Consider the following 72,089-nt stretch of genomic DNA (forward strand, 5'->3'; position numbering starts at 1 on the left):
CCCCATTGCACTCCAGCCTGGGTAACAAGAGCAAAACTCCGTCTCAAAAAAAAAATTATGATGCAGGTTTATACCTGTTAATGTGGAAAACTGTTCATTTATTTATTATTTAGTAGAAAAAAGCAGGTTACATATCAATATATACAGTGTGAACTGGTTTTATGTTTAAATGCAAGTTTGGGCCAGGCACAGTGGCTCACGCCTGTAACCCCAGCACTTTGGGAGGCCGAGGCAGGTGGATCACCTGAGGTCAGGAGTTTGAGACCAGCCTGGCCAACATGGCAAAACCCTGTCTCTACTGAAAATACAAAAATTAACCATGTGTGGTGTCACGCACCTGTAGTCCCAGCTACTCATGAGGCTGAGGTGGGAGAATCGCTTGAACCCGGGAGGTGGAATCCACTGCACTCCAGCCTGGGCAACAGAGCAAGACTCCCTCTCAAAAAATAAGAATAATAAATGCAAGTTTGAATATGTATATATTGATGTATGTATAATAATAGGTATAAATGTGTAGAAAAATATTTGGAATAAGATATACCAAACCTTTAATGGTTCTTGTCACTGCAGGGTGATACATAGGTAGATTTTTTTTAATTTCTGCTTATCTGTATTTTGACTTTTTAAAATAATGACCATGTGTAATAAAAAATGATAAAACATGAAAATGGGCCAGGCGTGGTGGCTCACGCCTGTAATCCCAGCACTTTGAGAGGACGAGGTGGGTGTATTACGCGGTCAGGAGATCGAGACCAGCCTGGCTAACACGGTGAAACCCCGTCTCCACTAAAAATACAAAAAAAAAAAAAAAAAAAAAAAATTAGCCAGGTGTGGTGGCACACGCCTGTAGTCCCAGCTACTCTGGAGGCTGAGGCAGGAGAATGGCTTGAACCTGTGAGGCAGAGGTTGCAGTGAGCCAAGATCACGCCACTGCACTCCAGCCTGGGCAACAGAGCGAGACTCCATCTCAAAAATAAAAATAAAAATAAAAAAATATGAAAATGTGTGGTCAAGCGCAAGAAAGAACTCCAAATGAGATCTGTCCAACACAACACCAGCTGTGTGGCACCCCAAATCTCAGGCAAATTACTAAAAACCTCTCATCCTCAGTTTTCCTCTCTGTAAATTGGGTCACTGTAGATTAACTGAGATAATGCACATCACATCCTCAGCTTGGTGCCCAGCACACAGTGAGCCAGTGATATTCAACAAGGCATTTGACCCAGAACTCCCAAGTCCAAGTTCATTACTATTCTCAGCCCATGGCACTGGCTCCAGCTAGGGACAAGGCCTGTTTCCTCAGTCACAGGGTGCTCCCTGCCGTGCAGTGGAGACCTTCTGTCTCTTCAAAGATAATGACTGGCAATACTGTTGTCAAGAGAGAGGGGAGAAAGAGATGGTGGCGGGGGGAGAGAGAGAGAGAGAGAGAGAGAGAGAGAGAGAGAGAGAGAGGACTGTCAGGCAGGGGTCGAGAGAGTCCTTATTCTTCTGAACTGTTTGAAAAAAAAAAACAGACTTGTTCATGAATTTCTTTTCAGGTTTAAATATGTGGGAACAAAATTATTTTTAACAATTTGAATTAACAAACTACTGAGTTACTCTTTCAGCAGAAAGCTCTTTTTCTTTTGCATAGCAAAGTTATTTCACAAAGTTTAGTCTAAGGACCATCCATATTAGGATCCTGGGCCCCCCTCCGCCACCTCCTGCTCCAATGAATTAGACTTTCTGGGGCAGCAGAAGACGGGGGAGCCTGCTTAGCCTCACTTTAATTAGCTCCCCAGGTAATTCTTAAGGACATCAGAGTTTAAGAACACTACTTTATGAATCCATTGGCATATCAAGCGCTCAGAAATGCTACCTTCCCTGCAGTCTAAGAGATTATATCACAGTTCAGTAAATCAAGTGACTCCACCTGTGACTTTGCCATTATTTACTGTGCAAACTAAAATTATTCACCCCTGTAATCTCATAGTCCTACTAATACCACTGGTCAAATGCTGCCTCAACTGGTTAAGAAATTATAATGCAATACTGTGTAAATATAGAACAAGAATGAGGAGGCTTTTTCCATTGTACTGTGCACTAAGCTCTGAGCTATGTAAAGTGGAAAAAAAAAAATCAGCTTTCAACAATGTGTTTGGTCTGCAAGCACTTGTGTGAAAAGAACGCCCCTCCCCACGCACATATAAGATATACACATATATATTTGTATATGCAAATCTTTGTATATGCAAATATCTGGAAGGCTATTTAAGGAACTGGGGGTGGGGAGGAGTTGTGGTTACCTCTGAGGACAAGGGGTGGCTGAGGACATGAGAAAAGATTTTTCACAGTACTGTACACCCACCCTTGCTTTTGAATTTTGAACCATCTGAATGCATTCCTTTTTCAAAAATAAATTAAACTCAATGTAAAAATATGCTGCCTGGGTGTGCTATCTTTGAGCTGTTCTGAATGCATGGGCCTCCTTCTTAGCTCATCCCTGTGGCTCTCTGATCCTCAGACCGTCTTTTCACCTAAGGCTCCCCTCCTACGAGTCAATCACTGACCTTGTCCATCCACAGACATACTTCGATTGGACTGTTAAGCCAGACAACTCCTCTTGCACTTAACATTCCAGTCCAGAGGCAGCGAGAGCACACTCGCAAAAGATTCCATGATTTTAGACTTTGGCAAGAAGCAAGAGGTCAGCGCGCTTATGTAAGTCAACATTGCTTCTCAGAGGCGACGTGCTCAGGAAGGTAACGTGCATTCTCAGCCTAGCTCAGTCCGCAGCAGCAACAGCAAGCCTTGCCCAGGACGAGAGGCAGCTTGGAGGGAGTCAAGGGGGAGAGAGCTGAGTCCTCGTCCTGCTGAGGGACCTGGGCCAATCCCAAACTGATTGACTTAAGAAAAAAAGATAAATCTGTGATTAAGAATAACGTAAGGGTAGCATGTGGTCCAAACATTCCACTCCTAGATTTTCACCCAAGAGAAAAGGAAATAAATACGTCCATACAAAGACTTGCACACAAGTGTTCGTAACAGCTTCATTTGTAAAAACTCCAACCTGGGAACAACCCAAATGCCCATCAACAGATAAGTGGATAAACAAATTGTAACATCCCGTACAATGGAGGAAGCCTCAACAATAAAAACCAACAAACGATTGTTACATGTAACCACATGGATGATTCTCAAAATAATGATGCTGAGTGAAAAAAGCCAGACAAAGAAGAGTGCCTACTGCATGAGTCCTTTATAGAAAACCCTAGAAAATGTAAACCAATCTATAGTAACAGAAAATAGATTAGCAGGTGCTCAAGATGGGGGTGCAAATAGGGCCGGGAGGGAAAGATTACCAAGGGGCAGGAGGGAACTCTTGGAAATGATGGATATGTTTATAATCTTGATTGTGGTGGTGGTTTCACGCTGTGTGCACATGCCAAAACTCATCAAATTACACACTTGGAATATGTGCGGTTTGTTGCATATCAATTATACTACAATAAAGCTGTTTGTTTGGTTTTTTTAAATCTTGGGTTATCACACAGAACTCAAGAAGTAGGTTATGCTTTCTGGATTGAAGGAAATATTCTATATCTTGATTGTGGTGGTAGTTATACAACTACGCATTTGTTAAAGCTCTTCCAACTGTGTGCTTATGATCAGTGTTTTGGGGTTTTGTTTTGTTTTTTGTTTTTTTGAGACAGGGTCTTCCTCTGTTGCCCATTCTGGAGTGCAAGTGGTGCAATCATGGCTCATTGCAGCCTCAACCTCTCGGGCTCAAGTGATCCTCCCACCTCAGCCTCCCCAGTAGCTGGGACTACAGGCACACGCCACTAGGCGGCCCAGCTAATGTTTGTATTTTTTGTAGAGATGGGATCTCTCATGTTGCCCAGGCTGGTCTCAAACTCCTAGGCTCAAGTGATCCTCCCACCTCAGCCTCCCAAAGTGCTGAGATTACAGGCCTGATCCACCACAGCCAGCCCATGGGGAAGGATTCTGATTGGCCCATTTGGGGTTATGTGTTAGGAGTTCATTCATGTATTTCAAAGATACTGAGCAGCACTGGCCAGCATCCTGTTAGGCTCTGGGAAGCTGTGGAGAGTGAGACAAATGAAGTCTCTGTCCCAGCATGGCTTAGTCTGCTCCCACTTCCAACAACAAAAAAACAGAGTAAGGGGATAGAAAGTGACTTTGGGAAGGGAGTAATCCAGATGAGGTGGTCAGGGATGGTCGCTTAGGTGACCTGGAACAGACATGAGGGGCCTGCTGTCTGAAGCTCAGGCTGCAGGAAAGTGGGCTCCAGGCAGAAGGAGGAACAGGTGTAAAGACCCTGAGGCAGGAACGGTGGTGTGTGAGGCCAGGGTTGCTGGAGCCCAGCGGGAAGGAGACTGGGAGGAGATGGGGTCAGATGCCTCAGGGCCTTGCAGGGCAGGGAGAGGAATTTCCACTTTATTCACAGTGTCTTGGAAAAACTCTGGAGCAGCTGAGGCAGAAGAACACCTTGATGTAATTTTTTTTTTTTTTTTTTTGAGACAGAATCTCACTCTGTCGCCCAGGCTGGAGAGCAATGGTGCGATCTGGGCTCACTGCAACCTCTGCCTCCCAGGTTCAAGTAATTCTCCTGCCTCAGTCTCCTGAGTAGCTGGGACTACAGGCACATGCCACCACGCCCGGCTAATTTTTTGTATTTTTAGTAAAGACGGGGTTTCATTGTGTTAGCTAGGATGGTCTTGATCTCCTGACCTCATGATCCACCCACCTCGGCCTCCCAAAGTGCTGGGATTACAGGAGTGAGCCACCGCGCCTGTAAATTTTTTTTAAAGCTCCTCTGGCTGCCATGAGAATAGACTGTAGTGGGACAAGAGTGAATCAGAGAACCAGGAGAAGGCTACTGTGGTCGGTCACATATTTGGAGGGACAGCCAATAGGACTTGCTAATGAATGAGGTGTTGTGGGGGAAGGAGGTGAGAGAGAGGGAAGAAGAAGGCCCCCAAAAGAAAAATAAATTGGATAAATACAACAGGACAGGCAGAGTCTGAGTTACTAACAAGGCATCTTCCAGCTGATCACGAGGCCGAAGGTGAGCCTGGGGTGAACAAGCAGTCACTGTCATAGCGGCCGATTTTAAATTTCCTCTCTATGTCAGCCCTGGTGGCTCAGCCCTGTAATTCCAGAGCTTTGGGAGGCTGAGACAGGAAAATAGCTTGAGGTCAGGAGTTCAAGACCATTCTGGGCCACAGAATAAGATCTCCCCCACAACCAGGCTCTACAAAAAATGTTTGAAATTAGCCGGTCACAGTGGCACACGTCGGTAGTCCCAGCTGCTCCAGAGGTTGTGCCAGGAGAATTACTTAAGCCCAGGAGTTCAGGATTGCAGAGAGCTCTGGTCACGCCATTGCATTCCAGCCTCGGCGACAGAGTGAGCAGAGGTGGAGAGAGTACATATTCTCCAGAACCTATTTCTAAAAAAAAAAAAAAATCCTCTCCGAATTTCTCAGGAGCCTGGTCTGGAAAAGAAGAGGGCTGCAGTGTCTCAGTGGTTCTCACTGGGGGCGGAGCCACTCACTACAGCATCCTGACACTTAGAGGAGGGGCCGAGGATGCTGGCTGTCTGGAAATACGTGGGACATCTCACCCAATAAAGAATGGCCTCATGTCCCACTTCCAGATATCATTTTTTTTTAAGAGACGGGGTCTCAATATGTTGCTGGAGTGCAGTGGCTATTCACAGGCGTGATCCCACTACTGACAAGCATGGGAGTTTTGATCTGCTCCGTTTCCAACCTGGGCCGGTTCACCCCTCCTTTAAACATTTATAAAGATGAAAAACCTGTATATACAAGAATGATTGTTTAAAAATACGTCCCACGGCTGGGCACAGTGGCTCACACCTGTAATCCCAGTACTTTGGGAAATCAAGGCAGGCAGATCACTTGAGGTCTGGAGTTCAAGACCAGCCTGCCAACATGGTGAAACCCTGTCTCTACTAAAACTACCCAGGTTCAAGCAATTCTCCTGCCTCAGCCTCCCAAGTAGCTGGGAGCCAGAAACTCTTTCTTAAGGAAATAATTTTTCTTGTGGTAGAATATACATAACATAAAATTTACCATTTTAACCATTTTAAAATCTGTGATTTGGTAGCATTTAGTAAATTCACAATGTTGTACAACCATTACCACTAATTCCAAAACACTTCATCACTGGAAAAGGAAACCCGTGACTCTGGCAACCACTCATCTGCTTTCTGTCTCTCTCTCTTTTTTTGGAGACAGAGTTTTGTTCTTATTGCCCAAGCTGGAGTACAATGGCATTATCTCGGCTCACTGCAACCTCTGCCTCCTGGGTTCCAGTGTCTCAGCCTCCGAGTAGCTAAGATTACGGGCGCCCACCACCATGCCCAGCTAATTTTTTGTATTTTAATAGAGACGGGGTTTCATCATGTTAGCCAGGCTGGTCTCGAACTCCTGACCTCAGGTGATCTACTCGCCTTGACCTCCCAAAGTGCTGGGATTACAGGCGTGAGCCGTTGCACCCGGCTCTGCTTTCTGTCTCTCTGAATTTGCCTATTCTAAATATTTCATATAAATGGAATCGCACAATATATGACCTTCTCTGCTTCTTTCACCTGAGCAAAGTGTTCTCAAGGTTCACCCATATGGTATCATGCATCAGTACTTCATTCTTTTTTTGTTTTAATTTTTTTAATTGACATAAAATTCACATAACATAAAATTAAATATTTTAAAGTACACAATTCCGTGACATTTAGTACATTCACAGTGCCCTGCAACTACCACCCTACTTCCAAAACATTTTCATCAGTCCAAAATAAAACCCCATATCCATTAAGCAACTAATTCCCATTTTCCCCTCCCCTCAACCCCTAGCAATCCCCAATCTGCTTTCATTCCTCCATAAAGTTAACTATTCTGGATATTACCCATAGAAACAGAATCACTCATTCTGTGACACTTTCTGCCTGGCTTCTTTCATTTAACATTAGGTTTTTGAGGCTCATCCGCATTCTAGCATGTATCAGGACTTCAGGACTGCATATCATTTTATGGCTGAGAAATATTTTTTCTTTCTTTCTTTCTTTCTTTCTCTTTTTTTTGTAGACAAAGCCTTGCTCTGTCACCCAGGTTGGAGTGCAGTGGCATGATCTTGGCTCACTGCAACCTCTGCCTCCCAGGTTCAAATGATTCTCCTGCCTCAGCCTCCCAAGTAGTTGGGATTACAGGCACCTGCCACCAACCTTGGCTAATTTTTGTATTTTTAGTAGAGATGGGGTTTCACCATGTTGGCCAGGCTGGTTTCAAACTCCTGACCTCAAGTGATCTGCCCCTGCTTGGCTTCCAAGTGTTCAGATTATAGGCGTGAGCCTCCTTGCCCGGTCTGGCTGGGTAATATTTCATTGTATAGAGATATCACATTTTCTTTGCCCATGATGGGTGATCATTTCCATCTTTGGATTATTGTGAATAATGCTGTTATGAACATTTCTGTACAATTTTTGTTTGAACACTTGTTTTTAATTCTTTTGCTTATTTTCAATTCTTTTGAGTATATACCTAGACGTGGAATTGCTGGGTCAGACAGTATTCTATGAATTCTATGTTTAACTTGTTGAGGTCCTGCCAAATTGTTTTCCACGGCAGCTGCACCATTTTACATTCCCACCAACAATGTTCCAGTTTCTCCATCTCCACATCCTCGCCAGCACTTGTTACTTTTCTTATTATAACCATCCTAGTGGGTATGAGGTGGTATCTCATTGTGGTTTTATTTGCATTAATCTAATGACTAATGACACTGAGCATCTTTTCCTCTGCTCCCGGCCATTTATATATATCACTTGGAGAAATGTCTGTTCAAGTCTTGGCCCATTTTTAAATTGGGTTGTTTGTCTTTTTGTTGTTGTGACTAAGGAAATAATTTTAAATTTGAAAGAATTTTGAACATAAATGTATTTATCACAGTATCATTTACAATAGTGAGAAGACTGGAAATCACTCTAATGTCTAACAATAGGGCATACAGTGACAGTTCCAACTCTTAAGGGGCACTCTGTCTTGTTGGAAAGGCACCAAAAAAAAAACACCAAAATTCAGTCAGTTCCAAATTCTGTGTATGCAGAGAATGCCAAAGCAGTTTAGAAGATGGGTGGGGAGAGTGTCAGGGGAGACATCTCCAGACAGGTGAAGAAATGTGAGGGTAAAGGCATGTGAGGCAGAAAGAACGGCATTCATCAAGAGTTGTGAAAAAGAATAATATGGCCAGACGAGGTGGCTCATGCCTGGATTCCTAGCATTTTGGGAGGCCGAGGCGGGTAGATTACATGAGGTCAGGAGTTCAAGACCAGCCTGGCCAACATGGTGAAACCCTGTCTCTACTAAAAATACAAAATTTTGCCAGGTATGGTGGCGGGGACCTGTAATCCCAGCTACTTGGGAGACTGAGGCAAGAGAATCACTGGAACCTGGGAGGCAGAGGTTGCAGTGAGCCGAGATCACGCCATCATATTCCAGCCTGGGCAACACAGCAAAACTCCATCTCAAAAAAAAAAAAAAGAATAATATGATCGGGGAATTACAGTTTTCTAGGCTATGGCATAAGTTTCAGAGCAGAGAAGCAGGAAGGAGCCGGAACTAGAAGCACTTTTTATGCTAAACCTTTACCTAAAAGCCCAGGGAGCTTCAGAAGGAGGGGATATGATCAACCTTATGTGTTGGAAAGAGCACTCTGACAGCCCATGGAGGATGGGCTATGGTGGGGTCAGACTAGGGTCTACTCAGGAGGCTGTTGTGAGACAAAAGGAACTAAGACAGTCGCCATGGGGTAACAGGAAGTAAGACATTAAGAACTGCAGCAGCATTAGCTGTAAGCCACACAGCTCAGAGATCAGATATGGGTTCCTGTAGCAGAGGTCCTGCCTGTTATGGGTTGAACTCTGTCTTAGTCCATTTGGGCTGCTGTAACAGGATGGCTTATAAAGAACGGAATTTGTTGCTCGTAGTTCTGGAGGCTGGGACGTCCAAGATCAAGGCCCTGATAGCCTTGGAGTCTGGTGACGGCCCACTTCCTGGTTCATAGACAGTGCTTTCTTACTGACATCTCTGTCCCTTTCTCACCTGTAATACATACATTACAGGTGAGACACAGTGTCCTCACATAGTAGAGAGAGAGAGAAAGAAAAAGAAAAAAAGAAAGAGAAAAAGAAAGAAAAGAAAGAAGAAAGAAAGGAAAGAAAGAAAGAAAGGATGGAGGGAGGGAGGAAGGAAGGAAGGAAGGAACTGAAACACAGAGTGGGCAAGCAAATTTCCCAGGGTTACAGAGCTAGTTAAATGGCTGACTTCAGGCTCCAGTACTCTTACCCAGTATACTATGCAGCTGTTCTAATAAACATTTGCTGGAAAGTTCAACAAATAGATAAATGAATCAATCAATCAATCTGAATTTGGTACCAGAATAAAAAGTGAAGATGGGCCAGGCGTGGTGACTCATGCCTGCAATCCCAGCATTTTGGGAGGCTAAGGTGGGAGGATTGCTTGAGGCCAGTAGTTCAAGACCAGCCTGGGCAACATGGTAAGGCCCCATCTCTATAAAAAATAAAGCAATTAGCTGGTCATGATGCCCTGCACCGGTAGTCCCAGCTACTCAGGAGACTGAGGCAGGAGAATTGCTTGAACCCAGGAGGCGGAGGTTGCAGTGAGCAGAGATCGTGCCACTGCACTCCAGCCTGGCACCTGGCGACAGAACAAGACTCTGTCTCAAAAAAAAAAAAAAAAGTGAGGATGACTCCCAGGTGTCTGGCTCAGATGACTTAGCAGGTAAGGTCATTTAGTGAGAGGAAAAAGAGAGGCAACGTCAGATTTGTGAGGTGGAGGTTGGAGTCTGGGGAAACAACAGATATGTTTGTGAAATGCTGACTTTGAATTGCCAAGAAGACAAACAAATGCTGTCCAATAGACTGCTGGACACATGGGTCTGGAACTCCAGAGAGAGGCATGGGTTAGAATTATAGACTTGGGAGCCGTCAGGGTTTGAATGAGATCACCAAAGCACAGTGTGTAGGAAGAGAAAGACCACCCAAGACAGAGCCCTGAGGACACTGGAATTCATGGGGCAAGTGAAAGAAAAGGATCCTTTACTTCCTAGCAGAGGGTCTGTCATGGAAAGGACAAGTCAGGTTGCAGTGGTTTGAGGAATGAATAGCAAATGAATAGCAAATGAATCAGAGGGTAAATGTCCAGGTGAGAAAGTGGCAGAGATGGACTGATGGGCTGTGGCAGAGAATCAATGTGGAGATGACTGACTACACACGGTGGTTTGTTGGCGCCAGCTTGCATCAACTGAGAGCTGATTATTAAGTTTCAGAAGTGTTGCAAGTTGGTTGTTAGATACAGCACTTTTTTTTTTTTTTTTTTTTTTTTTTTTTTTTTTGAGATGGAGTTTTGCTCTTGTTGCCCAGGCTGGAGTGCAATGGCCCGATCTCGGCTCACCACAATCTCTGTCTTCGCGGTTCAAGCGATTCTCCTGCCTCAGCCTCCTGAGAAGCTAGGATTACAGGCATGCGCCACCACACCTAGCTAATTTTGTACTTTTAGTAGAGACAGGGTTTCTCAATGTTGGTCGGGCTGGTCACAAACTCCCGACCTCAGGTGATCCACCCGCCTCGGCCTTCCAAAGTGCTGGGATTACAGACATGAGCCACCGCGCCTGGCCAATACAGCCATTATTAAAAATTAAGTTGAAGAGACTTACAATCAAATATAAATGAAATTAATAACAAAGGTCATAACTTCTTAAAACTCAGCACTTCCTAATTATTTTACTAGGCTTTACTATTACCTGTGTGCTTATACTTGCTCTGTCTGTATGGTGGAAATACTGTAATGATGTGTCACTGCACCTCATTTTCCAACTGTGTTCAGTGACGTCAGTTGGTAGCTTGAAACTAACCATGGAAGTTGCCAAATGCTATTAGTCAGAATTTGATTTATGTATTGTTTTATTGATTGTTTAGATTTAAGAAAGTAAAGGAGAAAATGTTAGTAATGCGGATTGAACTTAAAAGTGATTCAGCCAGGCGCGGTGGCACATGCCTGTAGTCCCAGCTACTCGGGCGGCTGAGGTGGGAGAATCGCTTGAGCACACGAGCTCTGGGCTGTAGTGCGCTATGCCAATCGGGTGTCCGCACTAAGTTCAGCGTCAATATGGTGACCTCCAGGAGCAGGCAACCACCAGGTTGCCTAAGGAGCGGTGAACCAGCCCAGGTCGGAAACAGAGCAGGTCAAAACTCCCGTGCTGATCAGTAGTGGGATCGTGCTTGTGAATAGCCACTGCACTCCAGCCGGGGCAACACAGCAAGACCCCATGTCTTTTTTTTTTCCTTTTTGTTGAAGGACCCCATATCTTAAAAAATAAATAAAATAAAATAAAAATAAATAATTAATTAAATAAATGATTCATGTCTGTAGCCATTACATTGTAAACAGAATTTTTAAAACCCAAAAAAATAGTCTTCCAGTATTCAAAAACAATTATCTGGCCAGGCACTGTGGCTCATTCCTATAATCCCAGCAGTTTGGGGGACCAAAGCTGAAGGGTCATTTGAGACTGGGAGTTCAAGATCAGCTTGGGCAACATAGAGAGGCTCTATCTCTACAAAAAAATTGGCCAGGCATTTGACACGTGACTGTAGTCCTAGCTACTCAGAAGCCTGAGGTGGGAGGATCCCTAAAGCCCAGGAGTTCGAGGCTACATTGAGCTATAAAGTTGCTACTGTACTCCAGCCTATCCAACAGAGCAAGACACTGTCTATAGATGAATGAATGAATGAATGAATGAATGAATGAATAAAATAAAATAAAACTATTACTCACTTCCTTAAAGAAGTCACTAATATCAGTCATGAATAAGTGAAGTTCTGCCATGTGTCTTCATTGCTTAACTTTCAAGTCCTTTACATAAAGGCAAATATCAACCAAGATTTACGTTGGGTTTGTCAATTGCAACCACAGGTTGCCCAGGACATAAAAGTTTGGTAAAAATCAACAAAAGCATTCTGTGAGAATCAATTGGCTATATGGAATTTATAATACAATTTAACCATGTGTTACATATCCATTATGTCAAAAAAATATATAGTAAACCAATGTGTATGTATGTATATATGTACACATATACACATACATCTATGTATATACATATATAGACAGGCACAGAACTGCTTTTCCGCCCAGACATTATTCAACCTCCTGACAACATAAGAGGCAGAGCAGTCCCACTCCCGTGGGAATAGGTCATTGTAGTTTAAGTAGTGAAGGCCTTTGGCACTGAGAGGGCTGGAAGAGGCTCTGATTTCATGTGGAATAAAAGAATGACTAAGGGAGGGTCTGTAAGGCCCAAGAAACTCCGTGCATTGAGTGATGAGAGGACTCCATGCATTAAGAGGACAGCAGCAATGAGAGTGAGTAGTTGTAATGGCCTGACGATAACTATCTCCAGCTAGTACTACCCACGAGCAATGGTCTGACATGGCTGTTGGGGGCTGACCCCTCAGTTCTCACTGGCCTCTAGTACATAAAGAATGAGTAGCCCCCATTTGTTAGGTCACAGAGAAAGAAGTGTCCTCGGGGGAAAATCTGGTTTCAGTTCATAATAATAGCTTCAATATATTGAATGCAAGGAGAGTGTGGTGCAGTGGGTGTGATCAGCGCTTCCAAGTTAAACATTTCAGGCTCGGCCACTTACTACACATGTGAGACTGGGCAGGCTGCTTACTCTCTCTGAGCTTTCATGTCTTAATGTGTAAAATGGAGAAAACATCATTTACCGTGCAAAAGATAATATGCTTAAAAAGTAAGCATAAAAGACAAAATAAAAGGTATCCAAATAGGAAAATTTCTAATTCCAAATAGGAAATTTCCTCTCTTCACTAACAATATGATTCTATTCCTGGAAAACCCTAAAGCCTCCACCAAAGAGTTCCTGGAACTGATAACTTTAGTAAAGTTTCAGGATATAAAATCAATGTACAAAAATCAGTAGCATTTCTATACGCTATTAATGTTCAAGCTGAGAGTCAAATCAAGAACCCAATCCCATTTACAATAGCTACAAAAAAAATTGAAATGCCTAGGAAAACAGCTAACCAAAAAGGTGAAAGATCTCTACAAAGAGAGCTACAAAACATTGCTGAAAGAACTCAGGGACGACACAAATAAATGGAAAAATATTCTATGCTTATGGATTGAAAGAATCCGTATCTTTAAAATGGCCATACTGCCCAAAGCAATTTACAGATTTAACACGATTCCTATCAAACTACAGTCATTTTTCACAGAATTAGAAAAAATTACTCTAGACCAGGAGCAGTGGCTCATGCCTGTAATCCCAGCACTTTAAGAGGCTGAGGCCAGTGGATCATGAGGTCAGGAGTTTGGCACCAGCCTGATCAACATGGTGAAACCTACTGAAAATATAAAAATTAGCCAGGCATGGTGGTCCATGCCTGTAATCCCAGCTACTTGGGAGGCTGAAGCAGGAGAATTGCTTGAACCCAGGAGGCAGAGGTTGTGGTGAGCAGAGATGGCACCATTGCACTCCAGCCTGGGTGACAGAGCAAGACTCCATATTAAAAAAAAAAAGAAAAAAAAACTATTCTTCTTTGGCTAGAGTCACAGAGGGAGAAAAAATATATATATATTCTAAAATTCACATAGAACCAAAAAAGAGCCCAAATACCAAAGCAATCCCAAGCAAAAAAAAAAAAACAAAAACCAGAGACATCACACTATCTGACTTTAAACTATACTATAAGGCTACAGTAACTAAAACAGAATGGTACTGGTACAAAAACAGATGCATAGACCAATGGAATGGAATAGAGAACCCAGAAATAAAGCCACACTCATACAACCATCTGATCTTCCACAGAGTGGACAAAAACAAGTAATGGAGAATGGGCCCCCTATTCAATAAATGGTGCTGGGATAACTGGCTAGCCATATACAGAGGAATGAAACTGGAATCTCAATCTTTCACCATATACAAAAATCAACTCAAGATGGATTAGAGATTTAAATGTAAGACCTCAAACTATAAAATCCTGGAAGAAAACCCAGGAAATATCCTTCTCAACATTAGCCTTGGCAAAGAATTTTTGGCTAAGTCCTCACAAGAAATTGCAACAGAAACAAAAATTGACAAGTGGGACCTAATTAAACTAAAGAGCTTCTGCACTGCAAAAGAAACTATCAACAGAGTAAACAGGCAACCTACAGAACGGGAGAAAATATTCACAAACTATGTATCCACCAAAGGTCTAATATCCAGTATCTATAAGGAACTTAACAAGCAAAAAACAAATAACCCCACTAAAAGATGGGCAAAGGGGTCGGGCACAATGACTCACACCTGTAATTTCATTACTTTGGGAGGCTAAGGTGGGAGGATTGCTTGAGACTAGGAGTTCAAGACTAGCCCGGGAAACAGGGTAAGACTCTGTCTCTACAAAAAATTTAAAAATTAGCCACGCATGGTGGTGTGCACCTGTGGTTCCAACTACTTGAGAGGCTGAGGCAGGAGATCACTTGAGCCCAGGGAGTCGAGGCTACAAAATAAGCCATGTTCATGCTACTGCACTCAAGCCTGGGTGAAAGAGAGAGACCCTAAGAAAAAAAAAAGAAAAGAAAAGAAAAAAGAGGGGCGCAAAGGACATGAATAGGCACTTCTCAAAGGAAGACATACAAATGGCCAAAAAACATGAAAAATTGTTCATCACCACTAATCATCAGAAAAATGCAAATCAAAACCACGGTGAGATACCACCTCACCCCAGTCAGAATGGCTACTATTAAAAAGTCAGATAATAACAGATGCTGATGAGGCTGCAGAGAAAAAGAAACACTTATACGCTATTGGTGAGAATGTCAAGTCAGCCATTGTGAAAAGCAGTTTGGAGATTTCTCAAATAACTTTAAACAGAGCTATCATTCAACCCAGCAATCCCATTTCTGGGTATATATCCAAAAGAAAATAAACTATTCTACAAAAAAGACAAATGCACTCATATGTTCATAACAGCACTGTTCACAACAGTAAAGACATGGAATCAACCTAGGTGCCCATCAACAGTGAATTGGATAAAGAAAAGGTAGTACATATACACCATGGAATACTATGCAGCCATTAAAAAAGAACAAAATCATGTCCTTTGCAGCAACTTAGATACAAAGATACAGCTGGAGGCCAATATCCTAAGCAAATGAATGCAAGAAAAGAAAACCAAATACCACGTGTCCTCGCTTATCAATGGGAGCTAAACATTGAGTACTCCTGAACATAAATATGAGAACAATAGGCCCGGTGCAGTGGCTGACACCTGTAATCCCAGCACTTTGGGAGGCTGAGGCGGGTGGATCACGAGGTCAGGAGTTCAAGACCAGGCTGGACAACATGGGAAACCCTGTCTCTACTAAAAATACAAAAATTAGCCAGGCGTGGTGGTGGGCGCCTGTAATCCCAGCTACTTAGGAGGCTGAGGCATGAGAATCACTTGAACCTGGGAGACGGAGGTTGCAGTGAGCCAAGATCTTGCCACTGCACTCCAGCCTGGGCAACAGAGTGAGACTCTGTCTCAAAAAAAAAAAAAAAAGTGCTGTCTCAGAACATGAAATAATTAAAAAGTCTTCTGTAGTACAAACACACATAACACCTGGGCAAATTATTTATTTCAAAATGTAGAAAAAATACAAGTTTAGCTCATCCTTTATCACCAATAAAAAAATTGGTAAGTTCAAAGGCCATCTCCTCTTCTCTATTTTCTGTCTCATCCCATGATTTTTAGATTTCTAGAGGACTTGTAGTAATGAATATAGGTGCTAATAAATTAATCTAAACATGACTCAAATCCTTAATTTATTCATTCATGAAAATTTTACCTGTTATCAGTCTTAGGGTTCCAGGTGTTAATGGCAATTCTAAACAAAAGTCAAATATAATCATTTGCATAAAAACATTAAAGATGATTAATTAGTATTTTCATGCAGTTGTGATCTATTCTGTGCTTTTAGAGCTGAAAATTTTTAACTGAAAACATTTACCTATGCTAATCTACAGGAAATTGCAGAACATTCTCTAATAGAACATTCTCTAGTTTGCTGTGTACTCAGCCACATTTATGGCATTTTCATAACTGGGGTCATACTTCATATTTCCTGACTTTAAAAGGCATCACAATTCTACACCCTTGAAAATTAGGTTGATTTCCACACCACTCCTTGAATATTTATGTGTTCAGTTCCAAAAGGACGATAGTGATTAAATGTACTCGTCTTAACAAACTCCCATTTTTGTGCTTTGCATAAGTTGGAGAATATGTATATTCCAGTTTCAAGGGGTCTAAACTTGAGCTGCCCTTAAAAATCAGTCACAAGGCTTAGGTAGAAAAGTGTTTTCGGAGAAATGATTTGTCTGTGCTGAATAAAAGCTGAGGCTCTGGCAGCTCAGATCCAGTTGCAATCGCTAAAGCATGTCCAGGCTGGTTATCTAATGCCTCTGCAGGAATTTAGGCCACACATTAATGCACTGAAGATAAAATCAATTTGAAAATTTCTTAAATCAAATGCCAATCCTGGCATAATACCCCATGTGCAAGGGAACCAGCCAACAGTAATAGGAAGCCAATTATAGACTATAAACCACCCTGCTCAAATGTCCTGGTTTGTTACTGTCAGGGCCCATTACACACAGTTTGCGTAAGTTAAATCCACTGATGAGATAGAACTGCTACACACACACACGCATGCGTGCGTCCCCTGCTGCACCTAACATAAAGATGCAACTCAATTAACAGGAAATCTTATCGAGTGCAAAAACCCACAGCAACATCCTGACATGAGATCCCCAACAGACATCTTCCCATTCTTCTATAGCAATACAGCTGAGCAGTGAAGCCCAGGTTTCACAATCAGGCCCAGATTCTTGTTTCTTTTCTTTTTTTTTTTTTCTTGAGACAAGTCTTGCTCTGTCACCCAGGCCGGAATGCAGTGGTGCAATCTCGGCTTATTGTAACTTCCGCCTTCCAGGTTCAAACAATTCTCCTACCTCAGCCTCCAGAGTAGCTGGGATTACAGGCGCCTGCCACCACAACCCAGCTAATTTTTTTTTGTATTTTTAGTACAGACAAGGTTTCATCATTTTGGCCAGGCTGGTCTCGAACTCCTGACCTCAGTTGATCCGCCCGTTTCGGCCTCCCAAAGTGTTGGGATTATAGGCATGAGCCACCGCGCCTGACCCAGGCTCAGATTCTAATACTGGTCCTGCCACCCACTTGGTATTACTTCACCCCCTGATTTCCTCATTTATAAAATGGGATTAGCAATAAGACTTATGTGGTAGCCTATGAAGATTAAGTTAGATCGTGCACATGAAATTCTGAGCACAGTACTACTCAACAGATGTCGGTCAGTATTACCATTTTGTTTCTCTATCTTCCTGACTGCCAGACCCCAAAACAGCAAAGGAAACAGAAGTAACATGGCTAATATCACACTTGCCAGTTAACCTGTTCAGGGTGATTAGCAGTGTTGCAAGCAGTGAAGAGGATTCTAATTACTTTCTTTTTCTTTTTTTTGAGATGGATTTTGCTCTTGTTGCCCAGGCTAGAGTGCAATGGTGTGATCTTGGCTCACTGTAACCTCAGCCTCCCCCGTTCAAGCGATTCTCCTGCCTCAGCCTGCTGTGTAGCTGGGATTACAGGTGTCCACCACCATACCCGGCTAATTTTTTTGTATTTTTAGTAGAGATGGGGTTTCACCATGTTGGGCAGGCTGGCCTCAAACTCCTGATCTCGTGATCCACCCGCCTTGTCCTCCCAGAAGTGCTGGGATTACAGGCATGAGCCACCGTGCCCAGCCTCAAATTTCTTTCTTTCTGCAACCTCTGCCTCCCAGGCTCAAGCAATCCTCCGACCTCAGCCTCTCCAGTAGCTGAGACTACAGGTATGTACCACCATGCCTGGCTAATTTTTGTATTTTCTGTAGAGATGGGTTTTCACCATGTTGACCAGGCTGGTCTCAAACTCCTGAGCTCAAGCAATCCACTCGCCTCCGCCTCCCAAAGTGCTGGGATTACAGGCATGAGCCACCGCACCTGGCCTCAAATTTCTTTTTTTTTTTTTTTGAGATGGAGTTTCGCTCTTGTTACCCAGGCTGGAGTGCAATGGCACAATCTCGGCTCACCGCAACCTCTGCCTCCTGGGCTCAGGCAATTCTCCTGCCTCAGCCTCCTGAGTAGCTGGGATTACAGGCACGCACCACCATGCCCAGCTAATTTTTTGTATTAGTAGAGACGGGGTTTCACCATGTTGACCAGGATGGTCTCGATCTCTTGACCTCGTGATCCACCCGCCTCGGCCTCCCAAAGTGCTGTGATTACAGGCTTGAGCCACCGTGCCCGGCCGTAATTTCTTAATATGATACATAACTCTGCAATATGACCCCAACAACCTTCCCAGCCTCATCAAATCAACACAAATTGGCCTCTGTCTAAATTTCTTCTTCACTCCTTGCTATGCTTCAACCATAATATCCACACTGATGTTTCTTGAACTCACTGAGCTTATTCTTTCAACTTTGCACATACTGCTATACACACTGCGTGGGAAGTGCTTCCAGCATCTTCACAGAGCATTTGCACACAGCAGGCTCCTTTAGCTTCCTCAGAGACTTTCCCCAACTGCTCCTGTCACATATAACCCCAGTCGCTATCACTTTACCTGCTTTATTTTCTTCCTATCACTGCTCACTATCTGAAAATAATTACTAATTGGTGTACCCGTTTATTCTCTATCTTCTCCAGTAGAATTTAAGCCCTACCAGGGCAGAGAGCTTTTCCTGTTTCCCACCATATCATCAATCATCAGTGCCTAGAATAGTCTATAGGATATAGCATAAATCACCACTCTACCTACAGGAGCTTCAGACACAGCATTTTTTTTTTTTTTTTTTTTTTGTCTTTTTGTTTTATTCCTTTTTGTGGAGAACAGGGTCTCGCTATATTGCCCAGGCAGGTCTCAAACTCCTGGGCTCAAGCCATCCTCCCACCTCTGCCTCCCTAAGAGCTAGGATTATAGGCGTGAGCCACAGCGCCCAGCTGGACACAGCATTTAACATGCTATTTGTATAATCCCTTCTAGTCAAGGCTTTCTTGGTTATTAAGAAACTGACTCAGGCTGGGCACGGTGGCTCATGCTTGTTATCCCAGCACTTTTGGAGGCTGAGGCAGGCGGATCACCTGAGGTCAGGAGTTCAAGACTAGCCTGGCCAACGTGGTAAAATCCCATCTCTACTAAAAATACAAATATTAGTTGGGTATGGTGGCACGTGCCTGTAATCCCAGCTACTTGGGAGGCTGAGGCAGGAGAATCGCTTGAACCCGGGAGGCAGAGGTCGTAGTGAGCCGAGATCATACCATTGCATTCCAGCCTGGGCAACAAGAGCAAAATCCATCTCAAAAAAAAAAGAAAGAAAGAAACTGACTGAAGCTACTTTAAACAAGGGGTGAGGGAAGGGACAGCAACCATTGAAAGGACGTCAGGGGAGGACATAGAGCTGGACTTTATGAAAAATAACTGAATTCAGGGGCATTGCTCTCCTCATCCCAGGCCACAGTTGCTTCTCTCTGCTCCCTGGGCTGCTTCTCCATCTTCCTTCCTCTGTCCTTTGTCTACTCATCCCACACATGACCCAATATACACATGGCCCTTCTGCCCTCTCACATCCAAGAGTCTACCTCAGTTGAAGTTGAGAATCTGGGCTGGGCGCAGTGGCTTATGCCTATAATTCCAGCACTCTGGGAGGCCAAGGCAGGTGGATCACTTGAGGTCAGAAGTTCAAGATCAGCCTGGCCAACATGGTGAAACCCCATCTCTACTAAAAATACAAAAATTAGCTGAGCGTGGTGGCATACGCCTGTAGTCCCAGCTACTTGGGAGGCTGAGGCAGGAGAATCACTTGAACCCAGGAAGCAGAGGTTTCAGTGAGCCAAGATCGTACCATTGCACTCCAGCCTGGGCAACAGAGTAAAACTCCATCTCAAAAAAAAAAAAGAAATTGAGAATCTGCTGGCCAATGTCAGCAATTGGGTCAACTGTCTATCCCTGATTCAATCAGCTATGAACTTGGGGGTAGACGAGGAGGCACAAGGAAGGGGCGTCTAGCACCTCTTCTAGTCGGATGAGAACCAAACCTGCCTAGCACAAATCCATACCCTCCAGAGAGACCAAATCATGCCCTTTCTCCCTAACACACCATGCTCTTTCATACTTCCACTGCCTTGTATTATTTCCTCGACCTGAAATATACTGTCCTCAAATCAACCTTTTTTTCTAAGTGTACAACTTAGCAGCATTTAATACAGTCACACTGTTATGCAACTATCACCACTGTCTAATCCCAGAACACTTAACACCACAGAAAGATACCCTGTCCCCACCCCAGCTCATGCAACCGTTAATGTCTTCATTTTCCTTGTATATACCTAGAATTGAATATTGGACATATTGGAATTTCTGGGTCATATGGAAACTGTTTAACTTTTTGAGAAACTGCTAAACTGTTTTTGAAAAGTGACTGCACCATCGCTTTATATTATTACCAGCAATCTATGAAGGTTTCAATTTCTTCATACCCTTCCCAAGACTTGTTATTGTCCATCTTTTTTTATGATAGCCATTCTGATGGATGGGAAGTGCTATCTCATTGTGTATCAACCTTTTATATGTCATCCTTCAAAATCCAGCTCAAGCATGCCCACTCCAGCATCTCCTAATGTGCTCCAGGGCAGTTTTAGTTACCCCTTAGTATCCTGGTACCATCATTTATCTATATCTCTATCAGTGCCCATTCATTCAACATCTACTGAGCACCTGCTGCACACCAAGCACTATTTGAGGTGCTGAAGATACAGTGAATGAAACACAAAACAGAAAACACGCATGTCTTTGTTGAGCTTATATTTTGGTGGGGGAAACAAATAATTAAAAGGTTGTGCAACGGTGGTATTATAGCGAACACTAAAGCATAGCAGGGCAAATAGGGTAGCCACATAAAACTTCACTCAAGATAACATTTGAGCAGGAATTGAAGTTTCAACTATGACACATCAGTGAGAGATAACAAGGAGGTATTCAATATGGGTCTAGAGTCCAGAGAATAGAGTCCAGGAAGATAGAATGGAAGTGGAGAAGCTAATGAGGAACCAGAAACCCAAACTGAGGTGTGGCCACTAAACTAGGTGAAAAGTCACAAGTGTGGAGTTCTAGAGGCAAAAACCTGCATTCGTTTTCCATTGGTGATATAATAAATTACCACAAACTTCGCGGCTTAAAACAACACAGATTTATCCTACAGTTCTGTAGAAATCCTATATGGAACCACAATCAAGGTGTTAACAGGCTAAGTTCCTTCTTGGAGGCTGTAGGCAGAACCTGTTTCCTTGCCTTTTCCAGGTTCAAGGCTGCTGTCACTCCTTGGCTCCTGGCCCCTTCCCTCCACCTTCAAATCATCTCTGATCCTTCTTTCCTAGATACATCTCCCTCTGACCACAGCTAGAAAAGTTTCTCTGCTTTTGAGGACCCATGCTATCATTATCAGGCCTATCCAGATTATCCAGGATATTCTTTCCGTCTCAAAATTCTGAATTTAATCACACCCACAAAGTCCCTTTTGATACGTAGGGTAATAGTCACAGGTTCCAGGGATTTCAAACCTGGACATTTTGGGGGGTTAGGGGAGAAGGCATTATTTTCCTACATGCAAATGAGGCATTTCAAAGAGGAAGTGATCAACTGTACCATATGCTGACATGTCAAAGAACTTATGAGGCTGGGCACAGTGGCTCATGCTCATAATCTCAGCACTCTGGGAGGCCAAGGCAGGGGGATCATTTGAGGCCAGGAGTTCAAGACCAGCCTGGGCAACGTAAAAAGACTATGCTTCAGCAAGGCACAGTGGCTCACGCCTATAATCCCAGCACTTTTGGAGCCTGAGGCGGAGGGATCACTGAGGTCAGGAGTTTGGGACCAGCCTGGCCAACATGATGAAACCCTACCTCTACTAAAAATACAAAAATTAGCCAGGCATGGTGGCATGCATCTGTAGTCCTAGCTACTCAGGAGGTTGAGGCAGGAGAATCACTTAAACCCTGAATCCGAGAGGCAGAGTTTGCAGTGAGCCGAGATCATGCCACTGCACTCCGGCCTGGGCCACCAAGCAAGACTCTCTGTCTAAAAAAAAAAGACTGAAGACTATGTCTCTTCATAGCAAAACTCCATAGCTCCATAGCAAAACTTCATGGCAAAAAAAAAAAAAAAAAGTCTTCTTTCCTCGTCACCCAGGCTAGAGTGCAATAGCATGATTCTCCTGCCTCAGCCTCCCAAGTAACTGGGATTACAGGCATGCACCACCATGCCCAGCTAATTTTGCATTTTTAGAAAAGACAGGGTTTCGCTATATTGGCCAGCCTGGTCTCAAATTCCTTACCTCAGGTGATCCGCCTGTCTTGGCCTCCCAAAGTGCTGGGATTACAGGCATGAGCCACCGTGCCTAGCCAAAAAGTTTTTAATTAGCTGGGCATGGTGACATGCACCTGTAGTCCTAGCTACTCAGAAGGCTGAGGTAGGATTGTTTGAGCCCAAGAGTTCAAGGTTACAGTTAGCTATGATCATGCCACTACAGTCCAGCCTGGGTGACAAAACGAGACCCTCAAAGAAAAAAGAAGTTAGGAGAATTAACTATTGGAATGATCCTCTTTTTTTTTTCTTCGTTTGAGACAGTTTTGCTCTGTCACCCAGGATGGAATGCAGAGGCATGACTTTGGCTCACTGCAACCTCTACCTCCCAGGTTCAAGAGATTCTCCTGCCTCAGCCACTCAGAGTAACTGGGACTACAGGTGTACACCACCACATCTTGCTAATTTTTGTATTTTTAGTAGAGACAGGGTTTCACCATGTTGGGCAGGCTGGTCTTGAACTCAGTCTCACATGATCTGCCTGCCTTGGCCTCCCAAAGTGCAGACATGAGCCAATCCTCATTGGTGCGAGCTCAAAAGAGAAAATTAGAGAGTTATAGGTAGATAACGCTTTGAGTTGTACTAGAGAAGAGCAAAGAAAGGGATGGTAGCTGAAGGGGTAGATGTGGGGTCAAACAAGGATTTTTTTTTTTAATATAGAAATACTAGCATGTTTGTAGGCTCATGGGAATGATCTACTGGGGGAAAGTTAATGAGCAGGACAGAGAAGGAAAATGACTACACCTCTGGGCCCATTGAACAGGTAAGGGATGGAATCTAGTACACAAGTGGAAGAGCTTGCCTTAAATAAGGCAAGGACAGTCTGTCTATAGCAACTACAAGAGAGACAGTAGCACAGATGCAGGTGGGTGAATAGATGTGATGATGGTAGGAGCCTGTGAAAATTTTATTTCTAAGTTTAAAAAAAGTCATAAGCTGAGAGGATGGCAAAGGTGCTAAAAATTTAAGAGAAAGTGTAAATGGGCTAGAGAAATATACTAGGATTGTGAGGTTTTGAGGCCCATGGGAGGTCATGGCTTTACTTTTCAAGGCAAGGTCTCACTATGGTGCCTAGAATGGAGTGCAGTGGCTATTCACAGGTACAATCATTTCATAATATAGCCTCAAACTCCTGGACTCAAGTGATTCTCCTGCCTCAGCCTCCTGAGTAAGTGGGACTACAGGCATGCACCACCGCGCCCGGGAGGGCCATGACTTTAAATGGACTGAATCAGCATGTCCAGTTGCATTAAGTACTTAAGTGCACAAAAAGTGGAGTACTAAACTTAACCAAAAATGGAGTTTAGCCAGGGAAGTACAATGAAACAAGAGATGGGGCAAGGCTGAAAAGCTGAGTGTCACAATGAATCACAGAATCTAAGCTGGGTAATGAAGTACATGAAGAGGTGAAAAGAGGTAAAGACAAGTGGTAGAATCAATTAATTTGAGACTGGTCTTGCTGTTACCCAGGATGAAGTGCAGTGGCATAGTATTGGGTCACTGCAACCTCAGCCTCCCATGTTCAAGCAATCCTCTCACTTCAGCCTCCTGAGTAGCTGGGAGTGTAGTCCAGATGGTAGTGCACCACCACACCCAGTTAATTTTTGTATTTTTTTGTCGGTGGGGTTTGGCCATGTTGCCCAGGCTGTGGATCAATCAACTATAAATGTCAGTACTACAACCACCCACTGTAACTGTTTTATGTCTACATACCTGACACCCTCTCTAGACTAAGGTTCTCCAAAGAGGAATGAGTCGTATCTTTTCCTAGTATCTGAGCATGCTATCTGGGTGAATGGATACTTACCCATAGTTACAGTGAAATTCCACACTCCCAAAATCCTGATACAATACAGAGTTACTTCTTTATTGTTCTTTAATGCGAATTCAAGTAAAAAGCTGCAATGCTTCACCAAAACCTATGGTATAAATAAGCTGGGTGCAGCAACAGGCTACTCAGAATGGCCGTAGTATGCAATGATTGAGCCTGTGAATTACCACTGCCCTCCAGCCTGGGAAGCACTGCAAGACCCATCTCTAAATCTATGGTATAAACAAAGCCTTTGACAAGATGCTGAATTCCTACAGGGCTATATACAAGAACTGAACCAGAAAATGTACTAGATGTAACCCAACTACGGTTAAGTTGGCTCTTACTGAACACCTCAGTGACATGAAATCTTTGAATTTCCAAGCCTCTATTTCAAATCCTTGCAGCAAACTAGCAGGACCGAAAACATCCTTGAGAATAGCAGGCAGAGGAACAAATATATACATGGTATACATATATATATATAAATAAATATATACATATTTTTTGAGACAGGGTCTCTGTCACAAAGGCTGGAGTACTGTGGCATGATCACAGCTAACTGCAGCCTCAACCTCCTGGGCTCAAGTGATCTTCCTACCTCAGCCTCCCAAGTAGCTGGGGACTACAGGAACACACAACCTTGCCCAGCTAATTATTAGAAATTTGTGGTAGAGATGAACTCTGTTTCCCAGGCTAGTCTTGAACCCCTGGGCTCAAGTGATCCACCTCCTACAAGTGCTGGGAATACTGCACCCAGCTTAAACTCTGCTTTCTAAGCACAGACATAAACTCATGAGAATGGAGGGGAAAAAAAATGCACAAAGAGCGTGTAAAATATGTTTTATTGTTCTTTAAAAGGGTTCAGGGTTTGGTTTTAAATCAGGCTGCACACCTTTCAAATCAATCTGACATCTCTCTATGTCAAACTGGCTTCAGCTAGCAATACTTCATTAAATCCAAAAGAAAAAAATTGCTTTAATTTTAAGAAAAAAAATCCAGTTTTAAGAACAATTAACATTAGTCTTTAAAACAAAATGAGGGCTAATGTTTCATGTTGCTTTATACATCCTTCTCAATACAGACCCAGGAATGTAATATTCTTAACTCAGGCAGGCACTGATACTGATGGACACTGTGCATTCGCATACACACACACACACACACACACACACACTCTCCCCCAAACACACACACTCCTCTCTCTCTCTCCTCCAAACAACAAAATTCAGAGTATGTCAAAGGGAAAAGGTTATGGTATTGATCAAAACCCTTGGAGTCAACACTGTCTATCTTAGCTGAGCAGGTATGCTGGTTTGATCTTGAGTCTATATTAGTGGAATCTATTGTGTTCTAAAATAAAGAATTTTGGATATACCATTATTTTTTACTTTAAAATCCTAGAAACAATTTCAAAAAGCATTGTTTTGTTTTGTTTTCTGGGATGGGAGAGGAGAGAATCTACAGATTTGCATTTAGTTAAAAATCAAAACTCCAGCAATAGGAAACAGGCAGTTTACATAGCCGGCCAACATTTGAGGTATCATCAGTGTGAGACAAGGTCCCGGTCTGTTCCTACTGGCCTAGCTGACGCTAGCAAAATGGGAAGCTTATGGCTCTGCACAGCAAATTCCAGCAGGACAAGATGACTTTAAGCCTGTATTCACAGCCTTAGAAGCAGGGCACTACTGAGTATGTAATATTTAGAGGTGAAAACCGTGCAAGAGCCCCTGATGGTACCCCTCTACCTTCTTTGTCCATGCAGCCTGATCTTAACTGCCTTCCAAAAAGTAGCAGAAAAACAGCTTTTCTAGATCAGCACATTAAACCCAGCAAAGAATCTGCAAAAATGCTACCACACTGCTTCACAAGCAACACAGTCCCTTTGCTACTCATTGGGTTACCTGATGTCTCTCTTCTACCCTGTTATGGCCTGTGGACACATACTCACTAGGCATCATTGTTGGTTTTAAACCAAGGATTTTTTTTCTTTTTAAATCTGAAAAGAACCCAGTAATAACAAGGCAATCAATGGTTACACTGAACTTTATATTTGGGGGCAGTTTGGAAAATACCCACTACAAGCATTTCTCATGTCGAAAATATGTGAATTTGCTGTAACTTCTTTGACTGTTGCTGAAAATTCAGTACAAGTCCTAAAATAAAAATTTTAAGCTACCAGCATTCTCTGATACTAACAAAATCAGAGTAATGCTATAGCCCACAGCCTGGACACATCTTTATTGATGGCCTGGAGTCCTCCCTGTTAGAAGACAAGTTTCTGGGATATTCACTTAGCTTCACTGGTTAGGGAAGAGAAGAATTCGACTCTCAGCTAAGTTCTTTGAGAAGAGACTCCTCTTAAAATGCCATTTCCCCACTAATTTATTAAAAATAAAAACAAAACAAAAGGCTCTTGGCTACTTTGCTTAGTATTAGATAGGGTTTTGAGGGAAAAAAACTAACATGAACACGGTTTCATCAGCAAAGACTAAAAACCACCTGGATCATATATATATGTATGTCACTGCCTTTTTTTTTTTTTTTTTTTGGTGTTTTATTTATCTAAAAGTGCCCAGGTGGGCTTAAGGCTGCCAGACTGCACGCACATCTACAACAACAAGGGCTTCTATTCCATCTACAACTTGGATCAGGGGAAAAAGGGAGGTGTAGGAAAGGAAGGAGAAAAGAGAGAAAAAATATACCACCACCCCTCCCCCCAACAAAAAAAAAGGGAAAAAAAATCCCACCACAGGGAGATCTATGTGCCAAGCATAATGGAAGAGATGGTTCTGCACAGGCTAATGTTCCACTGGTTTTCCTCAGAGACCTATTTGAAAAAGTTTAAAAAGACAGGAGATTTCAAAATAATTCAATCCTGGCAGAAATTCAAATTCCAAAACTAGGAGCAAAATCATCCTTCACTGAATTAATTCCTTTTCTCTTTCTCTTTTCTTAAACATTTTATTCATTTTATAGAGAGATTTCTTTTTTGTTTGCTTTTGTTCCAATCATTAAGAGAGTGGTTGAGGAGTACTGAATCCATCACTACTTTGATGACACAGGTAAGATTCCAGATTCACATTTCCAGGTACCAAGAGTTCCCTCTAAATGCCACAATCAAGTCAGCCTTTGTTTACATTTCTTTCTACTGAACACAGCAATGCCCATTGGTATCTCTGAAGCGTAATCGCATCTTAGGTCGGTATTTCTCCAAGTAAAGCAGCTGTTTGGAATTGAATGCTCCCCTTCTTTTTCTGAAAATACAAGAATAGCAAACTTTATCAGGTAAAAAAAAGAGCTGTCTGATTCACTGAAATGCATTATTTATGTCCCAAGGCCTTTCTAATTCCACACAGCTGAAAACCAGCACATTTCCCATACTATAACACTTTTTTTTTTTTTTTTTTTTGCGGTGGAGTTTCGCTCGTTACCCAGGCTGGAGTGCAATGGCGCGATCACAGCTCACCGCAACCTCCGCCTCCTGGGTTCAGGCAATTCTCTTGTCTCAGCCTCCTGAGTAGCTGGGATTACAGGCACGCGCCACCATGCCCAGCTAATTTTTTGTATTTTTAGTAGAGACGGGGTTTCACCATGTTGACCAGGATGGTCTCGATCTCTTGACCTCGTGATCCACCCGCCTCGGCCTCCCAAAGTGCTGGAATTACAGGCTTGAGCCACCGCGCCCGGCCCTATAACACTTTTTAAGAGCTAAGTTGCAACATGAACTTTGAGTCCTCCTAGGAGGAGGAAAAATTTTCATTGCTGACCATCGTTATAGCCTATTAACCATTTAATAAAGATCAGAATAGTTTATCCAGAAATATCTGACTATATTCTTCCCAATTAGATTGATATATTCTTCAGATTAGAGTTGGTAGCAGATAATTAGGATGCTAAATATAATATTAAGATGAAGAAGCAGGCTCAAGACATACACTGATGACATTCCTTGAAATGTGTTACCTTCCTAGAGCCGCTACCATATATCATTTCATGCTTTCCGTCACAAATAGTCTTTTCTTTGGTTTTCATTTTTTAAATGAAGGGTTGAAAGCGAAAGGGCAAGACAAAAATTGTCAAATAATTCTGGATAATAAAATGGCATGACTCATTATTCCCGATTGATGCCAACATCCTGTCTGGGCACTACCATCCTGATTTTGTGCCTGAACAGATCACTTAAGAGTCCCAGGTGATTAACTGCTCCTTTATACATTCTTCTTGCCTCCTCCTAATAGAGAACTGTATTTGGAAGGTATTTGGAATCTGTTAAAAGGGGCATTTTCGAGATTCCTAGATATTCAAACAATATACTGGACATATTCTATAATGTCCAAATTTGCCACCCAAATTAGAAAACTTTAAATCTGGAAGCCAGCTGTACTGAGTCTCTATCACTTGTTCTAAAGTTTTTACATCTTCAAATAACACTTTAAGCCAAAGAAAGTAAATTATCCCACACTACAAATGAATACCCACTTCCATAATTCCTTCCTCATTGAAGATCTTCCTTTCTGTGTTTCTGAACAAAAAACTTCATACTCACTGTCTTATAAACTGAACTGCATCTTCGTACTTCATTCCACATTCAATCAAAGCAAGTGCAACCAGCACAGGTGCCCTGCAGAAAGAAACCCATATGTAAACATCCATAAGTCTTGGAGTGAAAGAATTTTTAAAAATCCATAACTTCATATTACCAAAGCAAAGCATAAGCTTTCTTTTCTCTTATATACTAAAGTAGCTGATACCTACCTAATACAGTAAATATATCTCATCATTATAAATTCTATGAATTTTTTTTTTGTGGAGGAGACAGGGTCTCACTCTATCAAGTAGCTGGGACTACAGGGGCCTGCCACCACGACCAGCTAATTTTTGTATTTTTAGTAGAAATGGGGTTTCTCCACGTTATCAAGTCTGCTATTGAAATCCTGGGCTCAAGTAATCTGGCCCCCTCCACCTCCCAAACTGCTGGGATTACAGGCGTGAGCCACTGAGTCCAGTCCGATATCTACTTTTAGTAAAGCACTGAATTCTAAACCTTAAGAGATCTTTACTCTTTAAAATATCTTATTATATATTAAATTTCTCATCACTATATATTATCAAAAATTCTTCATTGGTCTTTAGCCATTATCACAGTAAAATAAATGGCCAAACATATTATGTATCTCCAGTGTGTCAGAATTTTCATTACCAATTGGTTTTAATAGTTCCTTATCAAATGCTAAAAAGGTGCTAGACTTTTTCAAGAAAATCCTTTTGATGAGCTAGGAAAATTCCCAAGAACTAATGACTAGGAAAAGTTCTCTCTTTTTTAAAAAATTTAACAGAGGAAATGATGATTTTATAAAGCCCATTACAGGGCACCAGTTTTGGAATACCTAAAACTAGGATAGCTACTAGTTATAAAATTGCCAAGTTACAACATTATCTTCAACCTTCAGGATAAGGACTAAAACTTCTAACCTTATAAACAAACAGTATTACACTACAAAAAAGGAAAATAGCAAACCAAAGGTCAGAACAGAACAGCCTGAATCACCACCACCTTAAGGCAATGGCAGCCTACACCAATATTCTGAATCAAAATGTGCATCCTAAATTGGCATTTAATCTGCTGTTGATGACAGTGTTGCAACACCATTCCAAGCAATGCTCAGGGAAAAGGGTTTTAAGATCAAAGTCAATTCTTGTCCATACATCTCCTTTCAAGAGTTTAAAGTTCAGATATCTGCTCTCTACCTATTAACTTCCCATTCATCTCAATCCAAAATTAACCATGTATAGACTCATCCAACTCTAAAATTATTTTAATTTTGTTGCCTATTTCAGCGACCTGAACTTTTGATTACTTGAAATAGGGAGACAAATAAAACACTCACAGGCTAAATCCAGGCTGGCATCAGAATCAGACAACCAGATGAAACGACAAGACTGTTTTCAAAAACCATTCCACTTGTTTGTCTCTCATTTCCTTGCCTTTCAGGTAATTTAATGTTATTTAGTATAATATATGCAAATGTCTACCAAAGTGAAACTTTCAACTAACTTAGGCATGTTAATAAATTCACAGACAAAAAGGGTAATAAGGGTAAGAATTTACCTTCCCAATCCCGCAACACAATGCACTGCAACACAGCAACCTGGCTCTTCACGAAATTTGGTTTTTAACAGGTTTAACCAATCATCTACTATCTGATTAGGGGGTGGAGCTCCATCATCAAATGGCCAATCCTAGAAAGAAATCACTTTTTACATTAAATTGATATTTTCTCCAAGATTAACATAATAATGCAGAACAGCTGCACACAATATACATGGCAGGCCTAACTGAACTAACTGTACTATCCATACCTATTTTTAACCCAATTCTGACCATTGCTGTAAAATGATCCAGGACTGAAATTAAAGCCTGCCAAATAAATTAGCCTTCTCAATGAAGTATAGTCAGTGTCACACATATCTAAATTTACCAAAACTTACATAAATCTCTTTATCAGAGTCATAAGAGCTAGCATTCTCCCAAATATAATATCCGAATAGAGTAGTAATTAGCCCTAATAGACAAAACTGTAATTAAAGCCAAGACAAAGTAAGAGAGGACATAGCACATATCAACCGGATTTTAAAGTCCACTCTGGCAAAGCGTACCAACTGGTATCTCATTGGTCTCTACAGAAAATTGAAGACTATCCCCTAAATAACTAAGTTATGACATCTTTTCTTTAAAGAAAGGTTCTTTGATAAGAAATCTCCAACAGTAAATCATAACAGAAACATATAAACTTATAAAAAGGCAAGCAGCAAATATTTTTAAAGTGCTTATTAAATTAAATATGTCCCCATTTAACAAGGACAGTGCTGCATGGCATGGTCCTGGGCAAATAGAGACCATTTTGTCAAGTATCCTTTTCTTTTTCTGTATTCACCAATTTGGGTTATCTTTCAATTAAGACTAACCCCATGTGCATTCACAGTAAAGGCAGGGGTTTATCTTCCTCACTACTTAGCAAGAGGTCCTAAGAAACCAACACAAATAGGGAGTGGGGGAGGGGGACTGGGGGCTGACATTTTATGAGTCTTCCCTCTTCCTATCTAAGCTTCAAAGACAGAAATGCAAAAACATTGTTAGAAATTTTTTCTAAAACATAAGGCTATTCTAATGAGATAGGATAAGGAGACTTTAAGATACTAGAGAAGGAAAGAGAGAAAAGTGACAGAGCATTAAATTGATTCTGCATTCATTATTGGCACCACTAGAACACTTTATGTAACCCGTTAGCCATAATAGTACATATTTGAGTTGACAACTACGCCCCATAATTAAAGGACTGTGTTATTATAAATGCCATACAGAGTTTAACTGTAATTAGCAATAAAACCAGTATCTTAGTCAAGAGCTTACTTCCTCTAATACTCCCTAAAATGCACCTAGTTAAGAAACAATATAAAATATGCTTCACTTACTCATATAAGTAGTACCTATTTTTTAAAAATCATTAATCATTTAGAAACATCTGAACCTCAAAATAATACAGCTAAAACCATCATCAGTCCATTCCAATGTGTGTCTGGTTTGCAAGAGTATTCAAAGGATCGACGGCCTTATTTGGGGGATATCCTCTTACCATGAAATGTTCCAAAACCCTCTTCACCTAGCAAAAGTAGATTAACTCTTATAAAATCTCTGTCTGGGAAAAGGATATTCCAAGCTTAAGGCTAAATGCCCTTGTTTTTTCAAGTATAAAGTTAAACCTTTCATTTTATCTGATCATGGCTATCTATCTATCTATCTATCTATATATCTATCTATCTATCTATTTATGACTTCTTTTCCTCTGGGTAGATAGTCAGTAGTGGAATTGCTGGATCAAATGGTAGTTCTACTTTTAGTTCTTTAAGGAATCTCCACACTGTTTTCCACAGTGGTTGTACTAGTTTACATTCCTACCAGCAGTGTAAAAGTGTTCCCTTTTCACCACATCCCTGCCAACATCTATTATTTTTTTATTTTTTGATTATAGCCATTCTTGCAGGGGTAAGGTGGCATCACATTGTGGTTTTGATTTGCATTTCCCAGATCACAGCTATTTAAAGCAAAACAAAAACCTAAGTTTAAAGACCTGAAATAAATCTTAAGCCTACCATTATCTTCTACAAACTAGTTCAAGTTCTTTAGTTCATTTCTATTTCACAAAGATGTTTACCAACATTACTGACTCAGACTATGGTCCATCCAGTCATTTTCTCACTCTGCCATCTGTCAAACAAGTTGATTTTTGCTCACTGGAGAACATATTCATAATACAGCAAAATAAACTTGTATGCAGCTTATTTTCAGAAGTTTAAATTTTATTACTATTTTTTTTTTTTTGAGATGGAGTTTTGCTCTTGTTACCCAGGCTGGAGTGCAATGGCGCGATCTCGGCTCACCGCAACCTCCGCCTCCTGGGTTCAGGCAATTCTCCTGCCTCAGCCTCCTGAGTATCTGGGATTACAGGCACGCGCCACCATGCCCAGCTAATTTTTTGTATTTTTAGTAGAGACGGGGTTTCACCTTGTTGACCAGGATGGTTTCGATCTCTTGACCTCGTGATCCACCCGCCTCAGCCTCCCAAAGTGCTGGGATTACAGGCGTCAGCCACCGCGCCCGGCCTCTATTACTATTTTTTAAACACAGGACTGCATTTGATACATTTACACTCATCCCCAATGATTTCCAGCAGTGGACAGTAAAGTCATTTAGAAATTTGAATGCAAGCAAATTACCATGCCAAACTATTAAAACACATTTTTTTTATTATTTATTTTTTTGTTTTTTAGACAAGGTCTCTGTCACTCAAGCTGGAGCACAGCAGCACAATCACAGCTCACTGCAGCCTTGACCTCCTGGATTCAGATGATCCTCCCTACCTCAGCCTCCCAAGTAGCTGAGACTATAGGCACATGCCACCACATCCAGCTAATTTTTGTATTTTTTCAGAGAGACAGGGTTTCACCATGTTGCTCCACTAGTGTTGGAACTCCTGGTCTCAAGTGAGCCGCCCACCTTGGCCTTACAGAGTGCTGGGAACAGGCATGAGCCACCACACCCTAAAACATATTTTTTAAAAACATGTTTGGGCCTGGCGCAGTGGCTCACACCTGTAATCCCAGCACTTTGGGAGGCCGAGGTGGGCGGATCACGAGGTCAAGAAATTTGAGACCATCCTGGCCAACATGGTGAAATCCCATCTCTACTAAAAAAATACAAAAATTAGCCGGGCGTGGTGGCACATGCCTGTGGTCCCAGCTACTCGGGAGGCTGAGGCAGAAGAACTGCTTGAACCCAGGAGGCGGAGGTTGCAGTGAGCCGAGATTGAACCACTGTAATCCAGCCTGGCAACAGAACAAGACTTCGTCTCAAAAAAAAAAAAAAAAAAACCATGTTTTGCTATTTAGTTTTTGCATTTTCACCAAAATGGACATGAGGAAACTTTATGGATCAGATATGAGACGACTGCCTTACCAACAGGTCATTATTCTTTTTGCACCAACTGCCTTCCCAACCACTGACCAATATAAAAAAGACTACAGAGCTACCTTTCAATAAGAAGCAGGAACGTAACACCTTAAACCAGTATCTTCCTTATTACCTTCTTCCTACCTAACTACTTATAAAATCTCCAGTTCTCTTCCTACTACATAACCTTCCCACAATCAAACCAACCTCAAAGACACTGAAAACTACAAGGTCATTTCATTACATGCTCCTAAAAGCTGCTCCTACAATTTAGACAACTATTTAGGGAAAAAAGAATAAAATGTTAACTACTCTATATTTTGGTGCTAAAGAGGAGCTTAATTCCAATCACTTTGTGCTCAAATTGAGCTAGGTAAGAAATCTAATCACACTAAAGCTCCTCAGAAACCTAACAAAAAGTGTCAGGAACTATGCTGATTACTCTGAAGCAAGATGCCTTCTCCCTCTCCTCATCCTCTTCTTCCACCTTTTTGCCTCCTACAAGTTATCCACAAAATATTAGTAACTAATACTGTACTTGCAAAGTGGCAGAGTTCCATATGGACTTAAAAATGTCTGATATAAATTACTTTGTTATATTCAAATTAGTAGGCTAGGAAAAAAAGCTAAATATTACATTAATTTCCTAAAAAATAAATATTGCAAATATACATTTTGTTAAAATGGGAGTACATTTTGCTTTTTACTAGATGAAAATACTATGATTTCTAGGCTTTAAGAGCACAAATGAACAAAACTGCCAAGTTGCTAATCCAAAGAAATTTAAAAGGATTGCTATCAATAATGTATTTTCTGCTACAAGCTTAAAACAAAATGCAAAACTACTACTGCCAGAGGATTTTTGAAGTGCAGTGGCATAATCAAGGCTCACTGCAACCCTGACCTCTTGGGCTCAGGCAATACTCTTGAGACCTCAGCTTCCCGAGTAGCTGGGACTACAGATGTGTACCACCATGCCCAGCTAATACCAAGTTTTATAATCTTTTTTTTTTTTTGAGACGGGGGTCTCACTCTGTCACCCAGGCTGGAATGCCTGGGTGGCGTGGCCACAGCTCACTGCAGTGTCAACCACCTGGGCTCAACTGATTCTCTCACCTCAAGTCCCCAAGTAGCTGGACCACAGCTGTGCATTACCACGCCCTACCAGTTTTTTAATTACTGTACAGATGTGGTCTCACCAGATTGCCCAGGCTGGTCTTGAAATCCTGGGTTCAAGTGATCTCCCACAGTACTGGGATTACAGGTATGAGCCACTGCACCTGGACTAGTTTTATAAATATTTATGTTTGAAAGATACAACTTGTTTGTCATGAAAAATTTAAATACTACACACTCACTAGAACGTGGATTCCTTCTTTTTCAACTGGAGCTTTATCATATGTAGCATCGCAAACTCGAACCAAAGTCGTCACTCCATACTTCTTAAGTTCCTTTAAAAAAAAAAAACAAAAACAACAGAAAAAAAACAATTATAAGGGAACTTGTTTTTGAAAGCTTTAGAAACGTACTATAAGACTGGGCATGGTGGCTCACACCTGTAATCCCAGTACTTTGGGAGGCCAAATCGAGACTCTGTCTCAAAAAAAAAAAAAAAAAAAAATTTCAACATGAGATTTGGAGGGGAAAAGAATAAAAAAAGAAATATACTATATAAATTGAAACAATGAGATATCATTTTTAGACAAAGATCAGAATTGTTCTCACTATGGTTATATAAAATGGACACTCGTGAAATCTCAATGGGAACGTGAATAAGACTCACCTTTCTAAAGGACAATTTGGTAGCATAACATGAAAACTTACACAAAAAGTTTACATACACTGTGACCTAAAAATTCTACTTCTGGGAGTTTATACAAAGGAAATAATTAAAGACATACAAAGATTAATGTGGTTTCTAATTTTCACCATTCCAGTTGGTGGTGAACAGCATCACCACCAACTGGAATGGTGAAAAATTAGAAACCACATTAATGGGCTGGGCACTATGGTTCATGCCTATAATCCCAGCACTTTGGGAGGCCGAGGCATGTGGATCATGGGGTCAGGAGTTTGAGACCAGCCTAGCAACATAGTGAAACCCTGTCTCTACTAAAAAACACAAAAAGTTAGCCAGGCGTAGTGGCAGGCGCCTATAATTCCCTGCTACTTGGGAGGCTGAGGCAGGAGAATCACTTGAACCTGGAAGGCAAAGGTTACAGTGAGCCGAAACTGCGCCACTGCACTCCATCCTGGGTAAATGTGAGACTCCGTCTCCAAAAAAGAAAAAAGAAACCACATTAATGGTCCAAAAATAAGAAAAGAAATGATTAAAGAAGTATGGCACATCTATATAGTGAACACCATGACAGCTATAAAACCACCACCAAGGAGGATGGGAAAAGATTTTTAAAAAACATACAGTGGCCAGGAGTGGTGGCTCAAGCCTGTAATTCCAGCACTCTGGGAGGCCGAGGTGGGTGGATCACCTAAGGTCAGGAGTTCAAGACCAGCCTGATCAACATGGTGAAACCCCGTCTCTATAAAAAAAAAAATTTTAAATGCAGCTACACTGCAGAGTAAAATAAAAGAAAAATATATATATAGTGTGGGCTGGGCGTGGTGGCTCACGCCTGTAATTCCAGAACTTTGGGAGGCCGAGGTGGGCAGATCACGAGGCCAGGAGTTTGAGACCAGCCTGACCAACATGGTGAAACCCCGTCTCTACTGAAAATACAAAAATTAGGTGGGTGTGGTAGTGTGCATCTGTAATCCCAGCTACTCAGGAGGCTGAGGCAGGAGAATTGCTTGAACCCGGGAGGTGGAAGCTGCAGTGAGCCAAGATCATGCCCACTGCACTCAAACCTGGGCAAAAGAGCAAGACTCCATCTCAAAAAAATAAAATAAATGAATAAATAAATATATATATAGTGTGTGTGTGTGTGATCCTATCCGTATGTGTATCTATGAATACACACAGATATATGCAGAGAAAAACATCTAGAAGCCAGTTATTAACAATTAAATGTTGTTAAATTCTTTTTGCTTATCTGTATCTTTTGATTTTTAGGAAATAAACACTGTTTTTTTTAAATAAATAAAATTCTGAAATTAAGAGAAAAAGTGGTATATTAAAAAGACAGCTAGGCCAGGAGCGGTGGCTCACGCCTGTAATCCCAACACTTTGGAAGGCCGAGGCGGCTGGATCACCTGAGGTCAGGAGTTCAAGACCAGTTGGGCCAACATGGTAAAACCCTGTCTCTACTAAAAGTACAAAAAGTAGCTGGGTGTGGTGGTGGCCACCTGTACTCCCAGCTACTCAGAAGGCTAAGGCAGGTGAATCGCTTGAACCTGGGAGATGGAGGTGGCAGTGAGCTGAGATTGCACTACTGCACTCCAGCCTGAGCAACAGAGGGAGACTCCATGTCAAAATAAAAATAAAAAAAAAAACAAACAACTCTCCCTACAGTGAATGCCTAACCCAGTGACTACCTATCTTCAAGGGGCTACCAACATTGTGTGTGTGTGTGTGTGTGTGTGTGTGAGTGAGTTTATTGGCGAAGACACAAGGTCAAGTTTTCCCCAACCCCCACCACCCGCCAAAACAGGACCCAACAAGAACAGAGGAATGAGAAGCATTCTTAGGGCAACATTTCCCCCACTCCCCTCCCCATTTCTACCAACGTCTTTTTTATAGTTGCAGGAGAACAGTGGCCTATGCCACTCTTGGAGTCTATGGCCAAGGAATCCACAGGCTGAAAATAGTACCATCTAATTCAGCCAGGATTAAAGGTAACTGAACAATCTGAGGGCATACAGGCCTAGAATCAACTTGTACCCTGTAGCTCAGGGAATTTTAAGTATAAATGAGCAGGCACAGTGATATCCTTAGGGTCCATCGTTGAGTTATCTAAAGTGTAAAATTATTTTAATTGCTAAAGGACTTTTTCCCAAAAAGGCCTTCTTACAATACAGACTCAAGAAAGGTGGATGTATTAAGTCAGGAAATTTTTTAATGTTTCAAAATGCAAATAAAATCTCACTAAAATGAACTCTGTAGTAGCCATTCATGGAAAAGTTGAGACAGAATTTTTTTATGGTATTTGTGACCTTAAACAAGTCAAAACCTCTTTTAGTCTCGGTTTTGCCATCTATAAAATGAGAATCACAAGGAGTTCATCCAGCTTTCTAAGCCTACTCTATAAATACAGCAAGAGAAATCATTTAAACTCAACAACCAGGAATGAGTAAAAAGTTTATGTTCAAATGTTTGCTCCAAGAAGTACGAAGACTTTTTCTCCTACCAATAGAAAAAAATATTAAGGATCTGACATAAAAATACTACCTCTACCACCTTTCCTTCCCCCAAGTTTCTGGACCCTTGTATGTGATTGTTACAACTAAGTAGTTTGGGGGTGACTTTTCATCCAAAGTGGTTAGAATATTCAAAGTACATACAGCATGGTTGTTAGAGTATAGCAGTTCTAAACACATACTATGTGCCATTGGGCAAATTACTAAATGGCTCTGAACTTGTTTCCTCATTTGTAAAAGGGAAATACTAATGGTACCTACACCTCATAGGGTTTTTGTATTTGTGACCTTAAGTATAAACACTGCTTGTTGCATAATGTATAACACTGTTTATTATAATGCTATATGTATACTATGTTCAATAAATGTTATTTTTATTACTGAATGTTTGACCCAAAAAAAACCTGTTAATAAATGTAAAAAGGACACAGAAAAAACGGTACTAGATATCCCTACAGTCCCCAAATTCCATAAATGTTCTTGAAAAAAATCTGCTGTAACTAACCCAACCCAATTGAAACCAGAATTGGCAGGATGACCATCCATACTCCAAATACAGAAGTAAATTGCTTTGTGCTAAGAGATTTTTTTAATGGGATTTTTACCTAGAAATCAATCCAAAAAATATACCACGCTACAATCTTACCTCTGTGAACTTGTTGAGAGTAGCATTGGTAGGGTTGTGAGTTATCAGAAAACGCATGTTCTCATAGGAGATCTCCACAGGGGCTGGACGGTTCATTATGGCAAATAAAAAGTGTGAGCGTGCGTGTGAGTGTGATGGGGAAAGTGAAAAAAAAAATCAATAAATCTTGAAATGTTTCACAGCAGAAAACATTAAAAAGACCACTAAAATGCCTATTATCAATCACTGTTTTCTCTATTCAACTTGTTTATTCCTTATGAAGCTTCTCTCTTCAAGATAAGCAAAAGTATTTAGAATCCACTTGAATCCAAATTCAACTTGGGCCTCAATTTCTGCAGATGGATACCTTCGGACTCCAAAAAATCCAACTACATATAAAACTTAAGCAGCCTTTACTACATTTAGGCACTAGTGAGACAAGTTAAAAGTGTAGGTCACTTTCCACTTTTGTTTACTTGATGCTTAATTTTACTGGAGTCATAAAAGAAATATGCTTGCAATTAAAAAAAAAAAAAAAGCCAACTATTTCTGAGGCCAGTCTCGGTGTCCAGGAGTCTTCAAGGCAATGTTAATTATGGCACATAGAACCTCCAAGCTCACTTGTCAGCGAAAACGCTGTGCTGAGCCTGGCAGAAATCTGCCCTCACACTCAGAATCGCCATAAATGTGCAACGTATATTCCAACGAAAAACCTGGAGAAGAAAAGAATAAGTAAAATGAACTGGAGGCTGATAGCATAGTAAACACAAATGCCTGAAGTCAAAATACATTCTTTATAAGCCCAAAGCCATGTGAAATGTCACCAATTATAAGTTATTGCCATCTATGAAGAACTAAATAAAGCAGTATTATCAAGAGTTTTAAAAATCAGAGATTCAAAGGTATGTCGTTGTTTTCAAAATTTTTCAGAACATTTCAAAAGTTTGAAAACAGTACTAGATACTGTTCAATGTGCTAATAATGAAGTTTAATGTGCTAATAAGATTACTTTTATTTTATTTAAAAATATATATAATTATTTTATTTTAAAAAAGATTACTTTTAACTCAAATAATTTTTAAATAATTAAAAGATACTTGAAGAAAACTTCCCTCCATGAACTTTTTTTTTCTTTTTTGAGACAGAGTCTCACTCTGTTACCCAGGCTGAGGTGCAGTGGAGAAATCTCTGCTCACTGCAACCTCTGCCCCCTAGGTTCAAGCAATTCTCCTGCCTCAGCCTCCCAAGTAGCTGGGATTACAGGTGCCTGCCACCATGCCTGGCTAATTTTTGTATTTTTAGTAGAGACGGGGTTTCACCATGTTGGCCAGGCTGGTCTCAAACTCCTGACCTCGTGATCCGCCTGCCTCGGCCTCCCAAAGTACTGGGATTATAGGAGTAAGCCATGGCACCCAGCCCAAAAACTCTTTTCATAAAGTTTACAAAGATCTTCTTTTTCTGCTTTGATGGTTAAGTCCTTCACATATACTCTTTGATTAAAATAAGGTATACCTGGCCGGGCTCGGCGGTTCACACCTGTAATCCCAACACTTTGGGAGGCCGAGGAGGGCAGATCACCTGAAGTCAAGAGTTCAAGACCAGCCTGGCCAACATGGTGAAATTCCGTCTCTACTAAAAATACAAAAATCAATTAGCTGGGCATGGTGGCACATGCCTGCAATCCCAGCTACTTGGGAGGTTGAGGCAGGAGAATAGCTTGAACCAGGGAGTCAGAGGTTGCAGTGAGCCAAGATCATGCCACTGCACTCCAGCCTGGCAACAGAACAAGACTCCATCTCAAAAAAAAAAAAAAGCCGGGCATAGTGGTGGGCGCCTGTAATTCCAACTACTCAGGAGGCAGAGACAGGAGAATTGCTTGAACCTGGGAGGCGGAGGTTGCAGTGAGCCGAGACTGCGCCATTGCACTCCAGTCTGGTCAATAAGAACAAAACTCCGTTACACACACAAAAAAAATATATATATAATACACACACACACACACACACACACACACACCTGTAAATGCGTAGAGGATATTAACCAAAATTCCACTTTGAGGATTTTATTCTTCTCTATCTGAAGTATATGTGTTGGCCCTTAATTATAAGACTAGCTCATAAGGCAGTCTCAAAAAATTATTTCCTGTGAACCAACTCTGTACTGATAGTACTTTCCTATATGATACTGTAATGTTTCACACAATGCAGTGGACGTAACCAACTTGTTACGTAAATAAAGAATTGATTTTTTTTTAAATTACTTCCTTTTCCTCACAACTCTGAGTTGTTACTACATACAAGGAATGAGTAAAGAGGATCAAAGAAATGAAGTGACTTGCCTAACATCACACAATGGTAAGTTTTAACTGAGCCCAAATTCAAACCAAGTCTTCTGTTAGTCCCATTTTTTTCCAGTGTACCACAATGACTGTTGATTCAACTAATACATAAATCTCATCCTCTCCTTTCTAGTTCAGTTTACCTTTTTATTATTTCTTACATAATAATTGCCTCAAGAATACAAAATTATTTGAAGGTCACTGATTCACACAGACTTCTTCCCAAACATTAATTCCTACCAAAAAACAAGAAGTGGCAGAATTTTCATTATTATTTTAGGCCTGCTGCTTTGAAACACAGTACTCTTTATAGTTGGCTTAGTCAGTGAACGTCAACATAATCATAAATTCCTCTGGAAACAGGGACAAAGCTTAAGTCCTTTCACTTGCCTTTTCCTTAAATTGCCAATAAAGGCTTATTTAGAAGTCTCTAAAAAATAGCTGTGATCAGATAGAAAAAGGTATGAAAGATAATGACCACAGAACCATTTTCAGGAAGAAACTGAAATATATAGGTAAGTAGGTAGGCCTACAAAGTTCCAAAACTATCCATCTATCCTCAGGTCTTTTTTTATGATACTCTTATGGCATTTTATTTTGCAAATTGCACACTTGTGATTATATAACCATGGACACAAACATAAAACTAAAATAATTCATAAAATATAAAAGACACAAATGAAATTCAAAATGGCATTCTAAGAACTTCAATAATACTGTGGCAGAATGAGTTACTCACTATAGTAAAAACACAAAATATCTACACTCAAAACTAAAAACAAAAATATACTCCATCACTCTTCCTACCTCAAAAATTCTACCTGTAACCCCAAAACATAGCCACCTTAGATTACAGAGGAAAACATTTCATAAAGTACTCCTTGTCCAGTCAAGAAATTTTAGAACCAACAGAAACATCCACTACTCTGACCTTTTAAAAAATAAAAAAGTTTGGGGTTCGAAGGTTAACATGACTTAAGTAAGATCACAATGCTAGTTAGTAGCAGCTTAAGAACAAAAACCCAGGTGTCTTTATGTAATTTATTTATTTTGAGATAGGTTCTCACTCACCCAGGCTGAGTGCAGTGGCACGATCATGGCTCACTGCAGCCTCAACTTCCTAGCTCAAGCAATCCTCCCACCTCAGCCTCCTGAGGAGCTGGGACTACAGGTGCACACCACCATACCAGGCTAATTTCAAGGTTTCACTATGTTGCCCAGGCTGATCCCTAATTCCTGGATGCAAACCAACCTCCTGCCTCAGCCTCCCAAAGTGTTGGGCTTACAGGTGTGAGCCACCGTGCCCAGCCCACATATTTTGTATTGTCTTCCCCCCAACCCCGCCAAGACAGAGTCTCACTCTGTTGCCCAGGCTGGAGTGCAGTGGCACAATCTCGGCTCACTGCAACCTCCATCTCCCCGGTTCAAGTGATTCTCCTGCCTCAACCTCCCAAGTAGCTGGGATTACAGGCACATGCCACCACGCCTAGCTAATTTTTGTACTTTTAGTAGAGACAGGGTTTCACCATGTTGGCCAGGCTGGTCTCAAAGTCCTGACCTCGTGATCTGCCCACCTCAGCCTCCCAAAGTGCAGGGATTACAGGCGTGAGCGACCACACCCAGCCTCTTTTTACTTTTATTTTCTGAGACAGGGTCTTTCTCTATCACCCAGGCTAGAATGCAGTGGTGCCATGATAGCTCACAGCAAACTCAAACTTCAGGGCACAAGTGATCCTCCTGCCTCAGCCTCTTGAGTAGCTAGGACCATGGGTACACGCCACTGTGCCCAGCTAATATTTTTCTAAGTTTTTTGTAGAGATGGGGGCCTTGCTATGTTGCCCAGGCTGGTCTCAAACTCCTGGGCTCAAGTGATCCTCCAGCCTTAACCTTCTAAAAAGCACTGGGATTACAGGCCTCCTGAGCCACTGAGTCTAGCCCCACATATATTTCAAGTCACAATCTTCCATACAAGTGTAATTTTTTTCCAAATATGTGCTTGGATGTTCATCTCCAACTCCTTGACCTTAAAATAAGGTGGGGGAGTGGGTGGAGTTTATTAAAGTAACTACTCAAAGAACAATAGTTTGCATGCAATGCAGAGCAAAACACAAGGAAATTCTAACCTATTTGAATCCCTTTGGTTCAATGATGTTATCACAGCAAACGTATGTCAGCTGAATAAAGGCACTGAAAGACCTGCATTGTAGTGACAGCCAGGCTTAAAGGTTACAGCTCCAGCATTAAGTTTTCTACCTAGGCTCCAGTGTTTGTCTGCTCAGCAAACAGCTATCCCATCTTACTCTCACAACCTCATTTTGGAAAGACCATTTCCAGGAATAAAGATAATTCATTATTACATTTTCAATTCTTAATACTGAGAACCCAGCAAAATAATTTCTGCCAAAAGAAACAGTACGTTCTAGCACTGTTAACAGATACATGATAAAAACAAGCTCTGTTCCCTCCTCCTCCATCAAGAATTCAACTACACATCAACAGTTACATTTTGCACCTGTCAATTCAGTTAATGTTAATTCCTGTGACACACTTAAGAATGCAAAGCAAACAGCATGTAAAAAATCATAAACAACCTATCACAGCTGGAAAGCACTCAAAAGCTCCAGAACCCTATATATTTTAACATAAATTCAGTGCATGTACACTATACAGGAAAATTCTCCTGAAGTTGTCTCTCTGGCATTAATTCTGTTCTATCTACTTAAGTAAACATTGATTATTGTTTTAACTTACCAAGTGATGAAAAAGGCTAGTTTACTATAACAGTGGTAAATTCAAATATACACCCAAATATTGTCTCTGTCATTTAATTTTATCTTTCATAAAACCTAACTTGTAAAATGCTAAATTTGGGACATTTCCATTTCCTAGGCAACCTATCCATTTTTAACAAAAGAATGTAACTTTACTGAAGGATGAAAAAGGATAGTCTGTGACAGAGAAGTCCTTTTAAATTAAGAAAGGAATGCAGGGAGGTAAGGGATAAAAAAGAAAGAAAAAACTATGTAGAGGTCAAAGAGAATAAAACATCTGTATGACCTGATATGTAAAGACAGCTAAAAGACACTAATAAGTAAAAAGAGCACAGTACACGACAGTATGAATAGTGTGTTAAGAAGTATTTGTGAGTACTATGCATTCACATACATGGACTATCTGGAAGATTACAAAAGAGAAGAGGTAACAGTGGTTTCCTGGGGGTGAGACAGGGCCAGGAACACAGGACTGGAGGCTGGCAGTCAAAAGCATGATTTACTACATCCTTAACATATACCTTTTGAACTGTTTTAACTTTTTCCATGTACATACAGTATTACCTTTAAAAAAAATTCTACAGTGATAAGAACCCTATAATGATTTACAATCAAACTACATTCTTAACAGTTCTATAATCATAGTATTAGAAAGAGTCTCCAGAGAGCTAGTCTCTGTCCCAGGCAGGTCTGTACCTACGCAATTCCATAAATCCTTTTCTCCCCTGTTAAAGAGACTAAATGAGTAAAATTCATGTCCTGCCTTGGCAACAGTAATTCTAAGTTTAACTAGAAATAAAGTGAATTTAAAAGTATGAGGGAATTTTACAAAAGCAGCTTCATGTAATGTGACCCAATCTTACTGGGCATCCTTTTAAAAATCCTATCAATTGGCTGGGCACGGTGGCTCATGCCTGTAATCCCAGCACTTTGGGAGGCTGAGGTGGGCTGATCACCTAAAGTCAGGAGATCCAGACCATCCTGGCCAACATGGTGAAATCCTATCTCTACTAAAAATACAAAAATTAGCTGGGCATGGCTGCATGTGCCTGTAACCCCAGCTTCAGGAGGCTGAGGCGTGAGAATCGCTTGAACATGGGAGGCAGAGATTGTTACAGTAAGCTGAGATCATGCCACTGCACTCCAGCCTGGCAACAGAGCTAGACTCCGTCTCAAAAAAATAAATAAATAAAAATTAAAATCCTATCAATCCACTCACATCAAGCTTTCTACTAAGAAATCATCTCTTTACATTTCCAAATTAAATGATACAATAAGCCATCTAATGATACAATAAGCCATCTAATTTGGTGGGCTATGCCAGTATTCAACAAATTAAAACAGCACATTAAAATATAAAGGTACGATAAAAGAATTCTAGATTTAAGGAAATACAGTCTAAAAGCAAAGGTCTAATAAAACGAGTATGCATATATTTACTATGTTACTTTTCTTACCAAAAATTTTACAGGAAGTCATGCAAATTTGAGACAGCCTGGTTTCTACAATCAGGCAACATGAAAGCCTAATAATGTGGCCAGGCGCGGTGGCTCACGTCTGTAATCCCAGCACTTTGGGAGGCTGCAGCGGGTAGATCACAAGGTCAGGAGTTCGAGACCTGTCTGGCCAACATCGTGTAACCCCTGTCTCTACTAAAAATAAAATTTTTAAAAACTCAGCTGGGCTTGGTGGCAGGCGCTTGTAGTCCTAGCTACTCGCTTATAGTCCTAGCTATTCAGGAGGCTGAGGCAGATGAATCGCCTGAACCCAGGAGGTGGAGGTTGCAGTGGGCCAAGATCGTGCCACTGTACTCCAGCCTAGATGACCAAGAGAGACCTCTGTCTCCAAAAAAAAAAAAAAAAAAAAAAAAAAACAAAAAGAAAGCTTAATAATGTAATATACAACTAAAACCTTGCAACAATTTTTTCCTAAAGCAAATTCCCTTCATGTCAATAGCCACTTATATTTCCCCTTAAAATAAATATAATCTAATCTGTCAACAGAGAAGAATTTATCTTCCTCAAGAGCTAGGCATTTTCCTCAAATTTTTCCATTAATTCAAATATTTACAGAATATGTACTATAGGTCACACACTCTTTTTTCTTTTCTTTTCTTTTCTATTTTTGAGAAGGAGTCTCACTCTGTCACCCAGGCTGGAGTACAGTGGTACGATCATAGCTTACTGCAACCTCCGCCTCCCAGGTTCAAGCAATTCTCCTGCCTTGGCCTCCCAAAGTAGCTGGGACTACTACAGGCAAGTGCCACCACGCCTGGCTAATTTTTTGTATTTTTAGTAGAGATGGGGTTTCACAGTGTTAGCTAGGATGGTCTCAATCTCCTGACCTCATGGATCCACATGCCTTGGCCTCCCAAAGTGCTGGGACTACAGGTGTGAGCCACTGAGCCCAGCCCTGGGTTCCATACCCTTACAAGTTCAAGAGCAATAAGCAAAACAAAAATTCCTATCAGGATGGATCTTACACTTTACTGGGCAGAAAAAAAGGAATAAAAATGTCACTGCTGGTCGGGTGTAGTGGCTCACGCCTGTAACCCCAGCACTTTGGGAGGCCGAGGTGGGCAGATCACGAGGTCAAGATATCGAGACCATCCTGGCCAACATAGTGAAACCCTGTCTCTACTAAAACACAAAAATTAGCTGGGTGTGGTGGCACATGCCTGTAGTCCTAGCTACTTGGGAGGCTGAGGCAGAATTGCTTGAAGCCAGATGGCAGAAGTTGCAGTTAGCCGAGATCATGCCACTGCACTCCAGCCTGGCGCCTGGTGAAAGAGCGAAACTCTGTCTCAAAAAAAAAAAAAAAGTCACTGCTCTGGAGAAAAATTTGAAGTAGAGGAATTAGCAGTGCCAGAGGGAGGGGGATTCCAATTTTAAATAAGGCTAACAGGAAAGGGCTCACTGAAAAAAGTGACTTTTTATCCAAAAGCTGAAAGTGTGGGCCAAACAGGTACTTGGGGAGCATTTTAGGCAGAGGATCAATTGTTGAAAAAGTTATGAGGTGGGGACAAGCTTGGAGTATGCTAGGAACAAGGGAGCCAGTGCTACTGGAACAGAAAGAACAATGGAATGAATAGAATCAGAAATAAGAGAGCCTTATAAGCCACTAAAAGCATTTGACTTTTATTCAGAGAATGATGCCTCTCCAAATGAAGCCAATAGAGGGTTTCACTCAAGAGTGACAACTCAACGCCATAAAATATAATGAAATCATGTCCTTTGCAGCAACATGGATGCAGCTGGAGGCCATTATCCTAAGCAAATTAACGGAGGAACAGAAAACCAAATACCGAATGTTCTCACTTATAAGTGGGAGCTAAACACTGAGTACACATGGACTCAAAGGGGAACAACAGACACTGGGGCCCACTTGAGGGTGGAGGGTGAGAGGAGGGTAGGGGCTGAAAAACTGCTCATCAGGTACTATGCTTGCTACTCGGTGACAAGGTGAAGAAATCATTTGTATACACCAAACCCCAGCGACACTCAATTTACCCATGTAACAAACCTGCACATGTACACCCTGAACCTAATGTAAAAGCTGAAAAAAGGAGAGTGACAACTTAGGTTTTACAAAGGATCACTTTATCTGCTATGTGGAGACATTACAAAAATGGTAAGGGTGGAAGCAAGGAGACTAGTAGAGATAATCGTAGCTTACACCAGAGTAACAGCAGTAGAGAGAATAAGAAAGGGTCAGTTTCAAGATATGTTTTGATGTGGGATTTGTCCACAGACTGGATACAGAATTTATGAAAAAGACTCAAGGCTCTGAGTAACTATAGAACCTGTGGTAAGACTAACTTAATATTCAGAGACTACTCAGACAATAGACTGTAAAATCTTCTCAACCATCAAAGTAGTAGGGAAATTCCTCTGCAAAGTGCTACTGTACCTGTTGCATTTTGATCACTTGGGAAAAAAAAGTGTCTGAAAACTTGTAAACTAAAAAACCTAACCTTTACGAATTAAACACTCATCTTCTGGTTAACTGGTCTCAAACTGAAAATTTAATAATCTCTTATGACCTACTTCCAATTCAAGTATGTTCTATCTATCCTCTCTATTACCTACCTGTTTATCCCTCTACTGTTTCATTTATCAAACTAAAATTGAATAATCTAGCTCCTTGAAACTTAGAAGATTTAAATTAATACTAGTTTCCCTCCCTACCCCGATTGACTACAGTCCTAGGAAATTGATAAAGAGGTATCAATTCAATTCTTCACAAATTAGGATCAAAATGTCAGTAAATATCCCAAAAACAAGATGTTTTCTAACTGTAAAAAAAAAAAAAAAATTCAGGCCGGGCATGGTGGCTCAGGCTTGTAATCCCAGCACTTTGGGAGACTGAGGCGGGCAGATCACCTGAGGTCAGGAGTTCAAGACCAGCATGACCAACGTGGAGAAACCCCATCTCTACTAAAAATACAAAAATTAGCCAGGCATGGTGGCAATGCCTATAATCCCAGCTACTTGGGAGGCTGAGGCAGGAAAATTGCTTGAACCTGGAAGGCAGAGGTTGCGGTGAGCTGAGATCACGCCATTGCACTCCACCTGGGCAACAAGGGCGAAATTCTGTCTCGAAAGAAAAAAAAAATTCAGCCAGGTGCGGTAGCTCACGCCTATAATCCCAGCACTTTGGGAGGCCAAGGCGGGCAGATCACCTGACCTCTCCTGAGGTCAGGAGTTCGAGACCAGCCTGGTCAACATGGCAAAACTCTGTCTCTACCAAAATACAAAAATTAGCTGGGCATAGTGGCACAGACCTGTAGTCCCAGTTTGGGAGGCTGAGGCAGGAGAACTGCTTGAACCCAGGAGGTGGAGGTTGCAGTGAGCTGAGATCACGCCACTGCCCGTCTCAGAAAAAAAAAAAAAAATTTTCATAGTTACTCTCTTGGTTATTCCCACTTTTCCACTTCCTCATTTAAGGAGGGAACTTGAGACTCAAGTTCCAGTACAGAAATCAATAATCCGTTCTATAAAAAGAAATCATGACCTTGATGGTGGGAAAATGTCTTAACATTTCAAAACCAGTAGAAGATACATGGCCAGCCACTCTGAAAGATAAGGAAAGCAGTTAGTCAACAATCGCACCTGTTTCTGAGAATAGTAACAGTTACTCACTGAGGCCCTGTTCCACCCAAATGAAAAGGGAGTGGTTTTTAGATGTACATGTACCCTGGTGATTAACAGCTGTCCTTTTCTAGTAATTTCTACCTCTACAAATAACTATAAGACAAAAATTAAATATTTTCATGTCACACTTGAAAATATTAACTTTTCAATTTTGTACTCCATTTTTCCTCTAAAGATTTGCAATTCTCAAAATCAATCTCTTGTCCAAAAATGGTATTTTTCCTTTCATAAATAAAATTTAAATGCAGGTTTACAGTGCTATGATCAACTTTCACTTTCTCTAAAAAAAGTATTTGAATAGTACTGGTAATCACATTAAAAAATCTTAACAGCACAATCCTAATATTGAGTATTAATCTAATTGTTTTCAATTAATCATTTTAAATTTACATTAAATAGTTCTACTAAATGGATTCTAGTCATCCATACTTTTGTGACAAAAGTATCATGGCTATCTTCTCTATGGTGTTTATATTTAAAGACTTTAGTGTATGTGCATTTTAAGACTCCCAAGCCTCTTTATTATAAAGTTTAAGCACATTCTTTTCCTAAGTAACTCTGGTAACCTTAAGAATAATTCAGTTGCTTCCCCAGAAAGTTAAATCCTAACATTTGTTTTCTTTCCTCCTTCCATCCTTCTTTCTTTAATCTCAAAAGGCTAAGTAATTTTCCCAGAGAACAATTTAAGTCTTAATCATTTTAGTTTCCAACATCACTATACATACATTAAATACCCAAGAACCACTGAATCAATAATTTCATTATTAAAGAAATAATTTAAGATTCTGAACTTTAATTGTAATAAAGCAAATTCAGTAGTAAAAATCCAAAAGAACACCTGGATTCAGCCTGTCAACACCACACTGAAATGTTTTCTGAGCTATATCAGGACAGTCTGTAACAGCTGCAAGTTCCCTGAGGTTGCAAAATAGATACTTGGGAAAGGTTATTTGAATCACCTTTCAAAATAACCTACAGCACAGGAGTAGCATGCAAAGCAAAAACTTCCAGGCTACTGTTTGCATTATTTAAAATATACTGTATTTCAGAACTTAGTAGTTTATCGGTCAGCCTAACTCTTTCATTTCACCATTTTGTCAAATGTATTGAGCATATTTGAAGGTCCTGTTCCAGTATTAACCCCCGAAGAGAGGGAGGGAAACTCTCTATCAACAAGACAGAATAAAAACCACCCAAAATACATCTTGTCAGCATAAATTATTTATTTTGAGCCCCAGAAATTTTTCTGCCGTTCAGGCACTCTGGTCCAAGTTTCCCCTGTAATTGGGTAAGTTACACTTCACTTCCTCTCCTAAACTTGCTTTTTATAAATCACATTATAGTTCACAGATATGTTTGTGTACTGAGTATAATACAAGATAAACAGTCAAGAATCCAAATCATTCTATTTGAAGCTGCTGGTGGCCCTTTTAAAATGTACTGTCTATCTACTGATTGTCCAATTATGGCATATTTTCACAAAAGACAATCTTTAAATTCACAATCTTTAAAAATCACAGTGAAAATATTTCATACTACATATGAACATAAAACAAAAATGGTGAAATACCTCTAAAATGCCATGTCAAGGAGTTATTCTTTACTCACTAGCTTAATTCAGCATGGATTCACCTTCCTTCTCTTCCCAATTAAAGAATGCAAAATTCAATCTTTTTTTTTGAAACAGAGTTTTTGCTCTTGTTGCCCAGGCTGGAGTGCAATGGCACTATCTTGGCTCACCGCCTCCCAGGTTCAAGCAACTCTCCTGCCTCAGCCTCCCAAGTAGCTGGGATTACAGCATATGCCACCATGCCCAGCTAATTCTATATTTTTAGTAGAGACAGGGTTTCTCCATGTTGGTCAGGCTGGTCTCCAACTCCCAACCTCCGGCGATCCGCCTGCCTTGGCCTTCCAAAGTGCTGGGATTGCAGGCATGAGCCACCAAGCTAGGCTGCAAAATTCAATCTTTCTCATCCTTTTCCTCCAAATGTTTACTGAGATGAGGAACACCTCTGAATGATACCAAAATGCAGCACAGCCACTCTGCAGAGATGGGTGCACATCATACAAACACTATCCAGGATCAAGCGCCAAGAATCAACATGGGTGAAAAATACTTGATTGACATTTGTTTTCATATTAACACGACATATTTTAAAGATACAAAGTAAGCATGAGAAGAATGGAGTAGGATTACGACTTCTAAAGAAAGGTAAAACTTTTATGATAGAAAAATGGTAGAAACAGTGAAGAATCATGGTAGTGTGACCTGAGAAAGATGCTTAGTCTTCAGGGAACCCTTGACCAGGTTGAGAATTTCAGAACAATTCAAATGCAATAAAAGCTCTTAGGAATTTAAAAGCAGTGGCCAGGTGCAGTGGCTTACTCCTGTAATCCCAACACTTTGGGAGGCTGAGGATGGCAGATCACAAGGTCAGGAGTTCAAGACCAACCTGGCCAATAAGGTGAAACCCCATCTCTACTAAAAATTTTAAAATTAGCCGGCATGGTGGCACACACCTGTAGACCCAACTACTCAGGAGGCTGAGGCAGGAGAATTGCTTGAACCCAGGAGGTGGAGGTTGCAGTGAGCCGAGATCGCACCACTGCATTCCAGCCTGGACGACAGAGCAAGACTTTGTCTTAAAAAAAAAAAAAAAAAAAAAAAAAAAAAAAAAGCAGAGTAGTAGTAAGAGAGCAACTCTTTGCTCACTGAGAGAGTAAATACTGCCATATTTATGGGCCTCTTCTGATCTACTGAGCAAGCAGCTCCATAATTATCAAAAAACTTAACAAAAATATTCCTTCAACTTACTAAATCAACAGTCAACAGATAACGAGTTTAACTAAATTCTACCTGTTGATGACCACCAAATGAAGATCCCACCTGACTGAGAAAACAATTGAGAATATAGTCTATGACTTACATTTAAAGTACTTTTCACCCAGAAAGACCCAATTTGCATAATTTAAACTAATCACCAAAAGGAAACTTGTTTGTAACCACACATGTGGAATGAAAATGTCACTAGAATCTATTGTTTCTCCATCATATCCTTCTCTATTTGCTGACAAATCCTACTGGTGACTCATATCCTTCTGCACTAACCAGTCACTCCATTCCCTAATGGAAGGCTTTTCACCAATAATGGAAAGTACAAACACAACAATTTGTTCTGCTACTAAAAAGAACACATATCAACATTTGTATATAAATCCAACTTACAAATACTGTGGTGATACAACCTAGTGAATGTTTCTTGTAAAACAGTGGGGAAAGTAAAAAGATGGTCAAATTTTAACAAAAACTAAAGGACAATTGGAAGAAAACAGACCTAATTGTGAATTTGAATTCCTGTCAAACAATACATTAGTTAACAGCCAACATATTTGACCAGTGCAGAAATAAAAATATAAAGTAGTTTATCTGATCTGCTAAAACAAATATATCATGTGTACATTTTATGCCAAAAGAATTAACATTTTGAGAAGAATAAAATTTCAAATAAAAAATACTATGAGAGGAATTAAACACAACATTTCTCTAAAGGTAAAGACTGTTCTAATGTTCAAAATATTTTTTCAAACCAGGCTCAACTAGCAAAGAAAGGGTCACAAAAAAGCCTAATCTTAAAATTCTCAAAAATTTACCTGTAATCCTAGCTACTCAGGAGGCTGAGGCAGGAGAATCGCTTGACTCCGAGAGGCAGAGGCTGCAGTGAGCCAAGATTGTACCACTGCACTCCAGCCTGTTCGACAAATTGAGACTCCATATCAAAAAAAAAAAAAAAGCCAACATTGTGTAATGTAAATTTATAATCAAATGATGAAATTTAGTTTCTAGGCCACTTAAGTGGATGCTGTGTTAACATAACCCGTGGGCAAGAAAATCAGTATAGGTAGGCAAACAAAAACCATCTATATTCAAGTCACATGAAAAATATTGGTACAATCTGTCAACTCCTCATAGTCATTCTTCTGGGAAAGATTTTCATGTCCCATAAATCTACACTGACTGAACAAACAGTGCAGGAAAGGAGTCATTCTCTCACCTGAGTCCTGGTAACTCCACAATGGGGAACCATGAAAAGCAGACAGCCAGCACAGCTGTGCAGCTTCTTTCATGGAGGTAGTGACAGTTTCTGGTTAAGCATAAACCTCTACCACTCCAAAGAACAAAAGATTTTCAAACAATATGCACCTCAGTTCTACACCAAGCAACCTAAAGGCTTCAAGTGCCAAGACAGTGACCAGGGAGTTAAGAGAGCCCACAGAATGAGGTTTAGCCAATAAAACAAAGGATAATGAGAGAAAGCTACCTGACACTTCTATATGTAGTAATAGTTCAAAGATGAAAATGGTGAAAAGAAGGCTGGGCGCGGTGGCTCATGCCTGTAATCTCAGCACTTTAGGAGGCTGAGGCGGGCAGATCACCTGAGGTCAGGAGTTCGAGACCAGCCTGACCAACATGGAGAAATCAATCCCATCTCTAAAACGAAAAAAGGAAAAAACAAGAAAACAGCGAGAAGACTTTTTCTTTTTCTTTTTTTTTTTTTAAGACAGGGTCTCACTCTGTCTCCCAGGCTAGAGTGTAGTGGTGCAATCTCAGCTCACTTCAGCCTTGACCTCCCAGGCTCAAGTGATCCTTCATTTCAGGAAGCTGATCATTCCAGCCTCCCAAGTAGCTAGAACAGAAGGCTCATGCCACCATGCCTGGCTACTTTTTGTACTTTTTGTAGAGATGGTGTCTCTATTTTGCCCAGTTTGGTCTCAAATTCCTGGCCTCAAGTGATCCTTCTGCGTCTGCCTCCCAAAATGGGCCACTGACTGGCCAAGACTTTTCTAATATTTCACAGATTAAGAGACTCAAATCACCATCTCCCAAAGTAATTGTAACTGGTAGCATCCACTGTTCAACAGGTTTAAGTACTTTAAGCCCCCCTCAAAAAAAATTATTCACTGCTATTTACTGATACTCTTTATCTAAAACTTGCGATTTAGCAATGAAACCCCAGCACTTTGGGAGGCTGAGGTGAGCAGATCACGCCTGAGCTCAGGAGTTCGAGATCAGCCTGGGCAACGTGGTGAAACCCTATCTCTACTAAAAATACAAAAATTAGCTGGGCGTGGTGGCACAGGATGTAATCCTGGCTGAGGCAGGATAATCACTTGAACCTAGGAGGTGGAGGCTGCAGTGAGCTGAGATCGCACCACTGCACTCCAGCCTGAGACAGAGTAAGACTCTGTCTTTAAAAAAAAAAAAAAAAAAAAATCAATCTATAAATTTCCTTATCTGTAAGCTAGAAGAATACTACTTACAGGATTATTGAGTTTTAAATGAGATGATACAGGTTTTAGCATAAGAAAGAAATGTGGAAACCGCCGGGCGTGGTGGCTCATGCCTGTAATCCAAGCACTTTGGAGGCCAAGGCTGGCAGATCACCTGAGGTCAGGAGTTCAAAATCAGCCTGACCAACATGGTGAAACCTGGTCTTAAAAAAAAAAAAAAAAGAAAGAAATGTGGAAACCTAAAGCCTGAAAGTGTAATACTGCACTTTACCCGTACCCTAATATCTCTACCATCACCCTATTCAATAAATTTGACTAAGTCTACCATATTAAAACTATGGATCCTGATTCTTACTAAAAATATTAAAGATTCCATCTTCTATTCAACAAATAATAGCACTCAAATAAATCAACCAAACTTAGTTTCACAAAAACTTAAGTTTCACTGTTCCAAGACCAAAAGCTAAAAATGTAGCGACCTGCTCCTCTGCATCTTATTATAAATGCATTTTCTAGAGGCTTCACTGGTTACCAACCCCACTTTACAACAAAAAGGAAAAAGTATAGTCAAACCCTGTAAAATAAATCCCTAAATTTCAACTTTGTGTCTGAAAATTGTAAAGTATTCCTTAATTACTGCATAAGGAAATACTACCTTTACAGGACAAAATGAATAAAAAGTTAATTCTTAAGAAAATTAAATCTAATTTACCTTGTTTGAAATTTTTTTCAAATAAACTATATATGGAGCTTTCACACTGTTTTTTTGTTTTGTTTTGTTTTGAGATGGAGTCTCGCTCTGTTGCCCAGGCTGGAGTGCAATGGCTCGATCTCGGCTCACTGCAACCTACCAGGTTTAAGCGATTCTCCTGCCTCAGCCTCCCGAGTGGCTGGAATTACAAGCACATGCCACCACACCCGGCTATTTTTTTGTATTTTCAGTACAGACAGGGTTTCACCGTGTTAGCCAGGATGGTCTCTATCTCCTGACCTTGTGATCCGCCCGTCTCAGCCTCCAGCGCCGGGATTACAGGCATAATCCACCGTGCCCCGTCTCTCACACTTTTTTAAAGCTATATACTAAAGTATTCAAACATTTACTCTTCCTAGAGCTACAAAGTTCAATGATGTTGAAAATGGTTTCTGCCTATAAATTTGTTCAAATTAAATATTACTTGACTGACTCACAGAGGGAGTGGCCTGACTTGCTGTTCTGAGTCAGAAAATACCCCGTTCAGCAGTTCGAAACTATTTTTCATTTATAAAGGTGTTCTAAAATGCCAGCCTTTTCCAGCTACGAAATCTGTTGCCCTAGTAGAAAGATCTTAGTGGTAATAATACTTTGAATCTGTAGTTTAATTTATAATTAACAAAGTGCTTTCACATGTTATTTTCTCATGCCTTCTGATTTAAGTGTCCCACACAGCTCAACAAAGAAACTTTCATATAGTAACAACTTCTAGTTCACTCTTGGCCCCAATAAATATATTCTCCTCTTTTTCCAAAAAATAAAAAACATAAAAGGCTGCTGCATTTCTTTAATCAGACTTCCCTCACCCAGACATGTATATCCCGGGTGCCTCATAAAAACTGTCTCAAAGCACACACCCATGGGCCCCAAGAGACTTGCAAGGCAGAATCTCCTCCCACATAAAAGCCTAGCTTGGGCCCCAAAGAGCCTCCAGTTAGCATCTCCTAAATGATCCCCTTGCCTCCAGCCATTCAGTCTTCTCCATTAGTTTTAACAGCTCTCCTAAGTACAAGCTGCTAGGTCATCGTGCGGATGAGAAACCTCAATATAAGACGAGCTATTGAGAGAGTAATATGATGTATTGCAAAAATCAAGGGCTTTAGAGTCGAAGACCTGGATTTTTTAATTCAGCACTAATTCTTATTATTTGTGTGACCTGGGACAAGTTACTTAACCTTTTGAGTTTCTGTATCTCTTCATCTCACCACTGTAAATCCATGGGAGCTCATCACTGTATTCCTAGTGCCTGGCAAACAGATGTGATTCAAGTAAGCCAAATGGATGCAAATTAAGACACCTACCACCTTTCTTGTAGTTGTGAGAATTAAATGAGTATAAAAAGCACCTGCAGCACAGTGGGCAATTAATACTAATTAATCCCTTCCCTCGCTAAATAGTAACAATACTATTTACTATTTCTTATTTTTTTGAGAGAGGGTCTCACTGGCTAACTGCAGCCTTCACTTCCTGGGCTCACACAATCCTCTCACCTCAGCCTCCTCCAGGGTAGCGTGAACTACAGGCACACAGAACCACACCTGGCTAATTTTTATATTTTTTGTAGAAACGTTGTTTCACCATGTTGCCCAGGCTGGTCTCGAACTCCTGGGCTCAAAGTGATCCTCCTACCTCAGCCTCCCAAAGTGCTAGGATTACAGGCAGAAGCCACCTCACCCAGCCAAAAAATATAATTTCTGACTTTTAATTACACATCAATAATTTTGCCTGTAATTCTATTATGTTCACTGTCAAAAGGACCACCCTCATGCCTGTAATCCCAACACTTTGAGAGGCCAAGTCAGGTGGATCACTGGAGGTCAGGAGTTCAAGACCAGCCTGGCAAACATAGTGAAACCCCATCTCTACTAAAAATACAAAAATTAGCCAGGTGTGGTGGTACACACTTGTATTCTCAGCTACTTGAGAGGCTGAGGCAGGAGGATCACTCGAACCTGGGAAGCCTAGGCAACAGACACAGCGAGACTCCATCTCCCAAGAAAAACAAAAAAAGGACCACACTATTCTTTGCTTATACTGAAAACCTACCAACTTCTAAGAGACATTTTTTTTTTTTAAGACTGGGTCTTGCCCTATTGCCTGGGCTGGAGTGCTCACTGCAACCTCCGCCTCCCAGGTTCACGTGATTCTCCTGCCTCAGCCTAACCTCAGTAGCTGGGATTACAGGTGCCTGCCACCACATCTCGCTAATTTTTTGCATTTTTAGTAGAGATGGGGTTTCACTGTATTGGCCAGAGTGGTCTCGAAGTGATCCACCCATGTCAGCCTCCTAAAGTGTTGGGATTAATGGCGTGAGCCACCGCGCCCAGCTAAGAAATATTATTTTTTAATTAACATAATTTTTAAGATTATATCAACGTGGGCCGGGCGCAGTGGCTCACGCCTGTAATCCCAGCACTTTAGAAGGCAGAGGCAGGCGGATCAAGAGGTCAAGAGATGGAGACCATCCTGACCAACATGGTGAAACTCTGTCTCTACTAAAAATACAAAATAGCTGGGTGCGGTGGTGCCCACCTGTAGTCCCAGCTACTTGGGAGGCTGAAGCAGGAGAATCACTTGAAACCGGGAGGCAGAGGATGCAATGAGTCGAGATCGTGCCACTGCACTCCAGCCTGGTGGCAGAGCAAGACTGTCTCAAAAAAAGAAAAAAAACAAAAAAAGTTACATCCAAGTGTAAAATCCCTACCAAGTTACTACAATTCACCAAGAATCTCAACTTTCACAACACAAGAATGGGAAAAGTCCATGACAGTAATTAGTCCATTCACTATGAAACTTAAAAATGTCAAGATCAGAATACCAGCAATTTCTCACCATCTTCACCAATACAATGGTGTGCTGGCAAGTGATTCTGAAGACCTGATAATGTGTCATTCTGCATCCTTAGTTTCCTTTTGCACACTCAGCAAGGCATAACCACGCACTTCCCTCTGAAACTACTCTCCATTACAGAGCATGACAGCAAGTACCATATTCCAACTCAGCAGTGGTTGTAGTTTGGTGACTCCAGACAGACAAGCATTGGCTTAATGCCTATGGTGACGCTAGAACTGCTAGTTATTGCAAATTTCTTGACAAATACCAGAAAATAATAAACTAGCCTACAGTTCAATTTACCTAACAATAAAATACTGTTCACCTGAAAAACTAGCAGTACTTTGCAAAAGTTTATGCTTCTGAACACTTTACAGGCAAGAGTGTAGGATCTTGGGCAACAGACAAACTTCTTTTCATCAGCTCTCAGGTCCCCTAGACTAGGATGGGATGGCATTCTTGACAAACTTGGAAATTTACTTTGAAGTCATGAAACTTGGAAGAAAAAAATTTATAGAACAAAAAACCACATCACATCCTTTCTGGGGGGAAAATGAAAATCCCAGAGCCAGAAGATCATTGTGCCGCTGGAAGAGACTTACACCCCGTTTCCTCATACTTGAACCTAAGGACCCAGGGACAAGATGCTCCTGGAAAGAACTCCCTAACCCAACACACCAGGCTTCACTATCGCCACACACAAAGACCAAGGGGAAGGGCCTCCAGAATGCCTGCTCACACACTGGACACACGCGGGCACACCCTGCCACACTCCTGTCTCTGCCACGCATCGTCTCCCCGACACACACCACGTTCTCCCCCTACACTCCCGCTCTCTACCACTCTCAACTCTCGCCTCTCCCACTTACACTCATTCTACTCCCATACCTCAAACCCACACGCTCCCCGCACACCCATACCCTCCCCCTACCCTCACCCACACTCCCCCGACATCGACACTGCCCCCCAGCCCTCTCCCCCGCCCCGCGCTCCCACTACTCCCCCCACAGCCTCGTACGGACACTCAGCCCTGTCCCCCACACACGCCCTCCCTTCACCAACTAACACTCTCCCCCACGCTCGCACAGTTCTCTCCCTCTTCCACACACACGAGCCCGCCCCTCGCTCACCCACCCTCGCTCCCCCGCCCCGGCCCGGCTCGGCTCTCCTTCCGGGGACGTGTCTCGGGCCTGCACTAATGGCTGCGGCGCCTCCCGCCCTCCCCTTCCCCGAGGCCCCCGGCGCCGGCGCAGGGGCCGCCCGGGAGGGGCGCACTCACGCTGGCGAGCTGGGGACTGGGCATTGAAGTCCGGCGGCGGCGGGAGCGAGGAGGCGCCTCTCTCCTCAGTCACCTCGGCGGCGGCGGCGGCGGCGGTAGCGGTGGCGGCGGCGGCGACGACTCCCCCCCAGCCTCGGCGCACGACACCCGGCCCGGCCCGGCGGCGGCGGCGGCGCGTCTCCACGAGTCCGTCTTGCTGCTGCTGCTGCGGCCGCCGCTGCGTCTCCTGCTGCCGCCGCTGCCCCCCGCTGCCACCGCTGCCCTGTGGCGTAGCCTCGCGCCGTACCCGGCCGCCGCTGCCGCTCCAGCCGCTCCCGGACCGACGACGGTTACAGCCCGGCCGATCGCGCCGCCGCCACCAGCGCTGCGCGCGCAGCCGGAACCAGCTCCCGCCGCCGCCCCTCAGGGGGCGCTGCGGGGCGCGGCGCGCGGGGCCGCCGGTCCGCCCTCCGTGCTTGCTGACTGGCTGGCCCGCCAGCTCGCGGGCGTTTGGACCCGCCCACCTGCCCCGCGGGGCGCTGACCCACTGCCCTGGGCGCCTCCCCCGCTCCTCCTCCTTGTGGTTCGTTCCGCTCAGCACTCCCGGCTACGGAAGGCGCGTCCTTGTGACCCGGTAGGGAGGGCAGAACGTGGCCAGGGAAGTCGCTCGCCCACGCTGCGCCCCGCCCATCCGCACCTGGGCTAGGTCGAGGGCCAGTAGCCGAGGTGTGACCCGCAAGGTCGAAGGGCTCTTTCCCGCTCCCAGGCCTTTAGGCCTGGGGCCAGATCCTGATGGGACGGGGAGGCCACTGAGTCCTGTGCTTGGGGATTTCCAACTCAGAAGTAGGAACCTGGGCAGCTCAGTTTTTGGCTGCTCTTCCTGGAGGCCCCAAATAAATGGTGTGTGCATCTTTGCGAAGGATATTTCTACGCCACTCCCCACTCTGCCCACAAGACACATACACAACCTAAAAACGGTCCCTGACAAGCCAGAATTAAGACTTTCAGGATATAGGATAGTGGACAAGTGATTCCCTCTCTCCAAGTATTATCAACTATTGAATGGAAATAATCAGCTACCTCATGAGCTCTTTCAGGATCGACAATAACGTATGAAAACTCTTGAGAAAGGCCGAGACTGGTGGCTCACACCTGTAATCCCAGCACTTTGGGAGGCCAAGGCGGGCAGATCACAAGATCAGAGTTTAAGACCAGTATGACCAACATGGTGAAACCATGTCTCTACTAAAAATACAAAAATTAGCCAGGAGTGGCGGCGCACGCCTGTAATTCCAGCTACTCGGGAGGGTAAGGCAGAAGAATCGCTTGAACCCGGGAGGCGGAGGTTGCAGTGAGCCAAGACCAGGCCACTGCACTCCAGCCTGGGCGACAGAGCAAGATTCCATCTCAAAGGGAAAAAAAGAAAGAAAGAAAAGAAAAAGTGCTTCAGAAAGAGGAGACCGTGAATTTCAAGGTTTCCAACCTAATGTCACCTTTAACGACCCAGATTATAGTAGAGATTCTCAAATGGAAAGGTTTTTGCCTCTTGCATTTGGAAGCTAGCCGGAAATTCTTTGCCAGATCATGTGTCCTGAGTTTTGGTTTGGAAAATGTGGTCACCAGTGAGCTGGGAGGTTGGTTTGGGCCACAGCCAGATGGCAGGCAAAGCGCGGCATTGGAGACTGGCTTGATAGGAAGGGGGATGCTCCCCGTCTCCTCCTGAGAGTTGTGGGTTGGGGAGAGTCTGCTCTTCTGTCCACCCCTGGGAAGTCTTGCCTGCCCAGAACTGGCACCTATCTAGGAAGAAATGAAGCTGTCCATTGGGTGCTTCTCCCCCACCTCACCACCACATCCAGGTTCATCGAGCCCTGCAGGGAGAAGCAGTGATCTGTCATCATTAGACCTTCCCCACAAGGTAGACTTGGGGCATTGCTTCTGACCAGAAGGCTTCCATTAGAGCTTAACAGAAAAAAGAAAGGTCTTATGACTCAGCTGCATCAAGCCACAGCACAGAATCCAGGATGTTCACCACCATCAGGTGGCCCAGGAGAGGGTATTCTAGGGCAAGGCTGGCTAGCAGAGCTGTGTGGGAGGTGAGAGGCCTTGAGGAGCAAGAGGGGCTGCAGATCAGTAGCAAGGCCCTTGGGTGAGGAGCACAGTCTGAGCTATCATTTGCGTTCTGCCTGCCTCCAGCAAGCAGCATTTTCTACTTCCTGGAAACATAGACTGATTTGAAACAAAAAGCTACCTCCTGTGCAAAACTTTTGCTGTGTCTATGGATTATTGATTCTTCTGATGAAATTGCAAAACACCTTATGCAATCCTCTACCATAGTAGCACTTAACACAATATTGTAATTGCCTATTTTCAGATTCTCCTCTGCTTAGATGGATCTATTTTGGGCAGTCTAGCAGATTGTTTCTTTGTTTGTTTGTTTTAATCTCATAGATTGTTTGAGCAAGTGAATGACACTTCCCTCCACCTAGCTCTCCTTCTAGCCCTGAAATAAAATAATGTAATAACAACATTAACAACATGAGGATAAAAATAATGGCTCCAGGCCTGTAATCCCAGCACTTTGGTAGGCCAAGGCAGGCAGATCACGAGGTCAGGAGATCAAGACCATCCTAGCTAACATGGTAAAACATCCTGTCTCTACTAAAAAAAAAAAAAAAAAAAAAAAAATCAGCAGAGTGTGGTGGCACACACCTGTAGTCCCAGCTACTTGGGAGGCTGAGGCAGGAAAATCGCTTGAACCCGGGAGGTGGAAGTTGCAGTGAGCCAAGATCAAACCACTGCACTCCAGCCTGGGAGACAGAGCAAGACTCTGTATCAATCAATCAATCAATCAATCAATAAAGTCTCCAATAACAGTTGCCTTTTTTTTTTTTTTTTTTTTTTGAGACATGGTCTCACTTTGTCACCCAGGAGAGAATGCAGTAGGGTAAACATGGCTTACTGCAGCCTCAACCTCCTGGGCTCAAGCAGTCCTCCTGCTTCAGCCTCCCAAGTAGGTGGGACCACAGGCCCATGCCACCTTGCCCAGCTAATTGTTTATTTATTCATTTATTTTTATTTACTTTTTTTTTTGTGAGACAGAGTCTCCTTCTGTTGCCCAGGCTGCAACCTCCACCTCTCAGGTTCAAGTGATTCTCCTGCCTCAGCCTCCTAAGTAGCTGAGATTACAAGCGCGTGCCACCACACCCAGCTAATTTTTGTATTTTTGGTAGAGACAGGGTTTCTCCATGTTGGTCAGGCTGGTCTCGAACTCCTGACCTTGTGATCCGCCTGCCTCAGCCTCCTAAAGTGCTGAGATTACAGGTGTGAGCCACTGCGCCCAGCATGTTTTTTTATTTTTGTAGAGGTGGAGGTTTTGCCATGTTGCCCAGGCTGGTCCTGAACTCCTGGCCTCAAGCAATCTTCCCACCTTGGCCTCCCAAAGTGTTAGGGTTATAAGCATGAACCACCACACCCAGCCATAGTTACCTTTTATTAGGCATCTACTCTTTTCCAAGTCCTGATTGAAATGTTTTTAAATATGTTATCAAGGCCCAGTACAGTATCAAGCCTGTAATCCCAGCACTTTGGGAGGCCAAGGAGGTTGGATCACCTGAGGTCACGAGTTTGAGACCAGCCTGGCCAACATAGTGAAACCCCCATCTCTACTAAAAATATAAAAATTAGCCCAGTGTGACAGGTGCCTGTAATCCCAGGTACTCAAGAGGCTGAGGCAGGAGAATCACTTGAACCCAGAAGGTAGAGGTTGCAGTAAGCCAAGATCGCCCCATTGCACTCTAGCCTAGGCAACAAGAGCAAAACTCCATCTCAAAAATAAATAAGTAAATAAATCATAAAATGAAATATATTATCAAGTTTAATGCTTCAAAATGACCCTATTAGGAAGGTATTATTACCCCCATTAAGAAAGGGAACAGAGGCTCAGAGAGACAAAATGACAGAAACAGAATTCAACCCAGGTTTGCCTGCCTCTGAAGCCCAAATAATCATGATATTTGTTTCCAACTTCAGTCAATAACTGGTGTCCTCAGAGTAAGCTGGAAACCCTTGTGAAATGCTGAAAAGAAATCTGCCTCTCAGAGAGAAAGGTCCTAGACCATGACACCACTGCCACTTTCCCTTGCCCCCAGGACAGCAGAGAGATGCTCTAACCCCTAACATCCAAATGGCCTCCTGCAGAAGGCTGTGACTGGTTTTACTCCCTGCACGCCTCAAACAGATCAGGAACTGGGCTGCAAGTGCCTTATTACAGCAGGAACTACCCCTGGCAGTGAGTTTCACACATAAGTGCCCTGAGTTTATCCAGTGCTTTGGCTGAAGCATTCCAAGTGCCATTCGCTGATTAATCTTCCCAGTGCTCCTGTGGGGCAAGCTGGCAGTACTCTTGGCTGATTTTACAGAGCATTAGCTCCTTGAGAGCAGGAGCTATGTGGCCCCATCACACACAGGGGTTAGAAAAACAAGTAATGGTGGTTGTGTGGCAAAGAAACTGAAGCTCTCAGAAAAGTGGTTTAGACAGAGGTTGGGAACAGGTGACTGGTTCCCACCCTGGGATTCTACACTACTTCATCTGGCATCTTTGCATTGCCATTTAGTTGTCGTGTAGACTTGGGGAGTTATTTCATCTACCTGAGTCTCTATTTTTCCATCTGTGAAATGGAAAGGTAAACATCAAAAAAAAAAAAAAAAAAAAAGGCCGGGCGTGGTGGCTCACGCCTGTAATCCCAGCACTTTGGGAGGCCGAGGCGGGTGGATCACGAGGTCAAGAGATCGAGACCATCCTGGTCAACATGGTGAAACCCCGTCTCTACTAAAAATACAAAAAATTAGCTGGGCATGGTGGCGCATGCCTGTAATCCCAGCTACTCAGGAGGCTGAGGCAGGAGAATTGCCTGAACCCAGGAGGCGGAAGTTGCGGTGAGCCGAGATCGCGCCATTGCACTCCAGCCTGGGTAACAAGAGCGAAACTCCGTCTCAAAAAAAAAAAAAAAGGATTTTTGAGGACTAAAGGAGTTAGTGTGCTTAACTCACGTATTGAACACATGTTAAGTATCAATAAATGTTAGCTAGTACTATTATTAGGTTGGTACTTGGCACTGTGCAATGAATAAATGGAATGAGCTTTGATACCACCAGCTCTGCAGTGTATTTCAAAATTACAGATTCTGCAACTTACCATTAGCTTTGCGATGTTGGACAAAGGTTATAACTTCACCAATGAACCTTTCTCTTCATCTATGAAATACGATGATAACTCTAAAATAAAGAGCTTGAAAGTACTTTGGTTTGTAAGCTGTCAAGCACTATGCAGACCTTAACTGCAGTTTTAGAAAGAGCACAGGCCTTGCTATATGACTGTACAGGAATCCCAGCTCTGCCCCTTAAACTCCTCACCTCTCAAGTTTTCCTCATCTGTAATATAGGCATGGTGATCACATCTGTCTTGAGGTGTGACAAATTAAGTGATTAAAGACAATATATTTAAAGTAGCTGGCACGGTGAGAGGTGGTCCATAAATGTTACTTCCCTACCCCTAACAAATAAGTCTTGCCTTTCAAGGACCTGAAGCAAAGGAAGCCACAGGATGTGGTGGGAAATGTGTGGAACCAATAGCTGAGTTGATTCCTGGCTCTGCCGTTGTGTGGCCTTGAGGTTTCACTGCCTCTCTAAGCCTTCAGATTCCTTCCCTCTAACACTAGGTATGCCTCCATTGCAAAGTTCTCTCAATACAAAGGAACTACTAACAAATGCACAGACAGGCCTACGGAAAGACCCAGTTGCAAGGAACAACCAAAATTTCCAAGCCCGAAACCAGATGGGGTCACGAGCTGTGAAATAAGCAATCCAGGCTCCACAAAGCTCAGAAGAGCATGGGAGGTTTCAAGCCCCCTGTCTGGACGCTGCCAGTGCACCGGCCTTGAGAAGGTCGAGAGACGACTCAACCCTCCCACAGTGATAATCGGGTAGGAGGAGGCAAGGGGAGGAAGGAATGTACTATTCACCGCCCCACCCATCCCCTGCCTCTAATCTCTCTTCCGGAATTTTACAGCCCTCTCTTACTGGGGCGGGGCGGAGGGGGCAGGGCGCCGGCTCCAGCTGTTTGCAGGAATCCCCCGCCCCTCGCCTATCCGCTCGTGCAGGAAGCCCTAGACTTGTACCCTGAGCCTCTGCTGTTTGCTCTCTTCGGCCTCCCTGGGCATTGGAGCTTCCACTGCGTCCGCTTTTAGGGGAGGGGAGGGAGTGGGGGCCGTGAATTCCGGGAGAAGTCAAGGCTTGCTCCGGGCGTGGGTCCACGGGCGGAGGGCTAGCAGTCCCGATGCCTGGAAAGCTTCGGCTGGGGCCTGAGTGGATGGGAATGCGGCGGCCTCCGCGGGATCCTTCCCTGGGCCGATCCACAGTCAGGATCCCCAGCTCCACCGTCTTCAAGTGGGACTGGATTTCGGTCAGAGAAGAAAACGACTTCGGGAACTGGCAACCAGGGAGAGGGAAAAGTTGAGAAACGTGACTCAGCCTCCTTAGTTCATCTTTCACATGGGGCAACTGAGGCCTGCCCGGGACGGGGAGCTGCTCTGGGCCGCACTGAGCATCAGCCGGGGGACCCTAGGTCATTCCCTACCCGTGGAGGATTGGTTGGTTCCAAACCCCTGCGGATCCCAAAATCTGCGGATGCTCAAGTCCCTGTTATAAAATGGGCCGGGCGCGGTGGCTCACGTCTGTAATTCCAGCACTTTGGGGTCTGAGGCGGGAGGATCACTTGAGGTCAGGAGTTGGAGACTAGCCTGGCCAACATGATGAAACCCCAGTGTTTACTAAAAAAAATACCAAAATTAGCCAGGCATGGTGGCGGGCACCTGTAATCCCAGCTACTTGGGAGGCTGAAGCACTAGAATCTTCCCTTGAACCCAGGAGGCGGAGGTTGCAGTGAGCCGAGATCACGCCACTGCACTCCAGCCTGGGCGACAGAGCTAGACTCTAAAAAATAAAAAATATATATAAAATGGTATATATTTGCATATAACCTAAACATATCCTCTCGTATACTTTCAATCATCTCCAGATTACTTATACATAATACAATGTAAATGCTATGTAGTTGTTATATTGTATTGTTTAGGGAATAATGACAAGAAAAATGTACATGTTTAGTGCAGATGCTTTTTTTTTCTGAATATTTTTGATCTCTTGTTGGTTGAATTCAGGAATACGGAGGGCCTACTGCACTTGGGCGTCTGGCACTGCCCTGCCTTCTGGGTTCCATTCATAGCATTTCCTGATACCTTGTGACTCAGTTTCCCCATTTGGCAGTTGGAAAATAAAAAGGATTTATTAATAACTGAAACTAGAGCTGTTGGAAGTGAAGCAACAAGTCTTCCTACACAACAAAGGAATTAGGAGGTAATGATGTTCACAGCTGACATTTACTGAGCATTTACTATGTGCCGGGCACTATTCTAAGCACTTGATATGTATTAACTAATTTAACTTTCATAATCCTAAAGGGTGGGAATTCTTGTTATCTCCATTTTACATTACTATTCCTATTATTACTCTATTATCCCCATTTCATGGAGAAACTGAGATAAATAACAGTGAAATCATTTGACCAAGGTCACCCATCACCCAACTGGTAGTATATGATAGAGCCAGGAGGATTTGAACCCAGCAAATATTTTTCCAGGGCCCCACTCCCTCAACCACTGTGTGTCTGCCTCTCCTAATAAGAATGTGGTTACAATCTACCACGTTCTGGATGTTGGTCTAACAGTGTGAACTCTTTTCATTATGTCAGCCTCTTTCAGAGTGACTTAGATTATCTGTGCCTGTATAAATGTTTAATATATGCTATCTGACCAGTGATAATGTTTCTACACACTGGAACTTCAAAGTACTAGCTTAAACAGGGCAATCAAGGTCACATGTGAAAGTGAGGACTCCTTCCCCAATGGTGCACAGCTTTCTTTCTTTTTTTTTTTTAATTTTTTTTAGAGACAGGGTCTCGAAGCGATCCTCCCACCTCAGCCTCCCGAATACTGGGACTACAGGCACATGCCACAGTGCCTGGCACAGTTTTCTTAATTCTGCCAAGTGCTATGGCCAGAATCTTGACTTTCCCACCCATAGTGGGTGGTCATTTTACCTAGTGACAACCTCGAGTACCCGTCTCCACATCGATGATCCTAACTTATCTGCTACTGTGTTTTCAAGGATGCTGAAAAGGTCGTCCTGCCCACTCACACATATCCCTTCCCCCTACATGTGTAGAAACTGCACAGTTGGAGGTTTCCTTCTTGGTTTGAAGCCAAAAAATGATAGTTCATCTTTTGTTAAAATGCAAACATCACAAGAGAAAAATAAACTGGGCCTCATCAACTATTTTCATGTAATAAGAATGACATTACCAGATCATGGCTGGGCGTGGTGGGTTACGCCTGTAATCCCAGCACTTTGGGAGGCTGAGACAGGTGGATCACCAGAGGTCAGGAGTTTGAGACCAACCAGTCTGGCCAATGTGGTGAAACCTCATCTCTACTAATAGTACAAAAGAAAATTACCAGATCCTTCCTTTTTTTTTTTTTTAAGCCCAGTGGATTCCCAATCCTTCCTAAGAACAAGTTTTAGTAGGAGAGAGACCAGGACTATCAACTCACCCCAATTAGTATCTGGAAAGACCTTAGAAGTCATCTAGTGGAACCCCTCCTTTTATAGGCACATATAAAGAAAAAGAGTTTTTAGACCATTCAGAGATATTGAGGGTCTGAGAAAGGGCTGGGGGAAAACCATTACGGGGAAGGAAACAGAAGGGCAGGCAAACGGACAAAAGATGAGATTAGCCTCAATGTCAGAAACCTTTCCTTCTCGAACTCCTGGGCTCAAGCGATCCTCCTCAGCCTCTCAAAGTGCTGGGATTACAGGTATGAGCCACTGTGCTTGCATAGAAACCTTTCCTTCTGGCCAAGCATGGTGGCTCATGCCTGTAATTCTTTTTTTTTTTTTTTTTTATTCACCTGGGTACAGGTGGGTTAAGGCTGAAAAGGGTGTTAGCCGTTTTTTTGTTTTTTTGTTTTTTTACAGTCCTGTAATTCCAGCACTATGGGAGGCTGAGGCAGGTGGATCACGAAGTCAGGAGTTCAAGAACAGCCTGGCCAAGATAGTGAAACCCTGTCTCTACTAAAAATACAAAAATTAGCTGGGCATGGTGGTGGGTGCCTGTAATCCCAGCTACTAGGGAGGCTGAGGCAGAGAATTGCTTGAACCAGGGAGGCAGAGGTTGCAGTGAGCCAGGATCATGCCATTGCACTCCAGCCTGGGTGACAGAGAGAGATTCCGTCTCAGAAAAAGAAAAAAATGGCCAGGTGTGGTGGCTCATGCCTGTAATCCCAGCACTCTGGGAGGCCGAGGTGGGTGGATCACCTGAGGTCAGGAGTTTGAGACCAGCCTGCCAACATGGTGAAACCCCATCTCTACTAAAAATTTAAAAATTAGCCAGGTGTGGTGGCATGTACCTGTAGTCCCAGCTATTCTGGAGGCTGAGGCAGGAGAATCACTTGAACCTGGGAGGTGGAGGTTGCAATGAGACAAGATTGCAACACTGCACTCCAGCCTGGGCAACAGAGTGAGACTCTGTCTCAAAAAAAGAAAAAAAAAAAGAAATCTTTTCTTCTATTTGTGTTTTATTTTTTCTTTTTTTTTAAAGATGGGGTTTTACCATAATGGCCAGGCTGGTCTTGAACTCCTGACCTCAGGTGATCCACCTAGCTTGGCCTCCCAAAGTGCTAGGATTACAGGCGTGAGCCACAGCACCCGGCCTATTTGTGTTTTTAAAAATCTGACCCTGGCTGGGCATGGTGGCTCATGCCTGTAATCCCAGCACATTGGGCGACCAGGGTGGGCAGATTGCTTGAGGCCAGGAGTTGGAGACCAGCCTGGCCAACATCGCAAAACCCCGTCTCTATTAAAAATACAAAAATCAGCCAGACATGGTGGCGCATGCCTTTAATCCCAGCCTCTTGGAAGGCTGAGGCACGAGAATCGCTTGAACCTGGAGGTTGCAGTGAGCCAAGGTCACGCCACTGCATTCCAGCCTAGGCAACAGAGCAAGACTCTGTCTTAAATAAATGAAGGAATGAATGAACAAATGAATAAATAAATAAATAAAATCTGTCCCCACCACTGTAAAAATGATACATGCATTTTATGATACTTAAATTAGACTTTAATAAGGCTGCTAAAAAATAAGACATGCTTCATACACATTTTTTAAATTACAGAGATGGATGCTTAATAAATCAAAAGTCTCCTGCAATGCTACCCAGAAAAAGAACCACTATTAACAATTTGGATTATATTGCCCTTCCTGATTTTTTTCTGTACATTCATATTTTTCTGTGTGTTTATATGTATGTGTGTGTTTAACAGAAATAGAATTATTTCCTTCAATAATATGTCTTGGACAGTTTTCCATGTCAGTACATTTAGATCTACCTTGTTCTTTTCAAAGGCTACTTACACAGTATGACTGAACTATATATATTTTTTTTCCAAGAGGCAGTCTTGCTCTGTCGCTCAGAGCTGGAGTGCAATGGCTCGATCTCGGCTCACTGCAACCTCTGCCTCCTGAGTTCAAGCAATTCTCCTGCCTCAGCCTCCCAAGTAGGTGGGAATACAGGTGTGCACCACCACACCCGGCTAATTTTTGTATTTTTAGTAGAGACAGGGTTTCACCATGTTGGCCAGGCTGGTCTCAAACTCCTGACCTCGTGATCTGCCCACCTCAGCCTCCCAAAGAGCTGGGATTACAGGTGTGAGTGCTGTGCCCAGCCAACTGAACTATAATTTATTTCACAGATTCCCTATTGGTAAATATCTAGGTTGTTTCCAACTTTTTGCTATTAGAAGCAGTACTGCAGCAGATATTTTTGCACATATATCTTGATACATCTTGGAGCACTTTTAGGGGAATTCTGTAGGATAAATTACCAGAGAAACTTCCTTTTAAAACAATATGCTTCATCAACTATAATTTTCATCTTATTCCAAATGTCCCGACATAAAAGCCTGTTCCTGATCAAATTTGCATAAAATGCTTAGTATATAGCACACATGAAACAAATATCAATTTCATGACCATTGTTACCATTGTTTCATGATATCAGTAATCCAGTGAATAGCTCATTCTTCAGTCAACAACTGATGAGCTTCTTCAATATCATAGATTTGAGGATCCAACAGTGAAGAGACATAGACCCTGCCCTCAAGAAGATGACAGTCTAGAAACTGATGGCTGTCTCAACCAGCCATTACAACATCATGATATTAGTACTACAAAAATGCTAACTAGCCAGGCACTGTGGCTCACACCTTGGTCTCAGCTACTCAGGAAGTGGAGGTGGGAGGATTGCTTGAGTCCAGGAGATGGAGACTGCAATGAGCTATGATTGTACCACTGCACTCCAGCCTGGGTGACAGGGTGAGACTCCATCTCTGAAATAAATAAATTAATTAACTAATTAATTAATTAAAAGAAAGTAGTAACTGCAGGGGAAATAAGGGAATACATAAAAGGGACATCTAACCGTCCTGAAGAAGGAAAGGAAAGGAAAGGGCTACAAGAAAGAAGTAACAGCTTGAATTATCCAAAGAGGGAAGGTAGTGAGTGCCCCAGCTATAAAAGGTATCCAAGCAGAGACCAAGGTACCATCTCCAAGAAATAGTGGCAGGAATAGTAAGCAAGATCAATGGTTCTCAAACATCTACTCTCAGACTGGTGCTAGCATGTGGAAAAAGGAAAAACAATGTATAAAGGAGTGAATTATTTATTAAATGTATTGTTTAAGGAACAGTCTTTAATTCTAAGAAGATATACCATTCCTTCCTACCTTTTTTCATATTAAAATGTGCTTTCTTTTGTGAAGCAGTGGTGGTAGTACATGATAGTTGTTTTTTTAATGTTCTTATTTAGCCAAACTAAAAGCTAGCAACCATATCTGGGTCTCCCTCCTCATTTTTAAAACTTTTAACTGTTGATGACATCCAAAAGTCTGGGGACTTCTGAGCCAGATGACATCTAAGATCTTTCCATCCTTGTGATTATAAAATTCTCTGCTCAATGGTGATTAAGGCCTGAAGCTAAATTAAGTTCAGAATCTGTGAGCCAAATCCTTCTCAACAGACCTAGGGTAAAAATAAATACATAAGTCTATGAGTAAGTAACAGAAAGACAACAATCTGATAGCCTCTAAAACACTTTTATTTTTTGGTTCCCAAACCACGTAAGAGTACCTCAAGTTTCCATATAGATTTGCTCCCCCGCTCCAGGGAAATGTAGCAATGAAGAAGAGAGACCACAGAAATAACAGATAGAAGTGATATGGGAAAAATCAATTTGGTGCAGTTTTCACAAACCTTTAAAATAGAGCAATTTAAGTGATGATGGGGTTTCATGACCAGCGGCAGCAGAACCTCTGATGGGAATGCTGGTATTTTTCGGGCATTTCTCTGAATGAGTGGGAAGGGAAGGAAAATGTTTTTTTTTTCCCTCCCCTTCCACTTATAAGAAAATGGAGGCAATGAAAAGCAAAAGTTTCCCATAATGTCCCATTAAGAGAAATGAATGAAATGCAGCTCCCCTGTAGCCAAATAGCACAAACCCTCAGACAGGCACTGGGCAGGCCTTGCCTGCCGATGCTGCAGAAACCAAGTATTCACCAACACACCTGGCACTGTGGTTACCATGGTGACTCCTCACCTTTTGCATTCCTTAACTTCAGGGTTGAGACTGGTTCAGGGCACATTTGAGTTTTCATGTTTTTCCTTGGCTTCTGGAAAAGGAAAGGGGAGGGGAGAGGAAGGATT

At 42.3% G+C, this 72,089-nt stretch overlaps 1 protein-coding gene across 1 annotated transcript; it reads right to left on the bottom strand.

Annotated features, from left to right (window-relative positions):
* Window positions 1-25,205: 25,205 nt before the first annotated feature.
* On the bottom strand, window positions 25,206-59,318 carry PTP4A2 (protein tyrosine phosphatase 4A2). Its single transcript, XM_012439994.3, has 6 exons — window positions 59,241-59,318; window positions 38,849-39,540; window positions 35,247-35,339; window positions 30,490-30,620; window positions 28,927-29,001; window positions 25,206-27,634 (listed from the first exon to the last, which is right to left on the bottom strand). The coding sequence occupies exons 2-6, from the start codon at window positions 38,942-38,944 to the stop codon at window positions 27,526-27,528; spliced, it is 504 nt and encodes a 167-aa protein (XP_012295417.1). The 5' UTR covers window positions 38,945-39,540; window positions 59,241-59,318; the 3' UTR covers window positions 25,206-27,525.
* Window positions 59,319-72,089: the final 12,771 nt, after the last annotated feature.

Source organism: Aotus nancymaae, unplaced genomic scaffold (assembly GCF_030222135.1).
Source record: "Aotus nancymaae isolate 86718 unplaced genomic scaffold, 86718_ANA_hifiasm-v0.15.2.pri h1tg000053l, whole genome shotgun sequence".
NCBI classification, from domain to species: domain Eukaryota; kingdom Metazoa; phylum Chordata; class Mammalia; order Primates; family Aotidae; genus Aotus; species Aotus nancymaae.

Coding starts and splice junctions, on each gene's coding strand:
- PTP4A2 (XM_012439994.3), bottom strand. CDS start 38,944: ATGAACCGTCCAGCCCCTGTGGAGATCTCCTATGAGAACATGCGTTTT. Junction 29,002..30,489: donor TGTGTTGCGGGATTGGGAAG/GTAAATTCTTAC, acceptor TTCTTTCTGCAG/GGCACCTGTGCTGGTTGCAC. Junction 27,635..28,926: donor GCAGTTCAGTTTATAAGACA/GTGAGTATGAAG, acceptor TTGTATTTTCAG/AAAAAGAAGGGGAGCATTCA.